The 71397-nt window shown below is 42.7% G+C and overlaps 6 protein-coding genes across 11 annotated transcripts; 1 reads left to right on the forward strand and 5 right to left on the reverse strand.

Moving 5' to 3' along the window:
* Positions 1-687: 687 nt before the first annotated feature.
* Positions 688-8438, reverse strand: ptges3b (prostaglandin E synthase 3b (cytosolic)). Its single transcript, XM_083770345.1, has 8 exons — positions 8235-8438; positions 5717-5830; positions 5525-5594; positions 5153-5251; positions 4897-4986; positions 4520-4576; positions 3815-3842; positions 688-1998 (listed from the first exon to the last, which is right to left on the reverse strand). Coding segments are annotated over exons 1-8 (480 nt in total). The 5' UTR covers positions 8237-8438; the 3' UTR covers positions 688-1978.
* A 4131-nt stretch (positions 8439-12569) lies between these two features.
* Positions 12570-23498, reverse strand: LOC310862246 (nascent polypeptide-associated complex subunit alpha). Of its 6 annotated transcripts, none has more exons than XM_083770050.1 (10): positions 23423-23474; positions 22748-22822; positions 17292-17987; positions 16395-17177; positions 15642-15727; positions 14673-14750; positions 14168-14314; positions 13716-13844; positions 12927-13049; positions 12570-12699 (listed from the first exon to the last, which is right to left on the reverse strand). In XM_083770050.1, the coding sequence occupies exons 2-10, from the start codon at positions 22815-22817 to the stop codon at positions 12685-12687; spliced, it is 2127 nt and encodes a 708-aa protein (XP_083626176.1). In that variant the 5' UTR covers positions 22818-22822; positions 23423-23474; the 3' UTR covers positions 12570-12684. The 6 variants fall into 6 exon arrangements, with proteins under 6 accessions (XP_083626176.1, XP_083626175.1, XP_083626177.1 ...); XM_083770049.1 differs by having other exon boundaries at positions 16395-17040; positions 17113-17987; XM_083770051.1 differs by lacking the exons at positions 16395-17177; positions 17292-17987 and adding an exon at positions 19246-20388 and having other exon boundaries at positions 23423-23479.
* A 732-nt stretch (positions 23499-24230) lies between these two features.
* prim1 (DNA primase subunit 1) lies at positions 24231-33296 on the reverse strand. The gene is made up of 14 exons (XM_083770151.1): positions 32567-33296; positions 31283-31440; positions 30585-30691; positions 30346-30419; positions 30067-30203; positions 29544-29602; positions 28575-28686; positions 26496-26585; positions 26252-26384; positions 25863-25932; positions 25074-25201; positions 24839-24937; positions 24517-24576; positions 24231-24485 (listed from the first exon to the last, which is right to left on the reverse strand). The coding sequence occupies exons 1-13, from the start codon at positions 32676-32678 to the stop codon at positions 24557-24559; spliced, it is 1299 nt and encodes a 432-aa protein (XP_083626277.1). The 5' UTR covers positions 32679-33296; the 3' UTR covers positions 24231-24485; positions 24517-24556.
* Positions 33297-33374: 78 nt separating this feature from the next.
* On the reverse strand, positions 33375-39416 carry LOC310862312 (inositol monophosphatase 1-like). Its single transcript, XM_083770152.1, has 9 exons — positions 39355-39416; positions 38073-38136; positions 37611-37744; positions 37085-37189; positions 36203-36248; positions 35981-36089; positions 35520-35628; positions 35103-35254; positions 33375-34440 (listed from the first exon to the last, which is right to left on the reverse strand). The coding sequence occupies exons 2-9, from the start codon at positions 38130-38132 to the stop codon at positions 34289-34291; spliced, it is 867 nt and encodes a 288-aa protein (XP_083626278.1). The 5' UTR covers positions 38133-38136; positions 39355-39416; the 3' UTR covers positions 33375-34288.
* Positions 39417-45130: 5714 nt separating this feature from the next.
* On the reverse strand, positions 45131-46945 carry LOC310862126 (sodium- and chloride-dependent creatine transporter 1-like; the record flags this gene model as incomplete). The annotated part of the gene is made up of 1 exon (XM_083769861.1): positions 45131-46945. The coding sequence occupies exon 1, from the start codon at positions 46919-46921 to the stop codon at positions 45131-45133; it is 1791 nt and encodes a 596-aa protein (XP_083625987.1). The 5' UTR covers positions 46922-46945.
* Positions 46946-52966: 6021 nt separating this feature from the next.
* On the forward strand, positions 52967-55387 carry LOC310861142 (transitional endoplasmic reticulum ATPase-like; the record flags this gene model as incomplete). Its single annotated transcript, XM_083768478.1, has 1 exon — positions 52967-55387. One exon carries the CDS (start codon positions 52967-52969, stop codon positions 55385-55387), a length of 2421 nt encoding a protein of 806 aa, XP_083624604.1.
* Between the last annotated feature and the right edge of the window lie 16010 nt (positions 55388-71397).

Raw genomic sequence — 71397 nt, forward strand, 5'->3', positions numbered from 1 at the left:
AGGGGCCCTGGACTCTAATTTGAGAACCACTGCATTAGGGTGTTAACAAATGCATCTGTACTTTAGAATTCTTTTTTTTTTTTATATATTTTTTATCCCACGATTTTGTAACCCATTTTTCACCCCTGTGTCAATCATCTAATGTGATCCTGGGCTCTACACATCCTCCGCCAACCTGGGGAGAGCAACGGACTTAACTCATGCTTCCTTCATGCTTGAGTGTCCAAGTTGCTCCTTTACACCTGACAGGGGGGAGTTTCCCTGGTTGGACGTAGCGCGTGGAAGGAACACGTTATTCCAACCAGTTCCTTTCCCCTCCATCAGGCGCCCCGGCTGGCCAGGGGGAGGCAGTTTAGAGACCAGGATTACTGCATGTTTTTGTGAGGGTATCTACCCTAGGGGACACGGGGAGAACATGCAAACTCCACACAGAAAGGCCCTTTCGCCAACCCCGCCTTCGGGTATGGGCACTGATGACGCGGAGGAGGAAACACGCCGCCAGCACCCACAGCGCCCCGAGCGGGAATCGAACCCAGGACCTTCTAGCTGTGAGGCGACAGCACTACCAACTGTGCCACCGTGCCCCTTGTACTTTAGAATTCTGAAAACTGTTCGGGTATATATCAAGCAAAATGACAAAATCATCAAAAAAAACACTTTGCAATAAAACAAATTAGACCTTTAAAATGAGTCTTAGACAGTTTATTATAAAGATGTAGACAATAAAAAAAGAATTTTCACTGTAATTCACCATTGAAGTTTTCAGCCTGTGATAACCAGTCAGGTTGAAATACACAATAACTATGCTTATACTGGTCTCCCCTTAAAATTTGTTTTTGACAGTGCAAATATAATTTGGTCATTTCACGTTGCCATATTCTCCAACATTCCCTACCCAACAACACCAACAAGAGAGGATCTGTAGATGAATTACCACGATTTTAAATAAATTGAAAAACCAAACAAAAAACACACAAAAACTGGATGTTGAGGCCCAGACAGACATCAAGCTTCCTTTTACCACATGATCCCTACATACTTTTTTGTACGATTCGCAAAAATAGCCGATCTACATGCTCAACATGATGTTATGCAGTGAGCTTAGACAATGTTCGAACACCACCAATGACAAAATAGGGACACCTGGGTCAAACTGCTTAATTGCCTGTGAAATGTATTATCATAGTTCTGCCATTTCATGAGTGACAATGTTAGGTCAGCATGGAGCAACTGCTGCACTAAAACCGTATGAGATGGGTTCAAATAATGCATCATGAACAGCAAGAAGCCGATGGTTGAGACTATGCAGCGTGTTTGCCTGCAAGAATTCCAGAATATTCCAATTTTACAAACTTAGACATTTGACGAGTAGATAGATACACAAATGGAAAATGTTTAAGTTGGAAGGCTAAACTACAGAAACACAGACCAGTGTCTTGGATATCTAATATGCGCCACATGGAAGGCTTAAGAGGAAACAACTCAGAAAAGGCATTTTCTGAGGTACATAGCTAGTGTCTTCTTAAATCATAGTCATTAAAACAAACATTAAACCTTTGTTAACTAAGCTATTAACATTGGGAGGTGGTGTAAAACAAATGCACTTTTTCCTTTTAAGTTGCAAACATTTTTTTTTCTCTTCACATGTATTGCTCAGTTGAGGATGACTATACATTTTTTTTCCCAACAAATAATGTGTGCTTAGTTGTAATAATTAACAGTAAAACAGGATACCAAAAAGGTGCAGTACTGCAAATGGAAGTGGAGATAGCTGCTCTGTACAATACTATGCATATCAACCTTCAGTGGACTGATCAGTAAAGAGTTCTGGAGCTTAGGCTATGGATTTAAATATGGCTACCAACTCATATGTACAGGTTTGTTATTTCATCACTGCCTTCAATTTCAAGATATACAGTTTTTTTATGATTCCTCCCGTCTTCCGTTCTTGCATTTCTCCTTCTACCCTTGCAGTCTTCTATTCCAAATCTGGCATTTCTGGAAAAAAGTGACAATAGAAAGATCTCTTTAGAATGACACAGAATTAATTTATCCTAAAATAAAAATAGTATAATATTAGTAATTCAGCACACATGAAAGAAAACAAAGGTTGTCTTTGTTTCTTTTCCATGTGTGCTGAATTAATATTATTTTGGAAAGGTGGGCACACCACCGCTAACATGTGACTTTGTCTGTCTGTCTGTGGTACCAACAGGTGACAAAGTGGCACTGTTGAGCTTCACACTGTGCACTGTAAGAGTACAGTACAGCACAGTACGGGTGCAAGTACACTACTAGGTACAGTGCAGTACAATACGCGTACATACTTGGTACAGTACACTACACATACAGTACATGTACAGTATGTACTCCTACAGTAGCATACAGTACTCATACAGTATGTGTCATACAGTACACAACAGTAAGAGTAGTACAGGAGTTCAGTACAGTAGGCTACAGTAACTATAACAATTACAGTATAGTTCCTCTGCTCAGTTCACACTGGAGTGATTTTTTACTTTATTCATAAAATAAATGCCTTTGCAGACAGTCCTGCAAAATCCTGTACCGTCCCGCAAGAAACTGGATGTAGCACACAGTATGTGCTTCATATGAACTCATATCTTATGGCTAAATGCAGAGGAGAATGTAATTTAAAAACGTTACTAGTCCCGACAGCTATGTGCATAATACACCTAGACCGAGTAAAGCAGTAAGTCATGTGGAGCCTACTGTGTCGCTGTCCGTGGTGCTGTAATGGGGGTGCATACTTAGTTTAGAGTCTAACCTTAACCCATGTCTAACCAATGACTAGTCTAAACTTTAGACTAGTCATTGGTTAGACATGGGTTAAGGTTAGGTTTAGGTGTGCTGCCCCGTGGGAGGTTAGGTTTAAGGTGAGGGTTTGAGATAGGTTGTAGTTGTAGGACTAATGACTGGTCTAACCAATGACTAGTCTAAACAAAAAACTGTCTAAACTAAGTACTGCACCCCTGTAATGGCCATCTGTTTCAGCGATTATGTCCACCAGTGTGGCTTGACAACTCGGGACTGTGCTACTCGACATACGAGGCCATCGGCTGTTCGGCATGGCCATTCGCTAGCAAATCGGCTTGCTAGGGGTGTCTCACAAGACTCAAGGCCACACTGTCAGCGCACCTGCTTTGCTGCCAGTGACGCAAGTCTTGGTATATCTTCATTCAGTTGAGGCGGAAACCAAATGTTCATTTTTAACCAGATGTTCTGCCCCACAAAGGGAATATATCGTCTCTGTCGGGAGGAAACCTCAATATGTCCAAAACGGTTACTTATCAGTCAGGATTCAAATTTAAAAATCACACCTGTGTGAAGTGAGGGGCTCATGTTGATTATGTGATGTAATGGTGATGTAAAACAAACTGTGCTAACACAAACATTAACCGCCATTAACAATAAAGAGACAATATGACGTAATGAGGCATATTATGACATACATTTTCTCATCGTCAATGGAGTTTACAAAACAAATATTGAACTAAAGACAAACATTAAACCTGTGTATAGGAGGGGCTGGCGCCCCTCGAAAAAAGCAAAAGTAGCAGATCGACAAGTTCAAAAGCTTTCGAGCTTGCACATCTTCCACTTGATGCTTTTGTGTGACAGACACTGTAGCATAAACCACTTATATCCATATAAATATGGATATAAGTGGTTTCTGCCCGACCATATAATTTTTTCCATGGACTCCCAAAGTTCCCTCAGACTTCAAAGTTAACTCAGTTGGCCCAAACCGCTTAACTCCTTTACACAGCTAATAAAAAGTAAAAATACTTACTCTCATCATCACTATCTGCAGACTCATCCTAAGAAACGAGATAAGCAAAGCATATATTTGAACACAAGACAATCAGATTTATACTGCCATTTATCAAACATGTTAAATTGAACTACCTACTGAGATTTGATAACATACTGTACACTGCAAATACTGTACTGCTTGCCGGAAATAATGGATTTTGATCCATTCATAAATATGATAAATAAATGAGTAAAACAATATATGAATAGGATAAGAATAGGTAGAATAGGATAAAAACAAGTGTTTTGTACAGCATGACTTTTCCATGCTTTTTAAAGTAACCGGAATATGGCGGAGGCACTGGTTGTTACTATGGGACTCAATGGGAGTTTCGCCTCATTATATAGAATCTCTTTGCTACAGTGTGGCGTCACTCAAGGCTGCGGGGGACGGGCGATGGGATGTTTCCATCCGCGGATGTAAGAGGGAAAAATAACCTTCCAAAAACTGGATTTGGCTCATTTTAAGCAGAACAAAGTAATAAGCACGTGTGTGCACTTTGGTTGCGTATGTAGGCTGTCTAACATGTGAGTTAGACATAAAATACCGGATTAAATTACATTAAACAGACATTAAACAGATTTTTACGTTACGGCACAAGCGGGGGGTGGAGAATAAAACGGAATTTCACGTTCCAGGCATTAATACGGTTACGTTTTAGAGATTAAAAAGGTTTCTTACATCTTCAGCACCATCTAGATCAGGTAGGTCATCTTCACCCCCCATGGTGTTCATCATCTGTAATAGTAATAAATAATTAGTTAAATTCCACCATGACTGTCTTAAACTGTTTTAAAGAAAAAGTGTAACCACTTTATAACCCGTTACAGCCTATGATACATTAGTTTGCAATTGGGAAAATAATCAAGGCTGCATTTGACTTCTAGTTCTTTAAAGATTTGTTTATTGGGCTTTTTATGCCTTTATTGATAGGGAACAGTAGACAGACAGACCGTCGGGCTCTGGAGTCGAACCCACGGCATGCCGTCCGACTGCCTTGGCAGCCTAGGTGCCCAGACGGTTGAGCTAACCATCCAGGCCTGACTTCTAGTACTTACATCTGAGAACTGGTCAAAGTTGCCAAGCTCTTCATCGGAATCATCCTCCCAGTCTTTCCAATTGTTAAAGTCAACACTGAGCCAAGTTAACTGTGGGCAAAAAGAAGTTCATTTGGAGGATTTCTCAATCACATTCCAACATCACATGTGTCAAAACAGGAATATCCCTCTTTTAACACTGAAGTAAACAATGGTCCCATTCCTTCCCCAAAAAACCTCAACATTTTGTGTCAACGTGTGGACACTTGTGACTGACCTTAGCCTTTTCTTTTGTTAGCCTCGGCCATGGTTTCCCAGGTTCTGCTTTTCGTAAACAGCACAACACTGAACGATCTGTACGTTTATGTTTGCATTCCTGCGTTTGAGGGAAGAATCACATTCAATAGTAATATCTAATGAGACATAAAACAATAATGAATAAACAATTGAGTGCTAAGAATCAGCTTAACCCAGAAAAACCTGATGCCGATTCTACAAATTCCTTCAAAGATTAGTTCTCAAACTTTTTCATAATTCAAAATGATTCAAGATTTCACTTTCAAGATTAAAAAAAAGTGAGCATATATATATATATCTGCTATTTTTTAATAAAGCACATCTGTTTCGCGGTTTCAATAGGCGAACTTACCTTTTGATCAATGGCTTCAAAAAGGTCTACTTCATTTGCATGTTTGACTTGATCAGTTCCTCCAAGACAGCTGTTGGAGAAAGCATGTGACACTAAATGAACAGCTAGTATTTATGCAAAGGAAAAGGAAATTACCAATAGGAACCACAATTGTGGAACGAGCAAAGAATTTAGTATTTGCAGCAAACCCACCTGAATTCAAACTTTGCTTTGTCAAAGTTGATCTTGAGATCCTTGCTGTCTGAAATGCAAAACTCAATGAAGACAGAGTCCCTCCTATCGTACCACTTGGCAGTTGCTGGATGCCTACAAGATAAAGAGAACGCAGTGACATTAACACTTTAATAAACCTTGCCACAATTTCACCTTCTACACGAATAACACAGACGAAAAACAGTCCACACTATTGATCCATAATGTATAAATGATAGATAAGGGTTCAAGACAACAAGGCCTTTTCGTGGAGGGGTCAGAATGAAATTTGGACTTAGTATGTGGTACGCATAGTCAAATTATGTTATGAATTGTAAAAAACAAACATAACAAAAAAGTGAATTAATCATGTAAGCTACATTCATACAGAATGCTAGTGCCAATGACAATAGCCCCTTACACCAGGGCTCGCGTTTGGATGTCAAGAAATTAACCTGGGCGAATTGGTGACGCTGTCCAAACGCAACAAGCAGGGTATCGTCACAGTGGAGCATCCTTCATTGAATAAAAAGGGAACATTCCCTGCGTTGACACTTGACAGACACCCACTGGCTGCAGTGGAGTCCCAGCATTACAGTTACAGCGTTACTGTTTCTAATGTTTCTAAATTCTTCAATTAAACTCAACAATTAATTGAAAATTCTGGGGTTTTATAATTGGTTCATTGGTTTTCTGTGAATGTAATGCTGTCTGCGTGCACAGCTCAGAAATGCACTTGTGGGTCGGTTAAAAAGTCCCCTCCACCTTGGTAGCCACAAAATCGTCTGCTTTTGCATGTGATGTGACAGACAAGTGCACTTCATTTAATTTTATTCTTCCTCATAAAAGATGCCATTTTGTATATCAGCTAAATGTATGTGTATTGAGGAAAATTAAGATACTCACATTTTCTTTTTAAATGCCACTTATCAACTAACTGGTTAGTCGATCGATAAGGTTATCAATTATCAACTAATGAATTGACCGATAATTTGCATCCCTAACTAAAAGGGAATACATGATACAGACCACCTGTACAGGACAGGTGCGGGCTGGTCATTAGACAATGCCTTACCATCAAAAACCATATGTATCGGGTTGCTAAACAACAGCATCCAATTACACAGAATGCTCTGATGACAAGATGGCACCAAAAATAAAGAAAGATCTATAAAGGAAAGATCTTCGCATTTTCAACTGCAAACCACTTTAATTTGAACAGTAAACAGACATTCCTCACACCCATGTCATGGTCAAATAGCTAACATTACCTGCAGAGGTTTCACTTTCAATACTGTACAACATGATTCAAGGACACATGTCCATCTCACAGTCTTGTTTGAAAGCTTACATTATTTTACTGAATTAAAGTGGGCGCATTTTCAAATCACGTTCTTGACATTGCATGTCAATTCTAGCATACCTGTGTGAACCTGTGTAGAGTGCAACCAGTTATTTCCTTATAAGATAAAGCTTTAATAATCCCCCTAGGGAAGTGTGGGTCTCATAGCAACAGCAGTAAAATGAAACTCAGCCGAGGTATTCAACAACGAACAATTATAAATACTAGGCAATATTAATATGAGATATATATATACATATATATATATACTATATACAGAAGATATGCACCAGATCTAAATTGCTAGCGGTGTGTGGCCTTACTAGCCAGGCAAATCCTCTTAGAAGATATAGCATGCATGAAGCAATCAGGGCCACACAAACTCAGGCACTACATATATACACCCCCCTCCTCCTAACTTTGCTAATGTTAGCTGCCCGGCTTGCAGATTTAATGTTAAATAGCAGTTAAAATGTAACCTATGGGCGGTTTCCCACACTCCTAACGTTAGTTGTAGACCCAGAAGGGGAACCACTGCTAACCTGAAAAGGGAGGAAGAAATTATCCCAATGAATGAATTAGTGGTGGCTGGCTAGCTAGCTAGTCCAAGCTGATAAGTAACGCTAGCTGCTAGCCACCCTCCATATGAGCCATGCGGTTGCACCTGATCCATCCATGCCATTATAGAAGTCACGTTAGCAGCAATGTTGATCAACTTAACGTTTTACTCATCTGTCTGGCTAAGGTCAAGACGTGAACGACAATAATACATACACGCGTTCAATGGCAATTAATTACCAGAACAGAAAGGCGGTTATTCCGTGTCTTTATTTGATTTATTCCAATAAATCAGGTTACAAACCTAGCTTGGCTAGCGAGCTAACCGTTAGCTTACATTGGAGTAGCTAGCTAGGGGCAACAAGGCCATTACATCCCGCGAGTCCCGCCTTTGGTCAAATATCATTATGGCATCATTATAATCATCATAATAAAACTATTTCAGACCAAGGAGGGAAGAAAGGCGTCTACGCCGTTGAAATTACGTCATTTCTGAGTTAGGATAAAATGTGCCCTTTTTTAAACGTTAGCGTTAATTGCTACTAAACTAAGGAAGGCTGGAGTTTTTTTGCGTCTCTTCTCCCAACATTACGCGAAAACAAACAAAAACATGCTTACATGATGTCTCGGGTTGTGCGTAAATTTTCTTTTCCCCCCCTACAGACACAACAAGGCTTCTTTCTTTCTGACAACTATTCTAAATGATTGTTAAATTTCAGTTCCACGTTATTCGGCGCAAAGGGCTCCAACGGACGGTGCGTGTGTGTGTGACTGTGTGTGCGGTGATCCTGGTGGAGTACACTCTCTCGTCTCCGCGTGCGTGCGTAGACTGCGTACCCTATGTGCGTACCGCCCTTAGAGTATGGTACCGCCCCGACGTGTCTGACGCAGATAGCGCGCCGACCCTCTGGACTCTTCTAGAGCGTTCAATCCGAAAATCTCGGATCAACAAGCCCACGGCGTGTCGCGCACGCTACGCGCTGTGGGCTTGTAGATCTTATTTTCGGCGCGCGGCCCCGTCCTACGGCGCATTGTATGCGCGTTCAGCTGGTAACATGGCCGTCTCTATCAACGCCCCGCCCTGTGGTTTCTATGGTGACGATACTGCACAGACTGGAAGAGATGAGAAGTCTGGGCACATTCATTCTTACAAAATGTGAAAAAGTATTAAGAATAAAAGTATGCTTTGGAAAATGGTCTGAAATGATGTAAAGCAATAGGATACATGATGTGTTACCTTGCCAACAATAACAGAAAACACTACACTAGCCCCGAGGCTCCAGTCAATCAGGGTTTAAATGTTTAATGTCTACAATACACATAGCACAATCAAGCTGGTACGAGTTTAGGTGCATAAGGTTGGTCACAAAGCTGGTAGCACTTTGGTGGGTCCATAAATCAGCCGCAGCCTTGCACATGAGATAGTTAGACGCGAAAGAGTCAGCGCAGAGCACACTGTACATGAGCTAAAGTGAAAACAGAGGTTAACTAGAAAAAGTGCCCTTCTGGGCACAGGTCTCCACCAGGATAGGAATGTAGGACATTGCAGCTTGCCTTCATCTGGTGGTTGGATAAAAGGGCAACAAAAGTAAAAACACTTTTCGGCCAGTTATAGCGCCACCTTGAGGCTGAGTTGAAATTGTTCATGTGGCATTTCTTCCTCGGCCTAGTGGGAATGTGCGTGCACAATTTCACGGAAATCACGCGATGTGTTCATGATTTGCAGCATTTTGTTTGAAACTGAGCACTCCTGTGAACTTTGGAAGCCAATCTTAACCAATCAGGATGGAGTCTGAGAAATCTGAAAGACATGTTTCGTTGAATGGCTCTAGAGAGACTGTGTACCAATTTGCGCTATAACAGGCCGTTCTGGAAATTTTGGGGCAGAGGTTCATCGTTGGCATCCAGGGAGTGTGTGTGCAAAATTTGGCATCGACCGGGTTAACGGTGCCGGAGATTAGCTGCTCACGGACACACACACGGACGGACGGACGGACGGACGGATGGAGTGCAAAACATACTCTCCCCCCATGCCTTCGGCCTGGTGGAGACAAAAATACCAGAGTAGTCTAACTTTGGTACTAGTCCACAAAGGGCTTTCACAGGTAAATCCACATGGGAAAGTGGGTGGTCAGCCTGATGACAGACGGTGGTCAGGCCTTGTTCAACTGATGGTGGAAATATTCAAATATTCCTGATGTGACTGCAGTGAAACATACATATACTGTACCAGGCAAGCAGGTCAGATGTGAAAAAAGCCACTGTACAAGGCAGTGAAAACGGCAGTAAAATTAACACATAGCCCCTATATACAACACAAGCTTTAAAAAATTGCAGCAGTTATATAGCCTCCTATACAGTAGGAAAAACTCTAGTTAAAAGAAATTTTAATAAACATGAGTTTTAGAAAGTTTGAAAATAGGTATCTAGTACTAGCTAGTAGCTACCACATTTAAAACGCTTTCAACTTTTTTTTCCCAAATCCAAATGCATTGTCCTGGGTGCAGTTTCAGGGGGTCTTCAAACAAATGAAGCTTGACAAATAGTCACTATAATTAAATTCACTTGATGTTACAATACACTCATACACATAAAGTCTATCAGTGAATATTCAATTTCAAACATGTATCATCAGAACCTGATGAATATATTTTAGTTTGATAGGCGTTGGTCATGGTCATATTGTTGCCTTGCTCAAAATAAAATAAATCTTTATTTTTATTTCATTTCTGCTGTTATACAATTCTGACAATTACATTTTACAATGTTAAAGTAGGCCTAAAGTGCTTTTCCTGGTACAAAGACACAAAACAGCCATTCATTAGTTTTTTTAATTTTGTCTCTCCAAGCTTTAACTGTGATGTTTTTTCTTTGAAAGATACTTGAAATAAAGCCATAAACCTTATACTGGGACATATTTCTCAGTATCATTCATTCAGGTGATTGCATGATCTCACATATCATGCCATTAGAAATGCTTAGAACTGAATGTTCTGAGCACTGACAGACTACAACTTCAGAATGCAGCAGCCAGTTTGAACAAAAACCAAGATGAGAAACACATCACTCCAGTTTTAGCATCTATACACTGGCTCCCACGAACCTTTAGGACTGATTCTAAAATCCTTTTGTATTTAAGGCACTGATTGTTTAGCACCATCATACATTTCCGATTGCCTGCCCGAATAAGTTCCAACCATAGACTGTAAAAATCTCCTTAAGATCATCTAGTGCTGGCCTCCTCGATGCGGCAAAAAATAAATATTAAAAAAACGTTTATGGGCCAATCTCCGACCATGCAAGCTCAAGACCCACTTTTTATTCCTTTGTTGGTTTCAATTTTATAGTGTTCTTGCCATTTTCTTTTAATTTGTTTTTGATCTTAAAAAAAAAAGAATCTGGTTTAATGTTATTTTTCTTTTGACCTTTTCATGTAAAGCGCTTTGAGCTGCATTAGATGTCATGAAAGGTGCTATACAAATAGTTTATAATTATTACACAAGTGGCCACTGTGGAAATTACACACACACAGGTATATTGCCACAAGTGTGTTGTTCATCACTGTCACCGTCTAAGCAGCACACTAAGCAGGACCAGTCCAACAGCACGAGGGCGCTATGGTGTGAGCACTGGAAGTGTGTATTATTTCAAATATTAAACCATTTCACTCTAATGATTATAACTGAGGATATACTGTATAGACACCATGTACAAATGCAAACAAAAGGAAAGGGTTTAGTGGATTTACTGGATTCTGTACAAATGTCGTTCCTCTAGGTTCCATTAGGTCTGGAGGAAGATTGTGTTAATACACAATATAATATAATACACAATTCTGGGGTAAGTGGTCTTTACTTGAGTGTGCAGATGGACCCTTCTTGGATAATCCATGTGAATGCTGGTAACGAGATTTTATTTTAAGGTGGAAATTTAGCAAAGTAAAAATATAAAGCCTCCTAAAAATGTCTTTAGTACCGAATACTATTTGAAGATCTGGATTTAGTCCAGGTTTTCTTCCTAAGAAAAATAAAATCAATAGGAAATATCCATTTTAATATTTTTTTAAAGCAGTAGTTATAGCAGTAGGGCCATTCATCATGAGTCACGGACCACCATTTGATACGATTTAGCCATTTTGTTGGATAAGATTGTCCACAATTCAGCTAAGGACCACCTGGAATACTTTCAAGGACCACAGCACCGGTTGAGAACCACAGTTTATAAGTACTGGTTTGGGTGATGTCCTGCAACGTCAGAATCAATCGTTTGCGTTCGTTCATAATCATGAGCTCCTGAGCCTCCTAAATCAATGGGAAGGATATTTTGAATGATCAATCTAGTCCCCGTTTTTCTTACCCATCTTTGGCGAATGGCGATACATCATGGCAAGGCAACTACAAAACCCAAATCTCTACCAAAGTGGTCTAGCCCTTTAAAAGTAGGGTAAGTGATAGCTTGGTTTAAGCAAAGTTTTTTGGGAAAAGGTTAAAGCTTTACGTTTATAACTATACAAGCGTTCGCTCAATAACAGTAATAATAATAAGACTCCCAGTCTATCCTCATCTAACGGAACAGAAATGTTCAGGTGGGTTGCCAATTTCAGCCAATCAGAAAAGAGTACACATTTATCACCATTATCATCACTTGTTTATCCTGTATGAGTTCTCTCCTGATTTGATCAGCATAGACCTGAAAATTCAACTTGTTTTTAAACGAGCTGGGGGGGGGGGCGCACCCCGTTACTTCATATCATACACTCAGATCATGCATAAAGAAAATCACTTAATGCACCTTAAAGATTACTTGACATTTTCAAAGATTCCTCAATATTTGAAGAAATGTACACCGATATGCAGATAATATAACATCCTCACCCCTTAAATATACTTACCATTGCAGGACCAACATAGGCCATTTATGTTTTACTATATCAGCACAAAAAACATCCAAATATTGTTTTTTTTCCATTTTATCAAGCCACAACTTTATTTCCATCTTGGGTATAAATTGTACAAACGTGTAGATTAAGTCAGCAACTGTTCTTGACAACTTCGCCTCCAGTGTCCCGTTACATCGTCAACTCCTGAAAAGGAACACAATGCTTAATACATGATCAAATATGCTTCTTCATAGTTAAAATGTGTTCTTCTCTTCTCAGGACATAAAAGTTGGCTTCAGTAAACTCAGATGAACGAAAGTCTATGTTATCAATCATCATTGAAGAGTTTTAGAATTTCTCAAATTCCAATTGTAATAAAGATAGTTTACTCATCTGCTAATAAGCAGAAAAGGATTTTCATTAAATCTTACCATGATAGCATTGACGATGTCGTTGTTGTTGTTTTTCAGGGCGCGTACAGCCTTCGCCCGCGACACGTTGGCTTGCGACATGACGAGTTCAATGTCTTTCACCTCGACTCCCGTCTCGTCAACCTGTAAAAAGATATATCATACACTGTCTTTTTTCTGTTCAGATTTTATAACACAAATCTGGATAGGCCAAAATTCAGTGTGCACTGCATCTATATGTATACATCAGGGTTCCCACACATTTCTTCCAATGAAATTTCAAAACCTTTCCAGGATAATTAACCCAATTTCTAGGACTATATAACAATGAGTCTCTTACTCCTGTGTTGCTCTCACCGTTCCACTCATGCGCTGCAGCTGCACAGGTTGGTGTCACGTGACAAAGGAACAGACCTACAAGCTAACTACGCATCACGCTGAAGCAAACTGAGCTTGTAGATCTGTTCTTTTTGTCACGCCTTATACATTATGCTGCAATCACGCAGCCCGTTCGGAGAATAAACTAATATGTTACGTATTCTTTCCAGGACCCTTGATCCGTTTCAAACCTTTTCCAGTACTGGAAAGTTACTTCTAATTTCAAAACTTTCAAAACCATGACCGTGGGAAGCCTGATACATACACCTACTCTTCTCAGTACAGATAGGTTGGCTTCAGCAGACTCAGAAGAACGAAAGTCACTGTGTCAATCATCATCGAAGAGTCAAAAGTCCTACAGTGCATCATCTGTTCTAGTCAAACATGCCAGACCAAGCAGACTGACGCAATTTGACTATGACTAAATCTTACCTCTTCCTCTTCGCTCTCCTCCTGTACTGTTGGCGTCTGTGTATTTTCCTGGATGTTTGAAACGGCTTCTCCCTGTACCTTGAACTTTTCTGCAGCAGCCAACTGGGCTTGCTGGGAGAGATCCTCGATCTATGGCACAAAGAAGCCAGAAATGTCACTGATGAACACAGCTGTCATCTACAACAGTTTGACTCTTAACACATGATCAAATATGCTTCTTCATAGTTAAAATGTATTCTTCTCTTCTCAGGACATAAAAGTTGGCTTCAGTAAACTCAGAAGAACGAAAGTCTATGTTATCAATCATCATTGAAGAGTTTTAGAATTTCTCAAAAATTCAAATTGTAATAAAGAAATGTCACTGATGAACACAGCTGACATCTACAACAGTTTGACTCTTGTAGCAAAACACCCATCAAGGGGGAAAAGACAAGTATCCCTTTGTTACATACCTTAGCCTCACCAAAGACAATGTATGTATCCGACGCGGGGCTCTTGTAGACGTCTGGTTTGGTGATGACGAACAAGATGTTCTTGGACTTGCGAATGGTCACCCTGGTGACTCCCGTTACCTGCCTCAACCCAAGCTTTGACATTGCCTGCAGAAAATAAGTTTCAAAGCAACAATTAATATCCATAAATGCAAGAAATATAGGTTTTGTAGCTACCCCTTTTAAAACTTCTCTTCTTTTGCTTTGTCTGATTTCCAGTGGAAATTCAAATATGGAGCCAACAAGCTTTGTCCTGGGGGCTGAGGGGGTCTTCAGAAAAAATGTGCATTGCATCTTACGAATACACCTATACTCTTCTCAGTACAGATAGGTTGGCTTCAGCAGACTCAGAAGAACGAAAGTCACTGTATCAATCATCGAAGAGTCAAAAGTCCTACAGTAAATAATCAAACATGCCCAAGACCAAGCAGACTGACAGTTTGACTTTTAAGATTAACATCATTACCTTTCGTGCCTTCTTTTCACTGCGGCTCTGTTTTGCTTTGCTTACTGGTTCCTCGTCTATTTCAGCGGCGGCAGCAAGCTGGGAACAAATAATGTAATATTGACTCGTGGATTCAAATACAGATCTTTAAAATGAAGAAAATCACTAAGTCTTGTAAATAAACTAGTTTGCAAGCATCTAAGGCCTTGTTCACACAGCAGGTAAGGTATTAGCAGGTGTGAGCATTTAGATGTCAGCTATTTTCAGCGAGTGGCAGTCATACAACAAAGTACTTCAACACCAATCTGGATAGGCCAAAATTCTGATTTGGGCTGCCGGAATTAACATAGCCTATGTGCACTGCATCTATATAAACCTATACTCAGCGGGGCACATAAACGGTGCGCCAGTGCAAAGGCATGCGAGGGTGCATTTGCGTACCAACAGCTGAGAGATAGGAATTTAGAGAATGCTGACAGGCAATCAAATGAGACGTTAACGCCATCTAAGTAGACTTATAAATAAAACTAGTGTTGACTAATCATTACAAGTGGCTCTTATTTTGATGAGGTCAGGAACACAGGAAGTCTGTTTCAGTTGTAAACAAGCTACAATGACAGTTTTTGAAAGGGAAAGTTATGGTGAGCTGTCAAAGTGCTAGTCGCTAAACCATGTTAGCGACCATATTTACAACATGAAAACTATCTGTCACTTAAACCCACTCCCCACCCCGCTGCGTGCACCAAACTACATGGCCAGGTGCTCCTTTGAGTAAAAATAATAATGTGCAATTGTGCACCCCTGCCTATACTCTTCTCAGTACAGAAATGTTGGCTTCAGCAGACTCAGAAGAACGAAAGTCACTGTGTCAATCATCATCGAAGAGTTCGAATACCTACAGTACATCCAAATATGCCAGACCAAGCAGACTGACACAATTCAAGCTGTGCCAATCAACCCCGTTCTGGGTGAGCATGATTCAACTCTCACCTGGGCCTGCTGTGTCTGTGTCTGTGCAGAGTCCTGCTCCTCTAGGTCTGGTACTGACTCATCACTGTCTGATTCAGTGCCAGATCCTACAGACAGCAACCAAAGAAATGTAAATTAGTCACAATATATTAAGATGTGGGTCTGACTTGTGCATTAGCAAATTGGTGTCAAATAATCTGTCAAACCTGGGGAAGAAATGAATATGTGGATGATATATGAGGAACAGTGTTTATGTGAAAAGGAAAACATTATCTGAAAATCTGGTGCACTTAAGAGAAATTATGTGTGATTAAACAGTTATCTGCAAAAGAGTTAATCATTAATGAAAACATTTTAAATCAATTTGTATCGAGTATGGTATGAACACAAAGTAATAACCCAAATCCACACAAATATGAGTTACCCCCCCTCCCAAAAACAAGTTGCTATAAATTATATCAGCAGCAAAAACAACAAAGAAAAGACATTACTGACTTGCTGAAGGGAAGAGACAGTAGAAAACAGATTTTCGTTTCCGTCCTCAATAAATTGAGCCACCAATAACCGGAAGACCCTTTTTTTCCTTCTTTTTTTTTTTTTTTTTTACACATTACATAACATCTTTGAAACAGACCAGTTGTAAGTTACGTGTGAAGCAAAGGTAATGGAGCCTTCATGAAGGCTACTTCAATCTAAGTTTGTAACAGATTTCAAGAACTATTGACAAGTGGGAAAAAACACAGACTGGACAAACAGGAGAGAAAATAGAAATACCCTTGTCATTCTTGATCACAGGTTCCACCTTGGTTTTAACAGGAGTGGGGGTAGGTTTTGGGGTTGAATCGATTACCTCAACCGTAGGTTTAACAGCGGAAGGTTTTGCAACAGCCTCTGCAAATGTAAGCTTTTTGGGAGCTGGGGCAGGGACAGCAGGTTCGACAGGGGTGGGCATAGCGGTGTCTGGTGAGGGCTTAGCTGGCGCTTTAGCAGCCTCAACAGGAGTCGGTTTAGCCTCTGCTGGTTCAGTAATCTCAATGGGGATGAATTTGGCCTTTTCAGCTGGCACTGTCTCAGCCTTGGCAACCTCAATTAGCTCAGGTTTAGCCACCACTGCAAGCTTATCAAAATCAATGACTGGTTTAGGAGGAGCTGAAGCAGACTCAACTGGCAAGGGTTTTGTCTCAGGGAGTTCAAAAACTGGCACTTGACACTCCGGTGGAATGAGTGGAGGAAGGTCATCATCCTCGAAGGATGGCGACACAGGGGAAGGTTTTGGTGAAGCCGCCTTAATCTCAACCTCTTTAGGAGGGCTGGTTGCAAGAGCATCCGAGAATGAAACTGGGGCTGGGGCAGCAGGTTTTGAGGTCACTTTAAAAGCATCTGGGGCTGCAGAAAGCTTGGTAGGGGTGGGTGAGACTGCCTTTGGCTCAAGTTTGACAGGGGTGGGTGAGACTGCCTTTGGCTCAAGCTTGGCAGGGGTGGGTGAGACTGCCTTTGGCTTGGCAGGGGTGGGTGAGACTTCTTTTGGCTTGGCAGGGGTGGGTGAGACTTCTTTTGGCTCAAGCTTGGCAGGGGTAGGCGAGACCGCTTTTGGCTCAAGCTTGGCAGGGGTGGGTGAGACTGCCTTTGGCTCAAGTTTGGCTGGGGTGGGTGAGACTGCCTTTGGCTCAAGCTTGGCAGGGGTGGGTGAGACTGCCTTTGGCTTGGCAGGGGTGGGTGAGACTTCTTTTGGCTTGGCAGGTGTGGGTGAGACTTCTTTTGGCTTGGCAGGGGTGGGTGAGACTGCCTTTGGCTCAAGCTTGGCAGGGGTGGGTGAGACTGCCTTTGGCTCAAGCTTGGCAGGGGTGGGTGAGACTGCCTTTGGCTCAAGCTTGGCAGGGGTGGGTGAGACTGCCTTTGGCTCAAGCTTGGCAGGGGTGGGTGAGACTGCCTTTGGCTCAACTGGAGCTGGTTTAGCCACATCAGATGGCCCTGGCACTGTTGGTTTTTCCTCTGCCGAGGTAGGTTCGGCAGGAATAGGGGCAGGCACAAACCCCTCCGATTTCTTAGATACCTTTCCTTGTTTGCCAGCCATGACAACCTTTGGCGTGTTAGAGCCTCCAGGTGAGGCAGCTAGGGGAGATTCTAAGGGAGAGCACGGTGAGGAGACTAGAGGAGATACTACAGGAGAGCGTGGGTTAGAGGAGGTAGTCGATTTTGGGGAGGTGGGAGGAGAGGAGGAAGAAGCAGACATCGAGGAGCGCTTTCTTCTTCCTGGGACAGCCTTTGGGGCAGAAGAACTCTGACCACTCTTGGCACCTTTGTCTTTGGGCTTAGCAGGACCAGAGGCAGCCTGGGGCTGCTGGGGGGGAGCTGGGGCAGGTGTAGCTAGATGAAACATTTATTTATTTATTTTCTTATTTGATAGTAAGATGAATGCCATAACCATGCGGGTTAAATGATCAGAGAACAAGGGCAATTTTCCATTGCAAGGTTAGACCACCCACAAAACAGTCTTAACACGGGCCGACGCAAGACGGCACAAAAAAAATGCAAAAACACACTACACATTCAGAATTGCAGTTTTAACTTTAGATACATTATCTCAATCTTTTGCGAATGCGGTACTCCAAAAACAAACCAGATGCACTCACAGCAAACAGAAAAGGCATTCGCAAAACACTACATTGTTTTTGGGATGTTTCAGACTACACCATTAATTTAATTATGCAAGTGTACAAATATATTTAAGATTATTTGGGCTAAGATATATATATATATATATATATATATATATATATATATATATAATTTTTTTGTAATCATGTGGATGTCTAGATCTTGCACCATAACTTTATATTCGAATTACATTTTGATCCGGTTTAAATTCACATTGGATCTTCCTTTAGTTATCAGGAGACCTGATTAAGAGTGTGAATTGTAACATCTTAATTGAAACATTTTAGTTCAAAGTGAGACTGTATGGATTCCACTTCTTGGTTCTTAAGGTCTATTCGAAGACTACATGACGTCACTGCGCAGTGGTCGCCGTTCACACATCTGTTTTTTTTACTAACCACCGAAACGGTAACCAGTGGTCACCTCTTCACCAAAAACAGGACTATGAATAGGCCTTTATATGGTTTCTCTCCGATGCACCTGCAGATATATTTTCATTTAAACGTCAATACAAATTTTACAATCCGTCTTTGTTGCTGAAATGAAACTTACTTTCTGATATTGCCATATTGTGCATATCAATTGTGGTTTGCGCAAGTAAACACTTTAAATCGGTGGAAAAGGACCACTAATTCAAGTCAAATATACAATGAGGAAAAGAAAACAAACAGTGTTAAAAGTAGAAGGAAGAAAGAAAGAGTAAAACATGAAACATGAATATTTTCCTTCCAAGAAAGTTACTATAGGTTAGGTTTGTCAACAATGGACTGGTCTGCTTCAAGGTGAGATAAATGACATTATCAGTTTTCTCCAAGTAGAACAATTGAATGTGAGTGATAAGGTATTATATATTTTGAATATCTAGAACAAAAAGGAAACGAAATATCTGAAAGGTGGGGTTGGGGGTTGCAGAGATAGAAAGATTGGGGGTGGTCTGTGTTTCACCTTTTTACACAAGATAACCCACCTGACAGGTGCCGTGTTGAGTGGGATGGACCTGCACAATTAGACATCACCTTCGGCGGGATACGCTTAGAGGGGATTACAACGGGTACTTTCTCAAGAATTTCATTTTGAGGGGGCGCGGCAGCAATCACTTCAGGTGTGGTTTCAATTTCTTCAGGTGCTGTGTCCTGGCTACTTTCCTTCAGGCCATATACTGCAGGCTCTGGGGCATCACTTGCCTTCCCATCCACTGCATCTTCACATGGCTCTTCAGAACTAGCCACAGCCACATCCTCTGCACATGGCTCTTCAGAAGCAGGCTCAGCCACAACTTCCACAACTGGCTCTTCAGAAGCAGGCACAGCCACAGCATCTGCACATGGCTCTGAAGAGGCAGGAACAGCCACATCTGCACATGGCTCTGAAGAATCAGGCACAGCCACAACATCTGCACATGGCTCTGAAGAGGCAGGCACCGCCACAACATCTGCACGTGGCTCTTCAGAAGCAAGCACTGGTATATCTGCACATAGCACTTCAGCAGTAGGAACAGACACATCAGAACTTGGCTCTTCACAAGCAGGTACAGCAACAACATCTGCACTTGGATCTTCAGAAGCAGGCATAGGCACATCTGCACTTGGCTCTTCAGAAGCAGGCACAGCTGCACTTGGCTCTTCAGAAGCAGGTGCATCTACCACATCTGCACATGGTTCTTCAGAAGCTGGTGCTGGTTTTTCATCAAGGGCATCTTCAGCGACTACAACTGGTTCTGCTACAGCTTCCACAAGAGTTGCTTCTGTTGCTTGGTTATCAGGTTCTTCAAGAGCAACCACCGATTCTTGAGCCTCAATCATTTCTTCCGTATGAATTTCAAGCGATTCAATGGCAGAAACAAGTGCCACAACAGGTTCAGATTCTTCCGTTACTGATGGTTCGGCGGCAGGCAATTGCAGTGAGATGGGTGTGCTCTCGAGAATAACAGGATCACCGTTTAATGGATCAACAGCTGCCTTTGTAGAAGTTTCTTCAAGCAGTAGCTGAGAGTGAATAACTTGAGGAGCACTAGAGGATTCTGGAGGTGATGGATTCTCCAATGGGGACATCTTGTGCACTTCAGGAATAGCCATCTCTGGTGGTGCAGAAGAATTCAACACCCCCACAGCTGATAAAGGGGAAAGTAGGAGGAGCAAGAGGAGCAGCATGGGGAAGGGCAGTCACAGTAGTAAACTGAGGAGCAGCTATTAAGAGATTAATGAACATGTTTTGGTGAACATACGGAGTGCGCAACCCGTCCATAGAACCAGTGAATGTGAGAATATTCAGGGATGCAGACGTGTTGTGTGCAGTCAAAAGATAATTTGTGCCCATGTCCCAAAATATCATGCAGTGTCTAAACGTGGCAGATAAATGTTAATATTATACCATCTATGGATGTTAAGTGTTAAGTTTAAAGACCATTTACAAAACTAGAAGAGGCACAATAGGCGTCACCTCAGTTAAAATATATATATTTTTAAATATGCAGGACGTGTACAAAACGTCAATGATCCGACTTATTGGTGCCCAATTACAAACATTTATTGCTTTATGAAACATCTCAAAGAAGTGTTGCTTAACCTTCAACCTGCTATGTGTTAAATCATTTTCCCATCCATTTCAAAAGGCAAATAGAGATTAGATGGATCTGAATGCATTTGGTAGCCCTTATTTCAACCTCCTGTTAACACTAATGAATAACGACCCAGTTGTCACTGAGTTGTTAGGTGAAGTTGAGACATTTGTGGCATTTCTTAAAAGAAATTCGCAAATCCAATTTACTGGTGCACTGGACTAATAAAAGCTTGTTAATGTTAATTCCATAAACCGGTACTTTTTTTGTAGTTACTGAATCTACATTTTCTAATAACTTGAACATGCAAGGCTCTCGCCCAATCAAACTGAAGTTTTAGTTAATCATGAGAAATGTAAATGAATTGCTTCCATGACAATGAATGAGAAAATGACTTGTTGAAAATGTTTAAAAAAAAAAAAGTTAATAACTATAGACAAAATGCCAATAGCAAAATGCCACACAAAAAACTTTAGTTCTTCAGTAACCTCAGGAGGGTCCTTGAAAAATCCCTTTCAGAAAGATTAATGAATCCCAATAAAAGATGTTATTTTCATGTGTAGTAAACAATGGTTAATAGACATTCAAACATGTGCACAGTGAGGTTTTACATAGGAGTAAAGGCAGAGGTACTATCTACTCCAAGCAGGTGCTAAAAGTTCCACTACCACATTGCATCTTTCCCAACAAGGTTAGGTGTTAGGTATCAATGGAAGTCGGTGCACTATTCAGTCAACTACAAAAATACCATGCATTGTGTATCAAACCCAGTCAATGCAATCACCACAGGCTGTTGTGAGTTTGTGTAACAAAGGGTCCTGGATTACCCATTCCAACTGCATCAATGGGCACCACAAAATGTGAGAACATAGAAAACTTTATAGATTACTAAAATACAGACTTAAGACTTTTACTTTTTCAGGAAATATTTATGACCATCCAAAAACAACTTGCCATTGTTAAATTGCACAGGCTGCATTAACCACTTGTATCCTATACTGGGGGAAACATTTGCCAAAAATAGCTGATCTACAAGCTCTCAACACGTCACATTTTGAGATTGTAGATCGGCTATTTATGGTCAACATAATTGGTGGAGTAAAAATAGAAATTGCAGGACTCGGGCCAATGAGGTATACAGGATTTAAGTGGTTAAGTTTCTTAACGGCTGACAGTTGAGAACATTATGCCATAGAGTTCCCACTTTTTGGAATTTGTATAAGTTGTAAAATAGTAGTTAAACAGGTCTGCTTCTTCCCTTGGCAACTGAATATCACATGTATGGAGACCTGGAGGGCTTGACATCACAATACCTTTATTATTAATACTAGGGCAAGTCAAATGGAATAAACCCAATTGTCTTTGTGTAAATGGTGACTCCAGCACATGTTCCAAGTGTTCAGGTACTAAAAGTAAAGACAGTTTGACAATGCTTCAATCAAAATAACAGTGGTGAAAGTGCTTTTTGGATGGTTTAAAAGGACTCAATAGTTCAATGGCCAGTCAACCCTTCCTAAATATAAACCTGGAACCATAGTCCCAGCATATAGCTGGCATTTTAGTACCGGTTTTAACAGCTGGCGATCATGAGGAGCTGTCCAATGTCTACAGCCCCCCGCGGATGGCGACAAATGGTGCCATTTCACCAACCCGTCACCTGTTCATTCAATCGCAACTCACTACTGAAAACAAATAGTTGTCCATCCCTTGTTTTACAAAACATGAAAACATGTTTTGGATGTTGTGGATGAAGCTTATATCCATTCCAAAACACATCTTCATGTTATGTTCACTGGCCACGAACACAGCTTTATGCGAACACCATCAACAAGTTATTAAAGAGTTCCAGGACCCTGTCAGTGCTTCCGTTTTAGTATATAAAGCATGCAGGTTAAGCAAAGTGAATACATACCAGTCTCCACTTGAGGCTGCTGCATCTCCTGCTCGGTGACTGGGACAGTTTCTGTGGCTTCGCCAGGCATAGTTGCTGAAAAGGAAAATGATAGCTCAAGAAACAGTACAAATAAATAAATACAAAGCTAACAACATCGCGCCTTACATCACCGTCATACTTACAACGAATTTACAACGAATTAGTCATTGACACTTATCGTTATTGTAGTGGTCGAGAAAGCAGAACCCATGCTTCAGCTGTAGACTACAGCTAGTAGCAGGCAGCACTGTCTATCCAAACGTTAGCTAGCTAAAGCTAACTTAGCCTCTGAGCAGGGAAGCTAATCGCGTAATGTATGCGTCCGATTTTCTCACACATGAACACCAGTTTGAGTAGCTCGACATTCGCCACACCGACTTCAACTCGCAATTATTGTCATATTGACTGGAGGCCTTGACAGGCTAGATAACAAGAGCCTTCTGTCTGGTGAAGAGCCGACAAGTCGTGTTCCCCCATTTTGAGTCAGCAATCGGCTAGATAACAGCCCTTTTATCCACGTATAAATAAACTAAATGGAGAAATACAAGCATGAGCGGAAAGACCGCAAACTCTACTAATGGATTAGACGTGCGTGTCGAACCTTGGTGTCCAATAATCAATAGATGATATTAGATTATTCGAAGAGACACTTACCGACTCAGGATACTATATCCAAGATGGCTGTGAGAGAGAAAATCTAACCTCTGTCGTGCGGTAATATCCGGTTTACTTTAATACAATTTTGCTTCCGGGTCATTTATCTCTGGTTTTAACCTTAGATACTCTTAAGGTTTTAACACACTGCAGTCTAACATGAATATATTATAATTATTATATATTTGTATCTATAATTATAACCCTGGGTTCATCCACATAATTTTTTATCTCTCTGGATTGTGGTAAGGTAAGGTAAGGTATTATGTTTACCCAGGGTAACTGGACTAAGCTCAAGAATTTGTGTGGAGGAGTTTTTATTTAGGCAATATTTTCTCTACAGAATGTGGGTGTAATGGGACATCTGGTGGCGAAATGTTGTCAATGCCAGTGATTCTAAAAATATAATCATGTCAAGGTACCTCCAAATGAATATGTACAGTATTAGCCCATCTGAAAACATCTTGTGCCACAGTGGCAGTGAACCTCATAAGAGAAGATGTGTTGAAAATGTTAGAGATTATTCCAAGACTTTCCCAATTGCAATAGTGTTGAAGTGGATACAATTATTTTTAAGCTAATTTATATAAACTAATTTTGCCTTTGAGAACCACTGATCTATGCCTTTCTTTTTTTTTAAGACACTGTACAGATAGATTATTCCATGGCTATTAATTAAAAAACAGTGTCCATAAATGTCCCCTCTGATGACTTGCTTCATCTTAGATGGCTGTCTAAACATACTGCATCCTTACATTCAAAGCCATAACCTTAAAAAGATAAGACAATACCAGTAAATAAATATGAAGTAGTATAAAAGCGGTTTTATTTGAGCAAATTGGTTAACGTAAGACTGTACAATAGAACATATAGACCCAACATAGAGACAAAAACAATATCAAATAGCCATATTTATACAACAAAGTTTAAAAAGATATGGAAAATAACATTTGATTATTTGAGTTTGTTTCAGATTAGCCAATCACTTTGAGTGTCGCAGCATTATATGAAAAACACATAGGCCACATTGGAAAATGTAATAACAAAAGTCAGCTTCTCCACCACAGAATTAAATGATCTGATATCAGTTTGTTACTGGGAGCTGAATAGCATTCTGATGGTCAGTGGTCCAGTTCAAAAGTCCTTCTGAAGATCTGTAATAAATAAATAAATAGATAAACAAACAAAACAAACAAATAATTAAAAAAGACCAAAAAAAAGCTAAAACTTAGGGCAGATTCATACTCCTATTTTAGAGCTGAATAAAAGTCGGTTCGGCGCTGTAGAGCCTACAATTTGACATCATTTGAGGTTCGGGGGGGGCGGGTACCGTCCTAAAGTCGGCTCTTCGGTGCTACTGAAAATTTCTGATGAGCCGAAATCATTTCGGCAGTATGAATCGGATCTAATACTTACCACTTTTTCTAAGAAGCTCTCCTTTGCGTGCACGGGCCAGTCCTTCCAGAAACTGATCAAAGCATTTCACATACTTGGCCAGGCTTGTTCTTTTGTAATCTGTAAAAACAGTAAACCCTTTGTGAGTAGAGACCCAAACTGTTAATCCATCCCTGTGAAAACCCATGCAGCTTTCTTGGGGATAAAAGTAAAAAAATATTTAAGTTAAACGGAAGACTCTGGAAGACTGTTGCACCTCTGATCTTCCGTTTCTCGGTTGCATCCATTTCGTTTTCTTTCTCCTTGTTGTCCTCCTCCTCCTCCTCCTCCGCCTCCTCTTCCTCACCATCTATCCTCGGTCGGTCTAGCTCCTCACAGATCATACTGGGAAAAAGTTAACAAAAAATGTCCGGTAAATATCACAAAACATACAATTTAGGCATTTAGCAGACGCTCTTAATCCAGAGCGATTTACAGTAAGCAAGAACAAAAACATACATAAAAATTGTCATCACTAAGTTGCATACACCTGTAGGTGGTCCAGGCTAGGGCAAGTACATTATTCACTACCCTCAGTCACTCTTCAATACACCTCCAGTTGGTGCAGAATGCAGCTGCCAGACTAATGAACACTTTTAGAAGGTCTCATATCACCCCTGTGCTTGCTGCTTTACACTGGCTTCTAATTGACTTCAGAATTTTAATAATCACTTTTAAAGCTCTCCATGGGCTGTCTCCCATGTACATAACTGAACTATTATCCCCCAGCAAATGTGAGAACACTGAGGTTTTCAGGTAAAGACCTTCTTAAAGTTCCTAATACAAGACTGATCAGCTGATCTGAGCGTTCAGGAGGGCTTGTGTGATCAGACTTGGAAGATATGGCGGTGCCATACCTTTGGTTGCTTTGAATGCCAGCATCAGAGTTTTGTACTCTATGCGGGCAGCGACCGGGAGCCAATGGAGGGAGCGGAGAAGGGGAGTGACATGATGTGACTTGTGCATTGCACAAAAGAGCAACACAATACACTGAATCGTAGCTTACCTGATAGTGGGCACAGCGAAGGGATCAAACTTGTCTAATTCCTTTAGGTCAATGGGAACTGAAATCCGTCCTGGCCAAAAAGTAAGCAAGACAAGAGACAGCCAGAGTCAACCATTTGTTGGAGCTACAACAGCCTTACAACCATGACCTTCATAGTCGACTGGGATCCCCCAATGCTCTATATACAATGTGACTTTCTCCAAATGTTCACCCTAATAGGGACACTAGGGTCCGATAACTTAGTTGACTGATCCATCATGTTCTGTTCTCTTCTTAATTCATCTCCTTTTATTCTTGTTGTGTATGTATACCGTTCCTTATGTACAAGACGTAAAGATAAAGACCATCTTGGGTTACTGTGGTTAAAAGTACAAGACCACTGTGCTCACCTGTTTTGGGGTGAACACTGAAAGGACTCTTCAGTAAATGGTTCACTCCTTTACTGACGTTCACGTCAAGTCGTGGGTAACAGTACTGCAGCATGATCTCTTTATCAAAGTACTGGCCCTTCTTGACAGTAGCCTGAAAGAGGAAGAATTATAGTGACTGTGTTCACGCTACATGTTTATATGCTATAGTTCTTAAATAAATGAGAGGACAAATTGCCACTGTGACACATGTGTGTTTATCTACCCGTTTGCTTTGGGCTTGAGCTGTGAGCCTTCCCCAACGCTTCTCAGGGTTCTTCTCATTCTGGAAATACTGGAGCAGATCCTTTCTAACATGTAAGGACTTAGTTAAGGTTAAGATCAGATAGGTAGCAAACGTTCCTGTCCACTAACAATGCTACGAGGACGGCCAGAGAGACAGTCTGGGGCAGTGGTAAGGGTTGGCATCCCAAACAGAGTTATCAAACTCTGCCCGAACCCGACCAGGCCCGACCCGACATTTTAGGGCCGGGCCGGGCCTAAAATGTATGCTAATCAGTAGGCCTGCATGGGGCTCCATGAAAAAAATATATATATATTGAATTTGTTTAGAATAATAAAAATAATAGTTCTGTTCTGTCTGTTTGTGTATTTATCTATTATGAAGATGGTGCTGACTGGCGTTTCACTTTTACTATGTGTAGAGTTCTCAAATTCTGCACAAACCCGACCAGGCCCGACCCGACCCGACATTTTAGGGCCGGGTGGGGCCTAAAATCTATGCTAATTAGTCGGGCCGGGCCTAGGGCCTGATCAGTTAGGGCCCAGTTAGGGCCGGGCCTTAATTTTCGGGCCTGATGAGAACTCTAATCCCAAACCACTTCCTCTGTGAGGATGAACCAAAAGCTACAGACTGCAATAAAACTTGCAAGGGTTTAAAAATCTGCCTCGAGTGGCCCTGAGGCTGAGATGTGTGCTGTCCAGCGGTAACGTGAGGTGACCACCAGAGCTGAAATAACGTTGAGCGGTGCGGTGGTGAGTAAAAACAGAGCGAAGGGCTGGGGCAGTGGTTTGCTCTTCACCGCGGCTCGTGACGTCATGTTATAGTTCGGTGGTCACCTCACCATAATCCAGACTATGAATGAGCCTTTAATGTTGGCAACATCTCATCAGCCATCTTCCTCATTGACTGTCTCTCAGCCTCTCAGGAGACAGTGGGGGCTGTAGCATGCCACTTGGACACAAGCCGGGGTCTGATCAGCCTTGGTCGGGTCGCCTGGAGGAGGGTGTATGTTGTAAGACCCAGAAACACCCAAAGATCCCAGGTTTACAACACTGATGATGTGTCAACGTTTATGCATCAGTAGATGTTTGATATTTAATCTTGCATTGCCTGTCAGTCAGTTGTTTGGCCATTCCCTAATGTTCATCAATATTAAGCCCATATATGGGAATGCTCATATATGGAGATCCCTGATGTCATCATTATTGGCCAGCAACTCAGAGCCATAGAGTAAGACAGAGTTACGACATCGAGAGGGCAGAAAACTGCCCGGTCACGTGGTTCATGTAACTCGTTCGTCACTGTAAAGCCTATAGACTCCAATGCATTCCGTAATCTTCTGGTTCAGGCCTTTGTAACTATTCGCCAATAGAAGTCTATGTAGAAGAGCCGCCATTGGACCGGCCCCATGAAGTGAACGGAGTTGTTGTAACTCTGTCTTACTCTATGGCTCTGCAGCAACTGTACATCAGACCTCAAACCCTTAGATCTCAATATATGGAGCTGACCTGTCCTGACATTCCATGTCGATCCTTCCCCATCCATCCTTCCTCTTCGATGTCTCCCTTTTGACAGATACCTGTCCATATAAACTCTAGACAGGCCTGCCCAAAAGTTATTAGTGCACTAGACTAAACTAGAGTTCTCAACAGGCCCGAAAATGAAGGCCCGGCCCTACCTGGGGCCTCATCAAACCCTGTACACTCAAGACACTGCCACCGCTGCCACCCTTAGATCTCCATACATGGAGCTGACCTGTTCTGACATTCCATATGTTGATCTGACCAAATCAAACCCTGTACACTCAAGACACGCTCCATATATGGCCAGTACCAAATTCATCGGATTTGTACAAGTATAATATGCACAAAAGAACTATAGCCTTAATTCTATGAGACATGCTATAACTTATATAGTTCACTTCCGGGACACAAACCTGGGCCTCTGCGGTGGTGGTCGAGTGTTTTATCTCTACACCACCCGGAGTTGTACCTGCACGCATCACAATCCATGGTAAAAAACAAAACAATGTGTGGATCACATTATTATTTTAGAAAGGATATCTTCAGGCACAAGTGCCAGCACTTTCTCTGCCGATTCCTTGCTGCCCAATATGTCTTGTCCATGCAGTGCATATTGAGGAAAGTAGCGTTCCACCACCACCAGTGATTCTCTGTTGGGATTATAAGAAAATAGAATGTTCAGCAACACATGGTACTAACACCTCATTGAGATATTATTAATATTACTCGTGCAAGCAGAGCGCGCAAGTACTGCGATCGGCTGGATATGTTTGTATGTACAGTATGTATGCATGTATGTCGGTGTCCTCCAACAGCCAATAAAGGGACCACCATTCTTGGTGACGTAACTAAGGTATGTTTCAAGGTTGGTATAAGGTCAATAATGGGTCTAAAGGATTTAGAATAGCAGAGAGCTCTAGGACTCAGAGCAGCAGTCGTACCCAGACTAGACAGCAGAGAGCTCTAGGATTCAGAGCAGCAGTCGTACCCAGACAGCAGAGAGCTCTAGGACACAGTCGGACCAGAAGTGGTGAGTGAGCGCACCTCATGGCACGCTCTGTTTGCGCACAAGTAGGCCATACATGGCCTACTTGTGTGCAAGGCGCAAGTTGGCATCTCGACAGAGTGCATTTCTAGTTAATATTATTATGATCAATAAATTCAATTTGATGAAAACAAATCCTGATGACCGTAATTGTGTCATCAAACAAGGGCAACCTTAGAGGTGTACAGCTGAGCTGAGCTCAAATGCAATCCTCATTGTTCCACGTTATTCTACAATCGATAGTTCAGGCATTATGTAAAAGAATACATTAATAAAACACCAAATGTCACCATGTGTCAGATAATGAATTGGAGATAGATAGAGTATATGAAGATTGACAGCCTTGTGCTGTGATTTGATGACAATACAGACATTGCAGACAGTGTCATGCATACATTCATGAATGCATACCTACATACTGTAGTACATAAACACACAAACACAAATCATGAGATTACTTACTTGATGAACGGATGCATTGGATCTGTCAGCACTACTTTCCTCACATTATCTGTACCACCCTACACAACAGCAATCACAACATCAAAACATCAGCATCTCCATGGCAACTAAAGCTTAATTTATGCAATCATGTTGATAAAAATGACAATGTCAACAGAAAAGTGTTGACTGAATAAATTAGCCCTTAGTAATCACATGACCCTAGCGACCCCAGCGTTGGTGTAGAGGGGGAAAATGAGGGAGCCAAAGATGGATCCTCAGACCCTAGGGGTCCCCAGTAAACAAAGCATATAGCGTTTAAGTGGTTATGGTCTAAATAATTATGATAATGTATTGCAAAGCTTCAAAAGCATACTGTGCCCAGGGCTCCAACGCAGCTTTGATACGTTCTTTAAAGCAGTCAGTGGTTCTCAAAGTGGGGTCTGGGGATCCCCAGGGGTCACTGGGTCCACGGCCAAATACAATTTGGCAGTCCTTGACATGAAACAGTTTGAAGATCAGCAGGTATGAAAGGGGGTCTCACCTTCACCAGGCTGAGGTACTCTGCCACAGCAGAGCGTCCTGCCACAGACAGCTTCCTGGCAGCTTCATCACACACCCAGCAATGAACTCCTCTTCTGCCAGAGTACACCCACAGGCAGTGTCGGAAGCCAAAGTCATCTGGAATATTGCAAAACATTATACGTTATTGCACTTCCTTTTCATGCCATTGTGTGGCATGAAACTGGATGAGCAGACATAGGCAGACAGATGCTCAGCTCGATATCAAAACAAGGCAAAATTATTGTTTCCTTTAACTTGCCTCGAAGAGCTCTGTCAAGTATACGGATCGCGATAGTCATCAGGGTCCAGCACTTGGGACAAATGTCTGCAGCACTGAAATGAAAATATTTTATTGCATGGCAATGCTCCTCTCCTTTACTATCAGTGTGTGTGTGTGTATGTGTGTGTGTGTGTGTGTGTGTGTGTGTGTGTGTTTATATATGTCAGTGCAGCATTGTACAAACTCTTGTCTTTGTTCTCAGATAAATGTTCAATTACCTGCAGCAGCTTCTGACATCATCGTAATCTGTCATGTCAATATCAAAGACCAACTCTTTCTCCTGAGCGTGGAAGGTACCAGACTTCACCGTGTTGTGTTGATTGGGCTGTGGGTGAGAACAAAGACTGCGTTAGCATCTATATTCTAAACATTATGCATTCAGTGTGATTTGTGCATGCCTTGAATCCCATCTGTGACCTGATGGGGAGGTCACAGTTTGGGTTAGTGTAGCAGAGCCTCTGCCGGAAGACCAAAAGCCTAGTCGCCAGTCGGTGAACCCATTTTGGTTGTGCATGCACCCAAATTGAGAATATATTTAGTTGTAGTTTAGTCATCACAGCTTAGTTTTTATTTAGTTTTCGTCTGAGGAAAAAGGTAGTCAGTGGACATTTTTCGTCATAGTAGTGCACCGGAGCAGATTAGTCTATGTGTGGGTGCAGCACCAAAAAGTTAGGCGCACCAGTTGCAACCAAATACAAAGTTAGTCTGGAGCCCTGCCCCAGCCATGGGAGATTCCACTTTAGGCTAGTGGTTAAGACGTTTGATTTTAGCATCCCTTCCTGTGTGGGAGACCCAGGTGCAGATCCCACCAGGCATTACCCACGCATTTCATGCTTGGACAGCAAGAAAAACAAAGTGACAAGAGAGGACCATAGACAACGATGGGAAGAATAAAGCAAGCAAGCAAAGCAATCACCCTGTGACTGTACACAGCTCCGAGGTCTATCTTGTACGGGTTCATCTTCTGCATCTCCTTCTCCAGGTCGCTCTGTGTGCTGAAGGACTGGTAACGCACGTAGATGTCGTCTCTCAGCGTGAAGGAGAACTCTCGATTCTGGAAGTAGTTCTTGTACACTGAAGTTTGGAAAAAGGTAAATACATAATTAGCCTGTCACTGAGGTTAACTGGTTGTGATCTTGAGATTGAACTTTGAAGGCTCATAAAGGACTATGAGTGGATTTGATGACATTACCCAAAAGACTAATACCATTTTGAATTGAAGAACCGTTCCATCTATTACCACGTTTCAAAAACGATATTTCGTAAATATTTCTCTTCCAAACATGAGTTAGACATAGGCCTATTAAGCCAGTTTAGTTGTAGCCACTAGCTAGATTCCTTATATCGTTTCCCAGTTTTCTTAAACCCAATTGTATAATCATATATTGTATTTAATACTCTTTTACCATAACTCAGGGGTTCTCAACATGGGGTCTGGGGACCCCCATGGGCCAGTGAGCAGGTTCCAGGGGTTACCAGCAAAATTAGGAACAGTTGAGCAGAGCTAGTAGTCTTTTCTTTCTATCTTTTTTAGGGGCGCTAGCTCCTATGTCCAGCTTGTAGTATGTGTGTTAGTGTAAACACAAACTTTGTCCTAAAACACAAACATTACATGCCATTGATAATGAATGGGCCTCAGGTCCTGGACAGTTTTTCGTCATAGTGTAACATTAAAAGCTGGACATAGGATGCGATTGGCCCGGAATGAGATGATGACGGTAAGAGCGCCCCTCAATTCACACGGCGGTGATTTGTTTCCTATGACATGGTCAAAATATTCTACTAAGGATGAATGTCAGGTTTAAAGTGGTTCATTTTACTATAATTTCCATAGCTAATCTGTCAATGAGAGAATGCACTGTGACTGTAGAATGATGAATGAATGACTTCAGATCGTACGTTTCTCTTTCCATCTATGGCTATAGTCTCTCTCTCTCTCTCTCTCTCTCTCTCTCTCTCTCTCACTCACACACACACACACACACACACACACACACACGCACACACACACACACACACACACACACACAGAGGACTCGAGGAGCCCCATATCTGATGATTCTGATAATTCTCACCGAACCAAATATGGGGCTGGGGGTCCTTGAAATTAAAACGTCCTTTGTTTGACATGAACATGTTTTGAGAACCACTGAGAGAGAGCTTCCCAAACTTCACAACAAGACCGACACTGACGACTCACCTCCTCCATAGTTGAGCCAGCGGTAGTATTGTGAGAATGGGAACAGCCGCCGGTAGTACAGCGGCAATAAATCCGGCAGAGAGGCTTGATCATAATCTGCATTAAGTGGCATGATGTCTGCAGAGTAGCCGCTAAGGAGTTGGTGGCGAGCAAGAAGAAATGACCAGTACCGCTGTCAGATTCGTGTTGTTTATGCCCCGAACGCGCCAAAAAGTCTGAAAGGGGAGTTACCAGTTAGACAAGGTCAGGCCGGTAGCGTCATCACCTAGCGACCTAGTTATAGTTTGCACAAAACAAAAAAAGGAACAGAAAATAGATGATATGGCTAATAATTGTAAAATTCTGTGATCTTACGTTTTGAATAAAGGTCAAGTCTCGACTCGTTATCGATTCCAACTTTTTTTGTGACGTCAATATCCTATCCTCGCTATGTATATATTTTTCTAAGTTTGTTCTTCATGTTGTAGATTCCATCAAGATGTGTGAGATGCTGCCACCACGTGGCCACTCACACACACCTCGCGTCACCAGTAAATTCTTTACACCAATAATAATACTTAAGCTAAATATGAATTTATAATGTAAGAAACAGCTTTAAAAAAATTAAACTTTGTAGCATTTGTTTAAAGCAGCACTTACTTTCCTCTTCTACCCGGGATTTGAACCTGGTTTCCATAAGCTATAAGGGGATAAATTGATCCTGAATTGCAGGGGATAAATTGATCCTGTGTCTAGGTGAGACATTGTCTTTGGCACAATCTAAACGTCTCAATAGAGAGAGCAGGGAGACAACATAGTACTATACAGATTGGACACATTTACATTTTATTCATAAAAATTCTTATTTACAATTGTGGCATTACGAACAGCAAGGCCTTTTGAGAGAGAGGGAGGATAGGGTTAAATCAATCCGGTAAAAAGAAGAAGACACACACTCACGGGTCTCACGCACTCACGACACTAGTAAAATACATAAAATGTAACCATGCATTATTGCAGAAACTTTAAACAGACTAACTGTCTAAAAAGTTCAACAGCATTTGACTTTAAAAGCCTATCTAGACATATTTGCATAATGTGCATGAAAGTATTTGACAATTTGGTTTCACGATGTGTCCAAGTGATCCTACTAGGCTACAAGATGATGTGGAGGTTGAACGAGTTGTTTAGAATAGATCTGTGGTTGTCACTTTTTCATGTCAAGGTCTCCCAACTTAAAAAGTATTTGTCCCATCCAAGATTTGTTTAAAAGATATTCCATAAATTTTTAAATTTTTCCAAGATTGTTTCATTCATTGTCAAATCAATCAATCAATCAACGTTTATTTATAGAGCATTGAGAAATATATAAAAGTACATTAAAAAAGAAAAGAAATGTATTGCTGCTGTTGTACATCCCATGACCTCTTGTTTTTTGTATTTTTTTGTCTTTTGTTTTTACTCAGTTTTTTTTCCTGTCCTATTGTATGTCTTGTTTGTCATTTTTGCATATTCAAAAATCCTAAAATAAAAATACCACGATTTACAAGTGCACATTGTGCCCTTGTAAATCGGCTCTTAGGTGTAAAGTGGTTAAACCGATTTTGATATTATATTAACAATTTAGCTGAGGAGCCCCTGGATCACCCTCAAAGACCCCTGGGGTTCCCCGGACCCCACCTTGAGAACCATGCACTGGTTTACATGTTTTTAATTCCACTAATAAACAGATCAAATGTCCCTTTAATGTCCATTTTGTAAAGGGATATTGTGATTGGATGGATCTTCATCGTCACGAGGACAAGGAAAAGCCTGGACCACTTGGGAGACGCGATTGGCAACGGCTGCAGAGCTGGCAGCAATGACCTTCCTGGACATCATGTCAAACTGAGATCCTGGAGGGAGACAACATATACAGACTGTTTAATGACTGGTTACTGACCAACTGACCGACTGACTGACTAACCAACCGACCGACCGACTGACCGACTGACTGACTAACTAGTCTTGTGTAACAAGATCACAATCTCCAAATGCTATAGAGTCATCCGCTTTGATCCCAGATCGTTTTCATGTCTTCCTTTGCACAGACTTTATAGGTAGTATAACGGAAGCATTTGAAAATAGTGTGAGTCAACAGTCTGACTCGAGAGTAGGACAGTCACCATTACAAAATTGAAGTTGTCAATAACGATTGAATCGTTTTTGTCGTTGAACATTGGAACAAAAATGTCATTTTCTGTTTGGCATTTAGGTTTTGTAAACAAAAGATACACTAGGCATGTATGACAAATAACTTACATAGGCACATCTACAAGCTTGAGCTTGGAAATGTTTATGACTATCATGACGATTATGCAAAAAATGATTGTGATTGTCTCAAATAATTGTTTGATAATGTATTAATTGTGACAGGCCTAATGGAGAGAGACTAATGACTGACTGACTGACTGACTGACTGACTGACTGACTGACTGGTTCAATGGTTGTTGGAGCAGGTTAACTGACTGACGCCAGCACGTGTAGTAGGGTGGTGTTGATGATGTGTTGTGTGTACCGTCAGTATCCATGACGACGCCTCCAGCCTCGGTGACGATGAGCGTTGAGGCAGCGATGTCCCAGCAGTGCATCCCGATGTGATAATACACATCTGCTCCTCCTGTTGCTATGAGGCACATGTCCACTGCTGCGGTCCCCACCGCACGCACCCTAACACAATGCAACACATTTTATTAGATGACCAACGTTTAGGCATACAAAATGCCTTCTTCAAGGGTATGTGAATATACCCTATATCCTTTTAGCATAACCTTTGACTGTACTACATGCACTGATAACAAACCTGCTAATAAAGTATTTCATCAATCAAAAAACACATCTAGTAATGTTTCTTAAAGTGTAGAGATATGTAATTGTGGTAATATTTAGAAATGTTATGTGTTTCCAATGTGTAGTTAGTGTAATACCATCTTACCCATGGACAGGTAGTTTCAACAGTCTGTAGATGTTGGAGGTCATAGTTGACAGAGACAAATCATCTCGCTCTGCTCCGATCTCTGTCACCACCACACACTGGTGGATGTCTGTCACACGTCCCACGCGCACATAGATCCAAACATTGATTAGGAGAAGATTACATTAGGGTCAAAACACATTCATGATTCATGAAGTTACAGTTATGTCCTAAGGTCATAATACAAAGGCTGATATTTCATGAGTTTGGATGTAAAACAAGTGTCCTTATAAAGACCAATTGGGCAGCCTGTATAAAAATGTTATCTGTTTTTGTTTAGATTTTCATTTATGAGCACAATATCTTGGGTATTTGGAATATTTATTGACATCTGTGCCGTTGTTATCAAACCGGTCCGATTTTATAGTACTGTATTTAAACAGACACAGACAGACAGACAGACAGACAGACAGACACACTACCTTTCTGTGCAGATACTTGTAGAGGGACTCCGTTGAGAAATGCTCCTTTTCCTCTCTGAGCGGAGTACATTTTATCTTCAACACAGCTGTACACAATGCCAAACTCCACCTGAACAACACAACACAATATCGTCAACTGCCGTTCTATACCATTATGTCGTGTTTGGTAGTAGTATTACGTGCAGTAGTACTGGGTAATACTGTGTGTAGTATTGTGTATACCTGTTTGTTGACAGCGAAGGCAATAGATATTGCTACAAAAGGAAACCTGAGATCAGAATAAGATGTAAAACACGAGCATGTTAACTTTGATTGTATTGTAGTATCTATTCATTTACTGATCTTTGATCTGAATGATGGATTGACCGGACCAATGATTTGCCATTGAGCAAAGCACTAAACTGCTCGGTGGCCATCAGTAGAATACGGTGGTGTACTGGTCAGCTGAGACAAAATACAAATGGGAAGCACGCACATCTCAGAAAACGTTGACGGATGCTGAACAAAAATACACATACTGAAAGAAGGTAGGATGTCCGCACACACAAACGTTTTTTCTTTTTCTTTTTAAATGAGGCAGACTCTTCACATACTAGAGCATGTCTGAAATAAGTGTAATTTTTTTCTTAAAATGAGGCAGACTCTTCACATACTAGAGCATGTCTGAAATAAGTGTCAGAGCTGAAATCGACATGTAAATATGAAATAAATGCTTAAACATGTAGCTAGGTGTAATGTTAGAGACCACAGAAGTGAACCTTTCAAGCCTGTTTTCTCAACTCGCTGTTTTCTGCAAGACAATGCTCTATAAGCCATATCTCTAAAACTGGTGGGTCAAACTGAACAACCAATATGTCAATTTGAAGCTATGATTCCCTGCTTTCTCAAAAAATGAAAATTCAAAAAAATCCAATGGCATGCAGTCTCTCAGTCAAATTCGGTCACATATAGACTGTGGTCGTACTGGTCAGCTCCCGATGGCCATGGACTGTGGTCGTACTGGTCAGCTCCCAGTGACCATCAGTAGTACTGTTTATTATACGAGTGTATAAATAAACTAAACTAAACTAAACTAAAATAATATATAATGTGAAGTGTGCTGACCTGTGAACAAAGTTGACGGTTCCGTCGATGGGGTCAATGATCCAGGTGGGGCTGTCAGTCAGAACCACCGGCTCCCCGGCCGCTACAGACTCCTCCCCTATGAACCTGATGGGGTCAAAGGTCAGACACCAATCCAAGAGACGACCACGACACATCCTTGTTCACTCTGCTGACCTCGTCTTCACTCGTCAGATAGTCTCGCGTTGCCTCCCGCAATTTTCGAATTTTCGTCATACATCTATATAGCATTCGGAGATCCCTCACCAACCTTAATCCAGTCACCAACCTTAACGCATCCCTCACCAACCTTAATACAGTCGGACCAATGCTATGTCGAACATAAGTCTGCCCCTCTACTCGTCAGGTGACGTTCTGTTATTTTTGCCATGACTCACATTGAGCTAATATACGGTGCAGACAGACATGTCGCATATCGCATATCGCACTATATCGCATAGACAGACAGGCAGGCAGACAGACAGACAGACAGACAGACAGACAGACAGACAGACAGACAGACAGGTACCTGTGTTCAGGGTAGGTGTCTCTAATAGAGGATATGAGGAGTTTCTCTACAGCCTGGTCTGTCTCAGTCACCAGGTCAGCAGGAGAACTCTTCAACTTCACGTCCTTCTCCTGCTGGAACGCCTCCAACACCACCTATAATAACAATAATAACAATAACATATAACATAACATACATAACAATACATACTATTATAATACTAAAACGAATACGTACACCACCTTAAGATATTGTCTTCAGGTGTAAACATATATATATTTTAAAACAGAATAGGGGCGGGGCTAAGTAACTCCAATTAAGGACAAGGACTCAAAAAGTCTTTACGACAAACCAAAATAATTGTTATTAATATTAAAAACAATAACATTAAATGAAACAGTTACACATGCAGCACACGCACGCATGCATGCACACACGCACGCACGCACGCACCAGACAGACAGGCAGGCAGATCATTCATACCTGACTGGCTTCTCTGGCGAGACGAATCCCAAACTGTAAACATTCTGTCCACTGAGCCATGATGCTGCAAAACCACAGACATAACCATGAAAACCATGTTCAACTAGAAAGCAGGTCTCCACAAGGAGGATATAGGAGTGTGTGTGATGTTTGGCAAAATGTTTAGGAGTAATATAAACATGTTTTTGTGTGGGTTTGTTTTGCAACAATTGTCTTCATTTTGTTGAGGAAATGCAGAGCCAGATCACTCATAACATCTCTGAGGATAGAATTATGGATGAGCAGGACATGTGCAGCATTTTGTACAAAATGGGCCACTCCTGAAAACATTGGAAGGCAATCTTAGCCAATCAGTGTAGAATCTGAGAAATCCAACAGACTCGTCTTGATCACATGACTACAGAGATCATGTGTACCGATTTGCGTGAGATTTGGATGAAATCTGTGACTAACATAAACAATGTGTTTTGCAGAAATCGGCCTCATGGTGGCGCTATAACCGGCAGATGTGGAGGGACGCAAGGAACAAATCGCAAGAGGCACAAATCGCACAATAGCCTACATTATCCAAACACTGATCAGAAGAAGGTTACATTACGGACAAACCAGATACAACTGCTGCACATGCTTAACACACTGAGGAAAGAAAGATGGCACATTGATTGATTGATTGATTGATTGATTGATTGATTGATTGATTGATTGATTGATTGAATAGTTTATTAGACAGAATGTATAAACAGCAACAGAGTACTGTCAAACAAAAACAAGTCCTTGCAGTGGGTCAGGTGGGGAATGGCCCCGGGCCAAGAAGTAGTCGAATTAGTTTGTTTTGGGAGTTATGAAGCTTAGACTAACACTGGGATACTGCTGGAGAACCAGGAGGTGGAAGCATAGTCAAAGGAGGGCTGAATTAGAGAACCTGCAAGTCCTGAGAGCACTTTTGTAGGCAAAAGAGGAAATTCTGCCCAGGGATTTTCTTTTAGGTCACAATGAGGATAAATTAAACATCACCTTCTCCAGATAGACAGACTGCCCATGATAGCTGAGACAGAACATTATTTATTTATCCAAAGTTTTTGCATTTGTCTTTTGCCTGGCCCACAAGGACAATAAGTTGATATTTAATAAGGCTGATATTTCATAAGTTTGACAGACAGACAGACAGACAGACAGACAGACAGACAGACAGACAGACAGACAGAGATACAAATGTTCAACATAACAGTGATGAATGATGATAATAATAAAATAATAAAATAATAATCAGAAGAGGTTTTACCTGTATGCGATGTCAGCTCCTCTGGACTGTTTACTTCACAGAACTTTATACTTGCTGCTCTGCAGTCAGACTACACCTCTCTCCCAGCACTGCACCAATAGCAGTGTTGCGCGTCCACCATGGCTCCTCCTACCTCAGTTTGACCTCAAATTAACCACTTGGACCATCTAGTCTAGTCTAAAAGTAAAAGGACCTGAGTTGCACTGTTGGTCCAATATAGAAGACACTTACTGTATAGGAGACGTTTTGTTTTTGGTGGGTTGTGTGCGTGTGAGTTTAGTTTCTACTCCCTCCCTGACTGACATTGTGACTGTTCTTGTTGTCCTAGTGTAGTCTTCTTTGTCTATATTTTCTCTTTTCTCCTTATGTTCTCTTTCTTCGGTCTGCGCCCCTGGCCAGTGTTGACCAACAAGGACACAAATGAATCGCTTTGTGACTTTGTAGGCTATTTTTTACTTCTAGAGAGGAAGATTGCTGATGTGTTTTTTGTAACATTATGGTAGAATTTTTGTAACAAAACTTTGTAGGCCTATAGTTTGTCTCAGCAGGACAGAAGTGAAAATGTTGTTTTTCTGAACCCAGAAAAAAACATAAGTCAGACAGACAGACAGGACAAGACAAGACAAGACAAGACAAGACAGACAGACAGACCAGTCTTATGATATCAGACAGTTAAAGTACTGTAGCGCGCGCACACACACACACACACACACACACACACACACACACACACACACACACACACACACACACACACACACACACACACACACACACACACACACACGCCTGCCCGCTGCATGGTCCATGTCCTATACATGCCTGTTTCATGTACGGTGATTGGTTGTCGGTGTGATCGGTGCTTAGCCTGATTGGCTGGTTGGATTGCAGGAAAGGGAGGGAGGAGGAGGGATAAACTGACACCAATGTTTTTCTAAAACAAGTCAGACAACTCAAGTCAAGTCAAGTCAGACTCCTTGTTCCAAACAGATTAAAGAATATGTATATATTGTTAAAGAAATATATAAATATTGTTAAATAATATGTATATATTGTTAAGGAATATAATATATACATTTCATTTAAACTAAGAGATACATTTCCACATAAGCAAAAGTAGCATTTGCAAATTGTAGAAAGATATTTTAAAGCTGTTTTGAGAAAATATTTGTTGTACTTTTTTTGCAATATATTTCTGTGTGAGGCTATTCTATTTGTGTCAATGTATGTTTTTCTGGTTTTCCTGTCATGAGGTCAGTCACGACAGGAGTGAATGAAGTGAGCGTGCAACGCACGTGGAGCACATGGATGCACTTAACATCCAGAGTGCAGAACAAACCAAGACCTCACATCTCATTCTGCTTAGTACAACTAACTGTGTGTGTGTGTGTGTGTGTGTGTGTGTGTGTGTGTGTGTGTGTGTGTGTGTATGTGCGCTTGCGCGCATTCTATATTACTGCACATTATTAGGCAGGTCACACAGGATTCAAAACAAATGAACTATTTCTTGAACGCACGCACACAACATGGCAATCTATCTACTTCTGTCCAAGTCATTCACTTTTAATAGAAAATAGTTCAATAGTTCAATAGCTGCCAAACTATTGTATTAAAATAGAAATGCACTCTGTCGTGATGTGAATATAGTGTCTATTACAACTGCTGTTCTAAATCCTTTAGACCGGTTATTGACCTTATAGGCCCTACCTACCTTGAAACGATACATACACACACACACACACACACACACACACACACACACACACACACACACACACACACACACACACACACACACACACACACACACACACACACACACACACACACACAAACTGATTCTCAAGCGAGCCTTCCATCGTCACTTCCAGTCATCCCGGTTCTCCATACATCCAGCCAGCTCGTTGGCTAGTATAGACCCCTACGAGTCTGTAAGTCTGAGAGTGTACAAATGGAAACAAAAGGACCTGTTCGTGTTCGTAAGGGTCCATTCTCCAAGATCACAGAGAATTTTACTGAATGGGGTCGCAGAATATATGTTTTGAATAATGTATGGGGGAAATTAAAAAGTTTGAGAATCACTGGGATACAGAATGTAGAGTCATGCTTGAGGAACAGGCTCTCTTCCTTTATGGTTATTTGGAGGGGAAGCAAAGGCCAACATTAGATTTTGTTCACTGGTGGAGCAACAGATACCATCTTAACCATCTTGAAAGAGCTGTATGGTTCTATAATCGAAAGCAGTCTTAAAGAGATTTCCCATTCCCTGTGGGCATCAATTGAGGATATAAAGTGTGAATAAAGTAGGTCGATAGACCTACGTGTAATAATAATAATAAATGTAGCTGCAAGCAGCTATAAGTCGGTGTCAAGCCCCAAATGAAAAAAGCTATACACAATATACAAAATCACACCCGTGTGAAGTGAGGGGTGCTCTAATCATTGTACATCATCGTACATCATCATCAAGTACCCTTAGTGGCCAAGGGTTCTCAACCAACATAGCCTACATATGACGATTTGCTCAGACACATATGACGTAAATTCTCCATTCATTGTCAATGGCATTTAATGTTTTTGTTGCAGAATCTGTTATAGGAGGGGCTAGCGCCCCTCAACAATGAGCTATATAAACATTGATGAATTTCACTGCTGGACTTTATGGCGTTGGTAAACTGGAGATGATTGGCTGAAGGGGCTGTCTGTCAACGCTGTAGTCCTGTGACCAGAGTCCAGACTCCATAGAGACACACAGGGACTACAAATTTCACGCCCCCAAATGAGACAGCGTCCCCACTTCTGGTCCGTTGGCACGGTGTACTGCAGGCCAGCCCATAGAAGTCCATTGAAATTCAACTGTAGTTAGCCTACTTTTAAAATAATATGAAATGAACTGAAGACTGATTTGAATAAAAATATGTTTTCAAAAGTGTCTTTGTCAACATATATTGTTGTTTTCTCAATAGAGGATGTATTTCACATTTAATTGACCACTTGAATGAGTTATGAGTTACCCATAATGTTAACGGAGCAGAGTGGAGACGGCAGACAGAGAACCTGTCTCTTTTAAGAGGCTACGAGCGCCGACTTTGAAGAGTGGAATTCTCAATATATATCCCGATCCCGACTGATTTTGTTATTCATGTCTATATTTTGAACATGTCACGGGCTTACTATATATGTTCTACCTACCGCGGAGCTCCGACGGTGTGTTTTACCGCTGTCAACTTGTTGTATAATTAACTTTGCTGAATAGTTGCATGGGAAAATAACCCAGCTAAATGGAGGAGTGACATCCTGACCAGATGAGTATTATTAATAGTCTTGCAAGATGCTGTTTAGATAATTTTCAACAAATACAAGCATATAAAACGAAATACAACAAATATCTGGGTATTTTTTTGACGTAATTTTCATTTTTGTCATTTTTGTGGAAAACGACAGCTCAGAACTGCCAAAACTGCTTCGGGCTTGACCCCTAATAATATCTAGAATGTATATAGCCTAGCACTTTTCTAAGTAGGCCTATACTCAAAGACACTTTAGGCCTACATATGGGGGCAAGTGGATAATAATAATCATAATAAAATAATAATAATCCTACAAAAAACAAATCTTTTGCCATATTACCATTTAGTTAAATCAGCATGCCCATATATGGCCAAATGGGCATACTGATGACATCAGGGATCTCCATATATGGGAATAAAAGGGACAAGGACTGACAGACACACACAGATCTCCATATGTTCATATCAGTCAGACTTTGGAAGGAATTGTAGCAGTAGTAAACAATGAAAGAAACAAGGAATAGCTGCATAATAAACAATAACAAAGAAACTAGACAGGTACCCCCCTTGTCTATGACACCCGTCATGCGGTCTCGTCCTAGACCAGTGGTTCACAATTAAAGTGGGGTCCATGAGGGTTGCAATTAAGGTTATAATAGTTAACTAAAACTAACTAAAAAACGAAAACTAGAATTAAAAAAACATTTTAGTTAACTGAAACTAAATAAAAACAAAAAATAAATTAAAAACGATAACTAAACTGAAACTGTATTGTGTGTTCACAAAACGAACTAAAACTAACTGAAATTATAGAAAAAATACCCTTAGTTATAGTTTTTATCAATATTTATATGCATTTCGGAAATTCATAATATAAACCTTTTAAATTCATTCGATTAATTTCCTCATTTCTCCAACAAGTTTTACGGCTGTTTTCAGCACCGTACGGCAGCATGTAGCCACACTTTTTACGTTGCTTGTTTACATTCTGCACTGCCTGAAACTGACTGCATGTTACTTGGAAAATCAAACCCGTTTTAAGTGAGTGGTACTGTACTGTACTGTACTGTACTGTACTGTACTGTACTGTACTGTACTGTACTGTACTGTACTGTACTGTACTGTACTGTACTGTACTGTAAGCCCTCCTCCCTGGCCTGTGTGTGTCTGTGTGTTAGGCTGTGCAACAGTGACAGTTGGTGGTGAACAAACGCTATTTTCGTGCTCGGACACTGCCAGGAAAAGTTGGAAGAAAGAGACAGTCCAATATGGGAGAGAGACGCAAGGAAGTGCCTTGTGGAAAAGGATGATAGTAAAATATGCGGAGCACTTCGGAAGGGTATAGGCCTATTATATAAGGATCAGGTATTTGTGGAATGAGCAACACAGCTAAATGTGTGGGTAGCACACATTTGCCAAAACATTTGCCAAAATGGCAAGTGGTTGGTATTTATTCACCCTTGCCACAACAGCTTGGTTTGGTATGGAACAGTATCTCTCTCACAGGCAAGACTGAACTTGTCATCATTAAAGGCAATCTCAATGCAGTGAGATTCTGAAGCCAGTGGCGATCCCATATCTTCAGAATCTTGGACCTAACGCCATCCTCCAGGATGCCAACGCTCGCCCCGTAGAGCCAGGATCACAGAGTACCTCCAAAATGTAGGAGTGGAAGTCTAGACCTCAACCCAATTGAACATTTGTGGGATCAGCTTGGGCGTGCTGTACGAGTGTATGTGCTGTACATGCAACCAACAGAACCAAGTGTTGTTTTTTCCTTATTACTGTGGGAGAGTGCAATCATCCAATCCACTAAGCAACTCAAAGCAAGGGTTGGTATACCAACCATTTGCAATTTTGGCACATTCTTTGGGGGCGCTACCCACACGTTTAGCTGTGTTGCTCATTCCACGAATGCCCGATTCTTACAATCTATACAGACTATACCTCGTTGTACAGGTGACAACGATCAACGATTAAAATGATATAAAACACAATACCAAATGGTATCATCAAAGTGGAGAAATAAAGGACCAAAGTTACGTTTCTGAACTTTTAGAGTTTATATTTTTAAATGGTATATCTTTTAGGTTTTATTACACAATACTTATTGATCTTTTTTAATCCTATACCTGACAAATAAACCAAAGTACGAAAAAAAAAACTAAAACTAAACTATAACTAAACTAAAACTAAACTAAAACTAGGCATTTCAACAAAATAAAAACTAAATAAAAACTAGCAAACCCGCTCTAAAAACTAACTGAATTAGAAAAAAACAAGTCAAAACTAACTAAAACTAAACTATAATGAAAAAACCAAAACTATTATAACCTTAACTTGCAAATGGACCCTTACAGGTCTGTAAGGGTCCACAGTGTACAAACGGAACCAAATGGATCCTCTCTCTTCCTTGATGGGGGTTCCAAATGGACCATGGTTCTGTCAGAGTCAGGGTTGTCCTTGACATCTTCGAGGAAACAGTCCTAGACACTCTCATGTCGTGACCTGATGGGCAGCGTTCTCACGTCATTTGCAGCGGAGCCCGCACTCCTGTCGTCCGAGTTGGATGAGCGTCTCTTATCGTCGCCCGTCCCTGACGACTGCATGTCCGTGTCTGGGGACATGTACTCCAAATGATGAGGGCCCCATACCGGAGTGGTCAGCTTCACCCATCGCTCCTTGAACGTGCCTTTGGCTCTTAAGAGCTTGTAGACGGTGAAGAAGGGTATACATAACATGGAGGACAGAGCCAGAAACCAGCCAATCACCTGTCCCCACCACGGATACACGTATGTAATGTTGTAGGTTAGCGGCTGATAATTAACCAGGTTGAACAGGAAAATGGCCATGCAGATACTGGGGGTAATGAAGCACCAACACCATTTCATCCACGCACACGGTTTGTAGCCGATCATGCGAGCAACATCGTCCATGAAGCGATCGGCCCCATAAACCCAGGCCACCACAATGCATTGCCAGAACGCCTGCCAAAGAAGAGTCATCCCGCTGGCAGAATAGAAGTCAAAGATCTGGAATACGTACATGCCCCCCTGGGTTATCATGGAGAGGTCGATGAGGAGCCACAGCACGCAGAACACCCCCACTGAGATCTCCCGTCGATAGCGTGGGCAGCATTTATCGGGAAACAAATCGAGGATACCCGTTATGAAGCCTTCGACGCCCACAAACTGGCTGTCCAACCCCAGCAAGAGCAGCATGAAGAAAAACAGGATGGCCCACAAAGGCGCGAAGGGCATCAAACTCACGGCTTTGGGGTACGCTATGAACGCCAGGCCGGGCCCCGACTCCGCCACCTGGGAGATGTGCACGTTCTGTTCATGGGCCATGAATCCCAGTATGCTGAAGACGACGAACCCGGCCAAGAAACTGGTACCGCTGTTTATCAGAGCCAGGATGAAGGTGTCTTTGTAGCAGTCATAGTTAAACCTGTTGTAGCTGCCCAGAGCATTCAGTGCACCCAGCCCAATGGCGTAGGAGAAGAAGATCTGAGTCCCGGCATCAATCCACACCTGGGCTTCACCCAGTTTGGACCAGTCGGGTTTGAGGTAGTACATGATGCCATCAGATGCTCCGGGAAGTGTGACTCCTTTGACCAATAAGATGAAGAGAACCACGTAGGGGAAGGTCGCCGTGAAGTACACAACCTTGCCGGTAGACTTGAGTCCTTTCCACACGCATAAATATACAATGACCCAAACGGTCAGCAGACACAGCAGCAGCTCCCAGTTGATGGTGCCGGGCTCATGCAAACCGCTGGAGATATTCAACACCTTGTTCTCCCAGAACTCGATGATGGACAGCCGCGAGTCCTGACAGGTCACGTTGGGGCCTATGCTCCCCTGAGGGTTGTTCCGACAAAAGCTCTCCACAACGGTGTTGTTCACGCACCTGTCCGTGTTCCAATCGTTGTCGCAGGTGGTCCATGGGAGGGGGGATGTCATGGACTTGATGAAGTAGTAAAGGGCCCAGACCAGGACCATGATGTAGTACGTGTTGCACCAAAACACGATGACCATGGACGCGAAGCCCAGGCCTTTGAACAGAGGGGCGATGTTCCACACGTCGATGCTTCCCGCCTTCATGAATTGGCCCATGGCTATCTCCAGGAAGAAGACGGGTATGGCCCCGGCGAACACCATCAACAGATAGGGAATCAGAAACACCCCTCCACCGTTCTTGTAGCACAGGTAGGGGAAGCGCCACACGTTGCCCAGGCCCACGGCGAAGCCCACGCAGGCCAGGATGAAGTCCATCTGCCTGGTCCATGTCCCTCTCTCTGGCGGCAGCGGGCCGTTGCCATTCTCCATTCAGTCACTAAATCACCTTCACTTTAAACCCGGAGGGGTTTAACTAATCTGATTGTCAATACTCAAGTCTTTTTAGGGGTCTCCTGCGGTGTCCCCCAGGTTCTGGGTCAGGAAAAGCTTTTAATGTCTCTCGCTTTAAAAACTCAAAATGTGATGCTTTGTACTTCTTTCTCCAAAGTTAGTATACTTGATTCAACATCACTTTCAATTTAAATCGAATGCGGCTGTTATAACCTATAGTCTATGTCTACGTGTCAGTCAATTAATCATGTTACCTTGCAGAATGGACAGTTTTATATAGCAGCGTCAGTACATGACGTAAGTGGAAACTGTGATGTAACTTTCACTGGTTCGCCCGCCTACCTATAGCTATCTTCACTGCCTCCCTATGGTTTGCTTGCCAGCATCGCTTTCTGTAGTGGCGGTGCCAGCTGAGTTTTATTGCAGGTGCTGAGAGGGAGCTGGGGATCTTACTGTGAAATGTTCTTGTGAAAGGTTACACAGATTTGGACTCATTCAATGAAAGCCTGCAATGTCAGTCCATTTGACCTGGACATCCAAGGCTGGAACAAGTAGCCTATACTCAGACATAAAAATGAAATAAAAAAGGCAATGCTGAGATGTATACATGCTTATATGTACTGTAAGCTCCAGACCCTGCCTACACTCGGGGAGCTCGACCCAGTGCCAAGCAGCCCTACCAGTCCGGGTGGACGGAACCGACACACATGCCCTGGTGGATTCCGGCAGTGTGGTGACTCTGGTGAGAGGAGACCTGGTAACCAGCGGTAGACCCGAGACGATGCCGGTCAGCTGTGTGCACGGCGACCTACGCCGCTACCCGTGGCCCAAATACACATCCAGACCCCCCGAGGCAGCGTGACCGTCCCCGCCGGAGTGGTTCCGGACCTCCCCGTCCCCCTCCTGATCGGCACAGACTGCCCACTCTTCGACAAATACTGAGACAGGGGGACACCGCGAGGAATGCCAACTCACGGCCCCGCGGGGGGTCGTGCACAGCCCTCTCATTCCCATGCCTATTATCGGTGTCCCGTTCTCGCGCATAGCCATGGATATAGTGGGACCCCTACCCAAGTCGGCGCGCGGGCACCGATACATCCTCGTTATCCTCGATTATGCCACACAATATCCCGAGGCTATACCCCTACGGGTGGCCAATGCAAAAACAGTCTCTCACGAGCTCATGATGCTCTTTAGTAGAGTAGGCTTAGTGGACGAAATTCTGACTGACCAGGGCACGTGTTTCGTCTCGCGCGTTATCAAAGCGCTGTATAGCTGGCTGAAAGTGAAACAAATACGCACCTCGGCCTACCACCCCCAGACAGACGGGCTGGTAGAACGATTTAATCACACGCTGAAGAAAATGTTAAAAAGGGTGGCCGAAGAGGACGGACGAGACTGGGACCGCCTCATCCCATATGTCCTGTTCGCCATACGAGAAGTACCCCAAGCGTCCACAGGCTTCTCCCCATTCGAGCTCCTTTATGGGAGACAGCCGCGCGGATTATTAGATATCACCAAGGAAACGTGGGAGAGCCAACCCTCGCCTCTGCGAAGCGTCATCGAACATGTAGAAATACTACAGGCGCGCGCCAAGCGCATCTGGCCGCTCGTCCGACAGCATATGGCAGAGGCACAGGCCGCCCAAAGTAGAGTGTATAATAAAGGCGCACAAGTGCGAGAATTCCAGCCCGGGGACCAGGTCCTCGTTCTTGTGCCCACAACAGAATGCAAATTCCTAGCCCGCTGGAAGGGGCCCTACGAGATTGTGAAGAAACTCAGCCCTGTCACCTACCGAGTGGCCCAACCAGGGAGGAGGCGGGGCCATCAGGTATACCATATAAACATTCTGAAAAAGTGGTTTCCGCCGGAAACCATCCCGTTACCTGCCCTGTTAACCCACCTCCCTCCCCAGACCCCGCCAGTTGCTGTAGGAGAGGGCTTGGCCCCTCAGCAACAACAGGATATCCGAGAGCTCCTAGACCGGAACCGAGATGTCTTCTCCGAGCTGCCCGGACGCACCTCGGTAGTACAACATGACATCGATACGACCCCCGGTAAGGTAGTCAGGTTACGGCCGTATAGGATCCCGGAAACCCATAGGCGGGCCATACAGGAGGAAGTAAAGAAAATGCTCGAGCTCGACGTCATAGAAGAGTCACACAGCCCCTGGTCGAGCCCCATAGTTATCGTTCCCAAACCAGATGGAAGCGTACGCTTCTGTAACGATTTTAGGAAACTAAACGAGATATCTCAGTTTGACGCATACCCCATGGTGGCTCGCGTAGACGAACTAATTGAACGATTGGGCCCCGCTAGACACATTAGCACCTTAGATTTGACTAAAGGATATTGGCAAGTTGGCCTCACAGAGCGAGCCAAACCAAAAACAGCATTTACCACCCCAGACGGTCTGTTCCAATATAAAGTCATGCCCTTCGGTGTACACGGAGCCCCTGCCACATTTCAACGGTTAATGGACAAAGTCCTTAGACCCCATAGTGCCTATGCGGCGGCATATTTGGACGACGTTATCATCCATAGCGCCACCTGGCGGCAACACCTGGAAAGGCTAGATGCGGTACTTAACGCCCTGCGCCAGGCGGGCCTCGCTGTTAACGCCAAGAAGAGCCGAATCGCCTGGAGCGAAACAGACTATAGGCTACACAATTGGACGTGGCTGCATCAAGCCACAAGAGAGAAAAATAGAGAGAATACAGAACTGGCCCCGACCCGCCACGAAAAAGCAAGTGAAGTATTTTCTCTGCCTGGTATCATATTACCAAAAAATCGTAAAAGATTTCGCCACCATAGCAAGCCCGTTGCACGATCTCACAAAAAAAAGTCTACCCCACCACGTAAGATGGACCGAGGGAACAGAGTGCGCATTTCAAGCGTTGAAAGACGCCCTCTGTGGAAGCCCAGTGCTGATCACGCCTGACTTTAACACCCCTTTCGTTCTCCACACAGACGCGTCTAACACAGGAGTGGGCGCTGTCCTGGCCCAGACGCTAGAGGGAGACGAACACCCCGTCACGTTCATAAGTAGAAAGTTGCTCAAGCACGAGAGAAACTACTCTACAGTGGAGAAAGAGTGCCTCGCAGTGAAGTGGGCAATCCACCACCTACGTTACTATCTGTGGGGGCGGAGGTTCACCTTAGTGACAGACAACGCACCACTCAAGTGGATGTCCACAAACAAAGATCGGAACGAGCGGGTTACCCGGTGGTTCCTAGAACTACAGAACTACACATTCACGGTAGAACACCGACCCGGTAAGGACATGTGCCACGCGGATGCGATGTCCCGAATGCATGAAGAAGAGAAGGAAAATAAAGCCCCTCGCCTCAGCAAGGATCTTAGGGGGGGAGTGTGTGGGGTCTCGCGAGCGACACCCCGCGATGGTAAGTGCGTTGCCAGGGCAACCAGACACGCTGTCAGACAGAAGACGCCTCGGACCGTTAGGAACGCCCTAGGGCGCCTAATAGGGAATGTATACGTCCCGAATCTCCTCCTCCGCCAGATTGAGCTGATGGACCGACCGCACCCAAATCAGCAAGCGGCCACACCCGTCATATAAAAGGAAGACTCAGTCTACGTCTGACAGCGGCTGGTTCACACACACACGCTCACGGAGGCACGCACAGCAAACCGTCGGGGGGTAAGAAGACACACACACTTCCACCGAACACACACTCATGTGTATAGCTCTGCATGTCTTAACTGTCACTCTCCTCTCGTCACAGGCTTTTAGGAACGGTCCAGGAAATGTCCGAGGGACAGAGACTATCGGACTGTATGAATGAAATATAGGAACAGGAGTTCCAGTTCCCACGTATCGCGCTGCGGGAGGGGGGCAGCCCTGCCACAACGACGAAGACGCGGAAACTACAAATAATAAGGTCGGAAAGAAACCTATAATTCTGAGACATTGCATTGAGCCCTGTCTAGCAAACAGGCGCTCATTATATATGCCGGATCGACTGAACGGCTTGTGCTCTCTCGGAGCTGAACCCCCGCTATGGGAGAAGACCCGCTACAGTTAAAGATAAAGACTGATGACGTCACAAAGCAAGGCATCGCCGTCACCTCTTATCGTTTATTAGAAACCAAAGCCCTCCAGTGAGGAGCGAGCTATCAGAGACTGTACAAACCTGAGTTGAAATATAATCTTCTGTTCTCATCCTTCTCCAGGCTGTGGAAGACGCCTGTGAAACAAATACTGTATGGAATATAATTTATCCGAAGCCTACGTGGGGTTTCTCCTGCCTGCGGTATGATTTATTGTTCAACCAATAAAAAGCCGTTTGAAACTGCTTCAATCCCCTGTTCCGCCTGCTCATTGAACACAGACACTCCACAGTACAAAGAACTTATGACTAATAACTAACTACATTGGATCCATTGGAACACCGTTTCCTGAAAAGTAACAGTTTTGGACGTAGAAAGGTTTCCATGCACCCGACAGAGACACTATGAAATCCAAATCAGTCACATATAGGGAGATGTTGTGGATGTGTTGTGCACAGGTTATTGAACGCTCTCATTCAATCACACGGTATTTCAGTCATACGTGGGAGTGGGAGCGCATACGGGGGAACGTCGGCCATCTTGTCCAATTTGGTTCCCGGCACGACCCCTTACTGCCCATTTTGGATTTGGCCACTATGGCGACCGCGAAGGTCTACGGCGCGTGTGACATAGCTAAATCATTAGAGCATGTCCTGGGCCAAATGTGGTGCATTTAGACTGATTAGGGTGAAATATCCCTAAGGGCCTGGACTAAAGAGGCCAATTTTCAAAATAAATTATATAAAAGTGGTTCCTTCACAGTTGATCTTAAATCTGAATATGTCATTGTATTCCCCATCTATCTATAAATGCACCAAGTCTCTGTCTGTCTGTGTGTAATCCACGTAACTCGAGAACTATTCGCCTGACAAATTGTCAGGCATGCCCAAATATGGAGTATTTATGCAGATGTCAGAAGAACTCCATATATGGGCATAAATGGGACACAGACTGGGTGGGGCATTAATTTCCAACTTGCATCGTTCCAAGTAGGCCAGTGCCCAACCGGCCCCGCTGTAGAGGCCCCATGGGCACCGCTCTAGTATATGAAAATATCATCTTTACATTTTTGAGCTTGGCATACAGCAAATTTGGATTCAGCACACCATATTTGGGATACTTGATCCGACTGCCCACTTTCATCCATAAGCTAAGAACGTAATCTATATAATGAAACTATGCATATATATACTATACAGTGCTATGTTTACATAAAATGCTATAAGTCTACATAAACTGCTCTCTAAGTCTACATAAAAATGCTATCTAAGATACATAAATTGAGCCTTTTCATACGCCTGTAGGAGGTCGAGGCTAGTTCAAGTACTACGGCAAGTGCTATGGGCTAAGATGGAGACTGAAGAGGTTTTCAGACTGCGCCATACATCACATTCCGTGCTCAGCCAATCAAATCATCGCAATGGGGTACACAAATTGCTCAGCAAAGCGCCCCTCAAAAAGTCAAATAAATCGGAATGAAAACGATTAACCAGTGTTGTTCAAGTTACTTAAAAAAAGTAATTAGTTATAGTTATAGTTACTGAAAAAGTAACTATAATTACTTTACTAGTTACTAAATTATGAAAGTAACTCCATGCCGTGCAGTATTGAAATGCATAACAATGTTCAAATACCCTCGTGCTAGGGTCACAAACAATTGTTGCTAGGTCGCCTGTGGCACATACAGTAGCAACAGTTTGTATTGTGTGTGACGTCATCATGTGTGTGACGTCATCATTCTGGTCAGAAGGCCACTATATAAGATGGTGTAGAAAGATTTAAATTCTGCTTGCGGAATTTGTCAGAGTCAGAGAGCAACACCTAGAAAGTGACATTTTTTGAATACTCTAATATACCAATAGAAATTAATTAAATTAATTAAACGTTGACTAGACGCCATGGCTTCAATAGGGGAATCAAAGGAAGATCAGCTTTCCACTGCCATTCTGAGGAAGAAGAGCAGGCCAAACAGACTGGTCGTTGATGACTCGGTCACTGATGACCACAGCGTGGTCTCTCTCTCGCAGGCCAAGATGGATGAGCTGCAGCTGTTCCGCGGAGACACTGTGCTGCTGAAGGGAAAGAAGAAGAGGCAGACTGTGTGCATCGTTCTCTCTGACGACACCTGTTCTGATGAAAAGGTCCGCATGAGCAGGGTTGTCCGCAACAATCTGAGGATCCGTCTGGGAGATGTCATCAGCATTAATCCAGTTCCCAATGTGAAATATGGAGCAAGAATCCATGTTCTCCCAATAGATGACACCGTAGTTGGGATTACCGGAGACCTGTTCGAGGTCTACCTAAAGCCATACTTCAAAGAGAATTTCAGGCCCATTCATAAAGGTGACATCCTCCTGGTCAGGGGTGGCATGCGTGCTGTGGAGTTCAAAGTAATAGAGACTGATCCCTCCCCCTACTGCATTGTTGCACAGGAAACGGTCATCCACTGTGAAGGGGAACCCATCAAGAGAGAGGATGAGGAGGAGTCCCTGAATGAGGTTGGCTATGATGACATTGGAGGAGTGAGGAAGCAGCTTGCGCTGATCAAAGAGATGGTGGAGCTGCCTCTTAGACACCCTGCGTTGTTCAAGGCAATTGGAGTCAAGCCACCACGTGGTATCCTACTGTATGGACCCCCTGGAACAGGAAAGACCCTGCTGGCTAGAGCTGTAGCAAATGAAACTGGAGCCTTCTTCTTCCTTATCAATGGTCCTGAAATCATGAGTAAGATGGCTGGAGAAAGTGAGAGTAACTTGAGAAAGGCCTTCGAGGAAGCAGAGAAGAACGCCCCAGCCATCATCTTCATTGATGAGCTTGATTCCATCGCCCCCAAGAGAGACAAGACTCAGGGAGAAGTGGAGAAGCGTATCGTGTCTCAGCTTCTCACCCTGATGGATGGTCTGAAGCAGAGAACTCATGTCATCATCATGGCTGCCACCAACAGGCCCAACAGCATTGACACAGCTCTTAGGAGATATGGGCGTTTTGATAGGGAGGTGGACATTGGAATCCCTGATGCAACAGGCAGACTGGAGATCCTCCAGATTCACACCAAGAACATGAAGCTGGCAGATGATGTTGACATTGAACGCGTGGCCAATGAGACCCATGGGCACGTGGGTGCAGATCTGGCTGCTCTCTGCTCTGAAGCAGCTCTACAGGCCATCAGAAAGAAGATGGACCTGATTGACCTGGAGGATGACACCATTGATGCTGAACTCCTGAACTCCCTTTGTGTCACCATGGATGACTTCAAATGGGCACTGACCCAGAGCAACCCATCAGCACTGAGGGAGACAGTGGTCGAAGTTCCCAACGTCAGCTGGGAAGACATTGGAGGTCTGGCTGATGTCAAGAGGGAGCTGCAGGAGCTGGTACAGTATCCAGTGGAACACCCAGACAAGTTCCTGAAGTTTGGCATGACTCCATCAAAGGGTGTGTTGTTCTACGGACCACCCGGTTGTGGTAAAACCCTGCTGGCCAAGGCCATTGCTAACGAATGCCAGGCTAACTTTATCTCCATCAAAGGACCTGAGCTGCTCACTATGTGGTTTGGTGAGTCTGAGGCCAACGTGAGAGAGATCTTTGACAAGGCTCGCCAGGCAGCCCCTTGTGTCCTGTTCTTCGACGAGCTGGACTCAGTAGCCAAGGCACGTGGTGGCGGTGCTGGAGATGCTGGTGGTGCAGCAGATCGTGTCATCAACCAGATGCTCACAGAGATGGACGGCATGAACAGCAAGAAGAACGTCTTCATCATTGGAGCCACCAACAGACCTGACATCATTGACCCCGCCATCCTGAGACCTGGCCGTCTGGACCAGCTCATCTACATCCCCCTGCCCGACGAGAAGAGCAGGATCAACATCTTCAAGGCCACCCTTCGTAAGAGCCCCATCAGCAAGGATGTGGACATCGACTACCTGGCCAAGATGACCAACGGCTTCTCTGGAGCTGACCTCACAGAGATCTGCCAGAGGGCGTGTAAGCTGGCCATCAGAGAGAACATTGAGAATGAGATTCGCAGAGAGAGGGAGAGGGAGACCCACCCATCAGCTATGGAAGTAGAGGAGAGCGACCCCGTGCCTGAGCTCAGGAAGGAGCACTTTGAAGAGGCCATGCGCTTTGCTCGTCGTTCCGTAAGTGACAACGACGTCCGCAAATATGGAATGTTCGCACAGACACTGCAGCAGAGTCGTGGTTTCGGCTCTTTCAAGTTTCCCTCCAGGGCTACAGAAGGCAGCGTTCCAAACCAAGTGTCAGGAGGCACTGGTACTGGCCCAGTCTTCAATGAAGATAACGACGATGACCTTTATGGATGAGTTTGTATACTGCCTCTCATGGCCAATACAAAAAAAATTAAAATCTCCCCTGCATGTAGCCATGCTACAGTAGCCAATAAACATTCTACATAACTAAAAAACATCGCATGGATGCACCTGGGACGTATCCTCAGTGATGTATCCTGAGGTCAACAGGGTTTCAGGTCTCTCAACATCATACCCCTCACTCAGGCGACCCAGCCGGGAGTGATCAAGTCCCGACCTACGTCCCAGTAGCTACCCTCAATCAGTCACACTAGGGAAAAACCAGGGGCACACAATCAGTTGGAGGTCCACTCCTGCTCTCACCAGGAGTAGAGCGAGGACCTGTGCGTTGCACCAGAGTCCCAGCACCACATAACACAATATAAGATTTGTCACCTTGTTATCTGACACACATAACAGATGCACAGGTATTTTCCTGGAGAGGCAGTGAGGGTTTGATGTCTGACACAGGCTGTTCGTATTCATTCCCAAACTCTGCCATGTTGGTGTGTTAAATACATAAAGGACTAGTTACAATTATGAAAATAAAAGTGACGTATAGTGAATGTTCTGACTATTTCCGTGGGAGACAATAGTGAGAATAACCTAACTGGGCTCTCTGCTTAGACTTGAGTTTCTTTTTTTTCCCGGCATCTCTTTGTCGTAGTGGAAAACACCCATCCATTTCAAGGTTTGATTCCCAGTAGCGACGCCTCAGGCTTGGGGTTCTAATTTTATGTAATAATTGATATTGATGACAAAATGTAATGTAGCCTACAAAGTTAAGTCAAGTCACATATTTATATAGCACATTTAAAAAAACAGACATTGACCTAAAGTACATCATAAAAACCTCATAAAATATAGGCCTACAGTAAAAATACAACATAAAAAAGGAACAGTTGACCAGACAAGGCCATACGTTTGATTTGACCGAGCTGAAGGCAATGGAGAAAAGGTGAAAAGCTTTCAATGGTGGTGCTGGACTTAATGTGCAGTGGAAGTGCAGTGGAAGATTGTTCCAGAGTTTGGGAGGTGTACTATAATCCGACGGAGCATTAGTTCGACATGCGTCCGCATCTCGGACTAGCGCCTGCTCCCGTGCTTGCGGTTATGGTTAGGTTAAGGTTTGAGGTGGGTTGTCGTTTTTCGGACCAATGACTAGTCTAACTAAAGTACTGCACCCCTAGAGTTTGGGGGCGAAAACTGAAAAGGCCCGGTCACCTTGGGTAGGCTCGTTGAGGGGACATCAAGGAGCATTTGGGAGGATGACCTGAGTACCCTGGAAGCAGGAGGTGCAGAGACCAAATCAGCAATGTATTGTGGCGTGAGGCCATTTCAGGCTTTATAAACAAAAAAGAACATTTTGAAATCAATGCAGTGTTTCACTGTCTGGTAACCAATGCAGTTGGGCCAGAATCGGGGTAATGTGCTCTCGCTTCCTGGTTCCAGTCAAAAGTCTCACAGCTGAGTTTTGGACCATCTGTAGACGGAAGAAAGTGGACTGAGTCAGCCCAGAAGTGATAAAAGCATGGATCACAGTTTCCGGGTCATTGTATGGCTTCAATTAACTGATAAAAACTGCTACTCATTACACTAGACACTTGTTTGTTAGAGTTCAAGTAGGAGTCGAAAACACGCTTATGAGGTCAATGACGGATTATTGAGGGCCAAATATAATGACTTCAGTTTTGTTTTGACTGAAGAAAGTTTGTGTTTGTGTTAGAGCTGGGACTCGATTAAAAAAATTAATCTAATTAATCAGAGGCTTTGTGATTAATTAATCTAGATTAATCGCATTTTAATCGCATATCATTATTTGACCCGAGAACAGTGAGAAAGCAATTTTTTCAAATGGATTTTGGTATACTAGTGAATCAATGAATAGTGAATACATAAGTTTAAGCAATAAAACATTGTTTTTGTAGTAATAGGGGTAATAATTCTTTATTGAATAATTGCACACAACTGTGCTGTAATTCACGCTACCATCGGATAGCCTTTTAAATCCTATTTCCAATCCACGGGGACAAGCAAAGTGATCTCAGCGGCTTCCCCCAGTCTGGTGAACTGTCTGCGGTTTCTGGTGGTGTTATTGTCTGAAGAGTACACGGACACTTGGTGCAGGTCCGTCTGAAAACTGTCCAGTGACAACGTTCCGCGGTGAAAAAAATAGTGCGATTAAAATGCGTAAATTTTTTTAATGCATACATTTTTCTGTAGTTAATTAATCGGAATTAATCGCAATTAGTCCCGGCCCTAGTTTGTGTATGCTATAGGCTGGGTAGAAGTCCACATACACACAAGTTTATGGCGTCTGTCATCCAGGAATCCATATTTGGGCAAGGTTTCTACTTGATCCGACTGCCTTTCACTTCCATTCATTATACATTTTAAGTAAAATAAATAAATAAAGTATTTATTGTACATAAAATTAAAATCACACTTGTGTGAAGTGAGGGGCGCTATCATTCGGCACAGATGACCTTCATATGACCATAATCGATAATCAACCTCGGGCCACGCACAATTTCAAATTTTTCAAGGTGGCCCGCAAGTTTCAAAAATGGCTGCAACTGGACATACGTTTTGGACTATACTTACTATACTACTTCGCTGTGGCTGTACATATTTTTTATTTCCACTCATTTTGATGTAAGATAATATGTTCTGGAGGTATTTCTACCAAGTACAATATAAAAAGTAAGTTACATTATGTTCCAATATGGCGGCATGTTTTCCAATATGGCTGCCAATAAACTGTATAAATGTACATCTGCTCATGGTTAATGCACAGTTGGTGATGCAAACATGACATTTGGCACAGATCACCTTTATGACACCCCAATTCATAATCAACCCATGCAGAATTCCTAAATTTTCAAGATGGCTGCCAGTTTTCAAAATTGCTACAACTGCAACCAGGGCACACTAGTTGACACTATAGCTGTGATACTCAGCATGGGGTTCTATGCTAATACATTTTCTATAAGGTTTCATAAATGCTGTTTAGCTTGCCCCAAATTAAAGTTAAACAGCCGCACCTGAATTGACAGGATGTGCCAGCACGGGAGAGCCGAGCCAAGGAAGACAGGGCTTTAGTCTTTCGGAAGGTGTACAGGTGATCTTACTTGTTAGAAATACCTCCAGAACATGTTCTCTTATATCAAAATGAGGGGGGAATAAAAAAATACAGCCCCAGCAAAAGGATATAGTCCAAAACATAGGCGCAGTTGAAGCCATTACAACTGGTAAAAACTGGCGGCCATCTTGAAAAATGTAGGAATTATGCGTGGCCTAAGGTTGATTACGAATTAGGGTGGTATAAAGGTGATCTGTGCCAAATGCCATGCTTGTATCACAAACTGTGGATTAACCATGAGCAGATGCACAATTATGTAATTTATCAGCAGCCATATTGGAAAACATGCCACCATATTGGAACTTAATGTTTTTGTTTTTCTTACTTGGTAGAAATACATCCAGGACATATTCTCTTAAATCAAAATTAGGGGGAAATCAAAGATTCAGCCTCAGCAAAGTGCTATAGTATAAAACGTACATGTAGGTCCAGTTGCAGCCATTTTAAAAACTGACAGCGATCTTGACAAATCTAGGAATTATACGTGGCCCAAGGTTGATTATGAATTAAGGTGTCATAAAGGTGATCTGTGCCAAATTTCATGTTTGTATCACCAACTGTGCATTGACCATGAGCTGATGTACATTTATGCAGTTTATTGGCAGCCATATTGGAAAACATGGCACCATATTGAAACTTAAAGTTATTTTGATCTTTCTTGGTAGAAATACCTCCAGAACATATTCTCTTATATCAAAATAATGGTGAAATCAAAGATGTACAGCCCTAGCAAAGTGATATAGTCCAAAACGTATAGTTCCAATTGCAAACTGGCGGCCACCTTGAAAAAATCATGGAATTCTGCGTGGCCCGAGGTTGATTACCAATTAAGATGGTATAAAGGTGATCTGTGCCAAATGTCATGCTTTTATCACCAACTGAACTATCATGTCAATTTCCCGCCTAGCTATAATACCCACAGCAGGCAACACAGACATTTTGGATCCAGTTATTGGTGCTGAATAGACGGCTGAATATTTCAGAGCGCCTACTGAGTGTTGGCATTAGGCCTGAAAAAATGCAGTTTTTCTTCAGAGTTTCAATGAAATTGGCTAAAGTCTCATAATCCTTGTGTACTTGTGCAGATTGGGCGAGCCCTGATTTTGTCATTAAGTCTTACATGGGTAATGACAGTATGGACCGATTTATGATACTGGAGAATAGCTGGGATGTGTGTATGTAGGTCCTTGATTTTTGCACCAGAGAATGAATATGTAATTGTAACCCAGGCTTGAAATCAGCAGCCTGTATTTAAAATAATTAATGGGATGAATAAATAAGTTCATTTTCAGTTAATTTAAAAGTGTTTAGAAACAATCTAAAATGCTTTGAAATAACACACATAAAGTTATACAATTACATCTAAAATGTTGCTCTGCAAGTCTGTTTAAAATGTAAAACAAGCTATATACATGAAAGGAAAAAACGTTGCAAATATACAAACCAGGGTGTCTAGCATATTTCAGCTAAAGGTTAAAATTACCTGGCTCTGTGACTGCCATCTTAGTTGGCCAATCAGTGAACAAAAGAGTTTATGTCCAGCCTACCAGTGATGCTACTTCCTGTCAATACTTAATCAGGAAATGTCCTTTTCCTGTTCAGTGAAAACACATGGTGGTTCTTCCTATGCTGTGGTACACAAACACAGAGAGAGAATCCTTTGCAATCTGCTTGGTACGATTATAGAATAATCTTCCAAGCCAACATTCCACATTCTAAATGTTGTTGGACAGCTCCTGATCTGTATATTGTGTCATTTTAACTTTGTAGAGCAGTATTTGACCGAATGTTGCCAATCACAGACCAGCCAGATGATTGCAGTCTGAGCCAGATCATTCATTGATCAGCGATGAGTGAGAATGTATAACAGTGGATGGTTAGTTTAGCCACAAGGTGCCAATGAGTCATTGTGTGCACATTTTGAAACACTGATTTTATTTTGTTGTTTACTGAAGGTTTCTGTACGTGAGTGTTTTGTGTTATAGTAATTGAAGGTACATTTTTAGTGCATCACTCGCCTGTTGCTAGCCAGGTTTGAGCCATACATGCCTCCTTTAGTTACAGCACAAAACACCCTGTAGGTTATTGAGAGTGCATGAGGTAAATTGCACAACCTCATTTCATTTGTGATGATTAAAGGAGCATTTCATATATTTTTATTTTTGTGAAGAAAGAAAACAGTTCATTGAGTAATTGAAACTGTAAAAGAAAATAAGCGCTTTGAACATTTTGAATGTTTTCAATGTATTTGACATACATGAAAACGAAAGAAATGAGAACATGATTAAGTTAATTAATGCAAGTAAAAAAAAAGTGATTAATGTATGCTAATTCATGGGAATATAAAAAGATGGTTTACACAGTGTGTGTGAATAACACATGCCATTGGATCTTGTCTGATCTACTATAGGTCAGGTTTTTATAGATTGGGTGATTCATATTCCCCTGGAGTGTCACGTGGAGAAGAGGACAACGCATCCCTTCCCATTCACTGATGGACCCAGGTGCATGTGAGACTCCATAAGCCAAATTCCAATACCGCAACTTTCACACTCGCTCACTCCCCTCGCGTCCTCCACTCGCTCCTCGGCTCCGCCCCCAGCGAGGAGGAGAGGAGGAGGAGAGGATTCGATGCGAGGACAGAGTGGTGGTCGAATTTTCCTCTAGAATCGGAATGTACTACGCTGTCATTTCAAAGCGACGGCACATTCCGCGATAATGACGTGTATCAATTCAATTCAAAGGGCTTTATTGGCATGGGAAAACATACGTTTACATTGCCAAAGCAAAAGTGGTGCAACAATACAGTGTCACACACACTGGAACTCCGAACAGAGCCGTACAGTCTACAGAATAGACAATTCATCATTTTGTGCATGTAACCGAGGCCAATGTGTATGTATTGGTAATCGCCAACAACTTCAGGCAATGTGGATTGCAAATGTCCAACTATCCGCCATTATCATTGAACCAACAACAACAATTCGAGAATCGCCAACAACTTCAGGCAATGTGGATTGCCAATGTCCAACTATCCGCCATTATCATTGAACCAACATTGGGTCCAACCTGAAGCAGCCTGGCGCGTAGCCCCCCCACGGGAGCTCCAGAAATCAAGCCTGTAAGAAAATGTCATCAAAAATCGATTAAATCACAAACTCAACATAGATTGGATTAGATTAGTGGTTCTCAAAGTACCTATAAAAACAATTTATAAGACAAGGTCTATAACTCGCACACTCTCCAAGATAAATTACGAATGGCTGATTGGGGTTTTAAATATAAATTACATCAAACTGGTGGTCTTTGAAGTGGTAAAATCAGCCACGTTCTTACCTTTAGATTCGACATATTGGACGTCATAATCGACTCCTATGAATTTGAAAATCGCCAACAACTTCAGGCAATGTGGATTGCCAATGTCCAACTATCCGTCATTATTGAACCAACATTGGGTCCAACCTGAAGCAGCTTGGCGCGTAGCCCCCCCACGGGAGCTCCAGAAATCAAGCCTGTAAAAAAATGTCATCATCAAAAATCGATTAATTCACAAACTCAACAAAAGTTGTTCGCTCTGTGAATATCAAGCCTCGCAGCGGTCGCAAAGGTGTCGGGGCATCTGTGACAAATCAGGCGTGGAAAGTTATCAACTCTATCTGCATGACTGTTGATCAAATGCCTGGCCATTGCAATTACACCCTCGCAAGTCCTGCCGTGTGGACATAATGGGCATAGAATGTGCGATTCTTCCATTGGAACATGCCCTCTTCCGAATTGGTATCGGGTCATCATTGGCCAAGCATGATTATGATGATAATGGTTTCCTAATTGCCATTCTGTAGCAAAACTGTCGTAGCAACTTGGGCAGGACATCCTGGGATGCGGGTTTCCGCAGGTCCTCCTGTGGACCGTGAGAAACTCAGGGTTCCGACACTGCACAGCGCAAGTGGGGCACTGAGACATTTGGGATGTGGATGCTGTTGCTTTGAGAAAGAAAACCGCCGCACATCTGACGAGAAGCCCCTGACTCTCCACTAACTCTTTGACTTTACCATCTTTACCTTTCCATCTGATGTGGAAGTTGTTATTGACAAGTTGACTTGATGTTTTCAAAACGTTTTTGATCTGAAAAATACAGCCTACATGGGAATGTACAGAAAACCTTGGATGTTTTAATCCCAAAATAGCGGATCTTGTCGCAGTTTTGACGCAAGGTATCCAAGGACCTTTAGATTCGACATATTGGACGTCATAATCGACTCCTATGAATTCGAAAATCGCCAACAACTTCAGGCAATGTGGATTGCCAATGTCCAACTATCCGTCATTGTCATTGAACCAACATTGGGTCCAACCTGAAGCAGCTTGGCGCGTAGCCCCCCCACGGGAGCTCCAGAAATCAAGCCTGTAAAAAAATGTCATCATCAAAAATCGATTAATTCACAAACTCAACAAAAGTTGTTCGCTCTGTGAATATCAAGCCTCGCAGCGGTCGCAAAGGTGTCGGGGCATCTGTGACAAATCAGGCGTGGAAAGTTATCAACTCTATCTGCATGACTGTTGATCAAATGCCTGGCCATTGCAATTACACCCTCGCAAGTCCTGCCGTGTGGACATAATGGGCATAGAATGTGCGATTCTTCCATTGGAACATGCCCTCTTCCGAATTGGTATCGGGTCATCATTGGCCAAGCATGATTATGATGATAATGGTTTCCTAATTGCCATTCTGTAGCAAAACTGTCGTAGCAACTTGGGCAGGACATCCTGGGATGCGGGTTTCCGCAGGTCCTCCTGTGGACCGTGAGAAACTCAGGGTTCCGACACTGCACAGCGCAAGTGGGGCACTGAGACATTTGGGATGTGGATGCTGTTGCTTTGAGAAAGAAAACCGCCGCACATCTGACGAGAAGCCCCTGACTCTCCACTAACTCTTTGACTTTACCATCTTTACCTTTCCATCTGATGTGGAAGTTGTTATTGACAAGTTGACTTGATGTTTTCAAAACGTTTTTGATCTGAAAAATACAGCCTACATGGGAATGTACAGAAAACCTTGGATGTTTTAATCCCAAAATAGCGGATCTTGTCGCAGTTTTGACGCAAGGTATCCAAGGACCTTTAGATTCGACATATTGGACGTCATAATCGACTCCTATGAATTCGAAAATCGCCAACAACTTCAGGCAATGTGGATTGCCAATGTCCAACTATCCGTCATTGTCATTGAACCAACATTGGGTCCAACCTGAAGCAGCTTGGCGCGTAGCCCCCCCACGGGAGCTCCAGAAATCAAGCCTGTAAAAAAATGTCATCATCAAAAATCGATTAATTCACAAACTCAACAAAAGTTGTTCGCTCTGTGAATATCAAGCCTCGCAGCGGTCGCAAAGGTGTCGGGGCATCTGTGACAAATCAGGCGTGGAAAGTTATCAACTCTATCTGCATGACTGTTGATCAAATGCCTGGCCATTGCAATTACACCCTCGCAAGTCCTGCCGTGTGGACATAATGGGCATAGAATGTGCGATTCTTCCATTGGAACATGCCCTCTTCCGAATTGGTATCGGGTCATCATTGGCCAAGCATGATTATGATGATAATGGTTTCCTAATTGCCATTCTGTAGCAAAACTGTCGTAGCAACTTGGGCAGGACATCCTGGGATGCGGGTTTCCGCAGGTCCTCCTGTGGACCGTGAGAAACTCAGGGTTCCGACACTGCACAGCGCAAGTGGGGCACTGAGACATTTGGGATGTGGATGCTGTTGCTTTGAGAAAGAAAACCGCCGCACATCTGACGAGAAGCCCCTGACTCTCCACTAACTCTTTGACTTTACCATCTTTACCTTTCCATCTGATGTGGAAGTTGTTATTGACAAGTTGACTTGATGTTTTCAAAACGTTTTTGATCTGAAAAATACAGCCTACATGGGAATGTACAGAAAACCTTGGATGTTTTAATCCCAAAATAGCGGATCTTGTCGCAGTTTTGACGCAAGGTATCCAAGGACCTTTAGATTCGACATATTGGACGTCATAATCGACTCCTATGAATTCGAAAATCGCCAACAACTTCAGGCAATGTGGATTGCCAATGTCCAACTATCCGTCATTGTCATTGAACCAACATTGGGTCCAACCTGAAGCAGCTTGGCGCGTAGCCCCCCCCACGGGAGCTCCAGAAATCAAGCCTGTAAATAAATGTCATCGTCAAAAATCTATTAAATCACAAAGTCATTGGATTAGATTAGTGGTTCTCAAAGTACCTATAAAAACAATTTATAAGACAAGGTCTATAACTCGCACACAATATGGGTCCAAGTATGGATACATGGGGGACTCCTTTTTTATATCTAAGAAGTTGGATTTAACGTCTCCTACCTTGATAGCCTGGGTTCTTGATAGTCCTGGAACCAAGAACAGGCCATGTGTGTAGCGAGTGTGTGTGGGGGGCGGGCAAATTAAATACCACGGCCACGGGAACGCCCATTGCGCAACGCTAAATCCCCAAATAGTGGATAGTGTAACTTGGGTGCAAAATAGGCCCCCCTATATGACCACTGCAACTGTCAACACTTACGTGCCCGCGTGTTTTCCGTTGTTGTTGTAATGTGCTTCACAGGTCGTCTGGTTGAGAATTTGGACCCAACCCACTCTTATGCCCGATCGAACCAGGGCAGTTTGGTCCAACGTCAGTTTGGCAGTCAAAAGGAAGTCAAATTTATAAGAAAGAAGTTCTTTATAGCGATAACATGAAACTCTTTTGACCACCGCTCCGGCCAATCTGATAGTCTTCACCCTTAACATCGGGCTCTGCAAAGAAAATAAAAAGGGTACATTATTGTCAAGTATTCCTCTTACTCCAGTTATATTCAAATATGACTCTTTTCTTAGCAAGGAAATTAATCATTTTCAAGGTTATGGCTAGTAAGGTGGTCCCCAAAAGAGCGTCGCAGTCCCGCCCCCTTTCAGAACGGCGAATGGCCCAGGAAATGATTCTCCATTCATTTTCTCCATAGGCTTTTCATAAAGTATTTATTTAAAAACTGTTACCAAGCCAACTCGGATCGTGACAAATCATGACAATGAACACAATGTTTTGGGCCGATCAAATAATTTATAAGAAGAAAAACAAAACAAATAGTGTTGTCTCCTGCCTTTATTTTCTTCTTTCTAATGATTTGGACTTGTGATACATTGTGAGAATCTATTCAATTATCATACTACTCACAACGAAAATAACCTCCTGTGTGAATATGTGAACCATCTGGTCGGCGAATACACCCGGGATGTTCATCAGATGGTTCACATGGAGGAAAGAAAAGTCCACGAATGTCCAACTATCCGCCATTATCATTGAACCAACATTGGGTCCAACCTGAAGCAGCTTGGCGCGTAGCCCCCCCACGGGAGCTCCAGAAATCAAGCCTGTAAATAAATGTCATCGTCAAAAATCTATTAAATCACAAAGTCAACATAGATTGGATTAGATTAGTGGTTCTCAAAGTACCTATAAAAACAATTTATAAAACAAGGTCTATAACTCGCACACAATATGGGTCCAAGTATGGATCCTTGGGGGACTCCTTTTTTATATCTAAGAAGTTGTATTTAACGTCTCCTACCTTGATAGCCTGGGTTCTTGATAGTCCTGGAACCAAGAACAGGCCATGTGTGTAGTGAGTGTGTGTGGGGGGGCGGGCAAATTAAATACCACGGGAACGCCCATTGCGCAACGCTAAATCCCCAAATAGTGGATAGTGTAACTTGGGTGCAAAATAGGCCCCCCTATATGACCACTGCAACTGTCAACACTTACGTGCCCGTGTGGTTTCCCTTGTTGTTGTTGCTGTAATGTGCTTCACAGGTCGTCTGCTTGAGATTTTGGACCCAACCCACTCTTATGTCTTGGTCTCCAGACTGGATAGTTGGGGCCAGCGTTACTGCAGCTTTTAAGGATACTCCGTCGAATTTATAATAGAGACCAGTTGTATATCTATAACAATGTACCTTTGGGGCCACCGATCCGGTCAATTTGATAGTCTTCACCCTTAACATCGGGCTCTGCAAAGAAAATAAAAAGGGTACATTATTGTCAAGTATTCCTCTTACTCCAGTTATATTCAAATATGACTCTTTTCTTAGCAAGGAAATTCTCAATTAGATTGGATTAGATTAGTGGTTCTCAAAGTACCTATAAAAACAATTTATAAGACAAGGTCTATAACTCGCACACTATGGGTCCAAGTATGGATCCTTGGGGGACTCCTTTTTTATATCTAAGAAGTTGGATTTAACGTCTCCTACCTTGATAGCCTGGGTTCTTGATAGTCCTGGAACCAAGAACAGGCCATGTGTGTAGTGAGTGTGTGTGGGGGGGCGGGCAAATTAAATACCACGGCCACGGGAACGCCCATTGCGCAACGCTAAATCCCCAAATAGTGGATAGTGTAACTTGGGTGCAAAATAGGCCCCCCTATATGACCACTGAAACTGTCAACACTTACGTGCCCGTGTGGTTTCCCTTGTTGTTGTTGTTGCTGTAATGTGCTTCACAGGTCGTCTGCTTGAGATTTTGGACCCAACCCACTCTTATGTCTTGGTCTCCAGACTGGATAGTTGGGGCCAGCGTTACTGCAGCTTTTAAGGATACTCCGTAGAATTTATAATAGAGACCAGTTGTATATCTATAACAATGTACCTTTGGGGCCACCGATCCGGTCAATTTGATAGTCTTCACCCTTAACATCGGGCTCTGCAAAGAAAATAAAAAGGGTACATTATTGTCAAGTATTCCTCTTACTCCAGTTATATTCAAATATGACTCTTTTCTTAGCAAGGAAATTCTCAATTAGATTGGATTAGATTAGTGGTTCTCAAAGTACCTATAAAAACAATTTATAAGACAAGGTCTATAACTCGCACACTATGGGTCCAAGTATGGATCCTTGGGGGACTCCTTTTTTATATCTAAGAAGTTGGATTTAACGTCTCCTACCTTGATAGCCTGGGTTCTTGATAGTCCTGGAACCAAGAACAGGCCATGTGTGTAGTGAGTGTGTGTGGGGGGGGGGCGGGCAAATTAAATACCACGGCCACGGGAACGCCCATTGCGCAACGCTAAATCCCCAAATAGTGGATAGTGTAACTTGGGTGCAAAATAGGCCCCCCTATATGACCACTGAAACTGTCAACACTTACGTGCCCGTGTGGTTTCCCTTGTTGTTGTTGTTGTTGCTGTAATGTGCTTCACAGGTCGTCTGCTTGAGATTTTGGACCCAACCCACTCTTATGTCTTGGTCTCCAGACTGGATAGTTGGGGCCAGCGTTACTGCAGCTTTTAAGGATACTCCGTCGAATTTATAATAGAGACCAGTTGTATATCTATAACAATGTACCTTTGGGGCCACCGATCCGGTCAATTTTATAGTCTTCACCCTTAACATCGGGCTCTGCAAAGAAAATAAAAAGGGTACATTATTGTCAAGTATTCCTCTTACTCCAGTTATATTCAAATATGACTCTTTTCTTAGCAAGGAAATTCTCAATTAGATTGGATTAGATTAGTGGTTCTCAAAGTACCTATAAAAACAATTTATAAGACAAGGTCTATAACTCGCACACTATGGGTCCAAGTATGGATCCTTGGGGGACTCCTTTTTTATATCTAAGAAGTTGGATTTAACGTCTCCTACCTTGATAGCCTGGGTTCTTGATAGTCCTGGAACCAAGAACAGGCCATGTGTGTAGTGAGTGTGTGTGGGGGGGGCGGGCAAATTAAATACCACGGCCACGGGAACGCCCATTGCGCAACGCTAAATCCCCAAATAGTGGATAGTGTAACTTGGGTGCAAAATAGGCCCCCCTATATGACCACTGAAACTGTCAACACTTACGTGCCCGTGTGGTTTCCCTTGTTGTTGTTGTTGTTGCTGTAATGTGCTTCACAGGTCGTCTGCTTGAGATTTTGGACCCAACCCACTCTTATGTCTTGGTCTCCAGACTGGATAGTTGGGGCCAGCGTTACTGCAGCTTTTAAGGATACTCCGTCGAATTTATAATAGAGACCAGTTGTATATCTATAACAATGTACCTTTGGGGCCACCGATCCGGTCAATTTTATAGTCTTCACCCTTAACATCGGGCTCTGCAAAGAAAATAAAAAGGGTACATTATTGTCAAGTATTCCTCTTACTCCAGTTATATTCAAATATGACTCTTTTCTTAGCAAGGAAATTCTCAATTAGATTGGATTAGATTAGTGGTTCTCAAAGTACCTATAAAAACAATTTATAAGACAAGGTCTATAACTCGCACACTATGGGTCCAAGTATGGATCTTTGGGGGACTCCTTTTTTATATCTAAGAAGTTGGATTTAACGTCTCCTACCTTGATAGCCTGGGTTCTTGATAGTCCTGGAACCAAGAACAGGCCATGTGTGTAGTGAGTGTGTGTGGGGGGGCGGGCAAATTAAATACCACGGCCACGGGAACGCCCATTGCGCAACGCTAAATCCCCAAATAGTGGATAGTGTAACTTGGGTGCAAAATAGGCCCCCTATATGACCACTGCAACTGTCAACACTTACGTTCCCGCCTGTTCTCCGTTCTTGTTTGTATATGATGCTTCACAGTCCGTCTTGTTCAGCATTTGGACCCAACCCACTCTTATGTCCGTTCCAAGCGGGATAGGTTCGGCCAACGTTAGTTCAGCATTTAATTGTAAGCAGTCAAATTCATAATAAAGAATCTTTCGATTCGTAACTTCTTTGGTCACCGATCCGGTCAATCTGATCATCTTCACCCTTAAGATGATCTGGCAAAGAAAATAAAAAGTGTACATTATTGTCAAGTATTCCTCTTACTCCAGTTATATTCAAATATGACTCTTTTCTTAGCAAGAAAATTCTCAATTAGATTGGATTAGATTAGTGGTTCTCAAAGTACCTATAAAAACAATTTATAAGACAAGGTCTATAACTCGCACACTCTCCAAGATAAATTACGAATGGCTGATTGCGGTTTTAAATATAAATTACATCAAACTCGTGGTCTTTGAAGTGGTAAAATCAGCCACGTTCTTACCTTTAGATTCGACATATTGGACGTCATAATCGACTCCTATGAATTTGAGAATCGCCAACAACTTCAGGCAATGTGGATTGCCACCAGCCAGGATCAGTTTCGGTTTGCCGTGTTGTATGGATCCTTGGGGGAGTCCTTTTTTATATTTAAGAAGTTGGATTTAACGTCTCCTACCTTGATAGCCTGGGTTCTGTTGGAGAGATAGTCCTGGAACCAAGAACAATAAGATGGTGTGATCCACCGTATCAAAAGCTTTTGCCAGATCAATGAAAATGGAAGAGAATCGAGAATTGCCAACAACTTCAGGCAATGTGGATTGCCACCAGCCAGGATCAGTTTCGGTTTGCCGAATCGAGAATCGCCAACAACTTCAGGCAATGTGGATTGCCAATGCGTGATAGTTTCTGTAATAAGATGGTGTGATCCATCGTATCAAAAGCTTTTGCCAGATCAATGAAAATGGAAGAGAATCGAGAATCGCCAACAACTTCAGGCAATGTGGATTGCCACCAGCCAGGATCAGTTTCGGTTTGCCGAATCGAGAATCGCCAACAACTTCAGGCAATGTGGATTGCCACCAGCCAGGATCAGTTTCGGTTTGCCATGTTGTATGGATCCTTGGGGAGTCCTTTTTTATATTTAAGAAGTTGGATTTAACGTCTCCTACCTTGATAGCCTGGGTTCTGTTGGAGAGATAGTCCTGGAACCAAGAACAATAAGATGGTGTGATCCACCGTATCAAAAGCTTTTGCCAGATCAATGAAAATGGAAGAGAATCGAGAATTGCCAACAACTTCAGGCAATGTGGATTGCCACCAGCCAGGATCAGTTTCGGTTTGCCGAATCGAGAATCGCCAACAACTTCAGGCAATGTGGATTGCCAATGCGTGATAGTTTCTGTAATAAGATGGTGTGATCCATCGTATCAAAAGCTTTTGCCAGATCAATGAAAATGGAAGAGAATCGAGAATCGCCAACAACTTCAGGCAATGTGGATTGCCACCAGCCAGGATCAGTTTCGGTTTGCCGAATCGAGAATCGCCAACAACTTCAGGCAATGTGGATTGCCACCAGCCAGGATCAGTTTCGGTTTGCCGTGTTGTATGGATCCTTGGGGGAGTCCTTTTTTATATTTAAGAAGTTGGATTTAACGTCTCCTACCTTGATAGCCTGGGTTCTGTTGGAGAGATAGTCCTGGAACCAAGAACAATAAGATGGTGTGATCCACCGTATCAAAAGCTTTTGCCAGATCAATGAAAATGGAAGAGAATCGAGAATTGCCAACAACTTCAGGCAATGTGGATTGCCACCAGCCAGGATCAGTTTCGGTTTGCCGAATCGAGAATCGCCAACAACTTCAGGCAATGTGGATTGCCAATGCGTGATAGTTTCTGTAATAAGATGGTGTGATCCATCGTATCAAAAGCTTTTGCCAGATCAATGAAAATGGAAGAGAATCGAGAATCGCCAACAACTTCAGGCAATGTGGATTGCCACCAGCCAGGATCAGTTTCGGTTTGCCGAATCGAGAATCGCCAACAACTTCAGGCAATGTGGATTGCCACCAGCCAGGAACAGTTTCGGTTTGCCGTGTTGTATGGATCCTTGGGGGACTCCTTTTTTATATCTAAGAAGTTGGATTTAACGTCTCCTACCTTGATAGCCTGGGTTCTGTTGGAGAGATAGTCCTGGAACCAAGAACAATAATATGGTGTGATCCACCGTATCAAAAGCTTTTGCCAGATCAATGAAAATGGAAGAGAATCGAGAATCGCCAACAACTTCAGGCAATGTGGA

The sequence above is a fragment of the Protomyctophum parallelum genome, assembly GCF_964188405.1.
Source record: "Protomyctophum parallelum genome assembly, chromosome: 7".
Lineage (NCBI taxonomy): Eukaryota > Metazoa > Chordata > Actinopteri > Myctophiformes > Myctophidae > Protomyctophum > Protomyctophum parallelum.

Bases quoted from the DNA above. Each gene is read 5' to 3' on its own strand.
- ptges3b (XM_083770345.1), bottom strand. The intron at 4,577-4,896 runs GTAAGTACTAGA...TTACTATTACAG, and splicing joins ACTTTGACCAGTTCTCAGAT to ATGATGAACACCATGGGGGG. The intron at 1,999-3,814 runs GTAAGTATTTTT...ACTTTTTTCCAG, and splicing joins TGCAGATAGTGATGATGAGA to AAATGCCAGATTTGGAATAG.
- LOC310862246 (XM_083770048.1), bottom strand. From the start codon at position 22,817: ATGCCTGGCGAAGCCACAGAAACTGTCCCAGTCACCGAGCAGGAGATG. The intron at 15,728-16,394 runs GTATTTCTATTT...TGCTGTCTGTAG, and splicing joins TGTGATCAAGAATGACAAGG to GATCTGGCACTGAATCAGAC. The intron at 14,751-15,641 runs GTGAGAGTTGAA...ATTTGTTCCCAG, and splicing joins CACAGACACAGCAGGCCCAG to CTTGCTGCCGCCGCTGAAAT.
- prim1 (XM_083770151.1), bottom strand. From the start codon at position 32,678: ATGCCACTTAATGCAGATTATGATCAAGCCTCTCTGCCGGATTTATTG. The intron at 26,586-28,574 runs ATCCTTTCTAAA...AAGTCCTTACAT, and splicing joins TGGCACTTGTGCCTGAAGAT to GTTAGAAAGGATCTGCTCCA. The intron at 26,385-26,495 runs GTAGATAAACAC...TTCCTCTTTCAG, and splicing joins CTCAAGCCCAAAGCAAACGG to GCTACTGTCAAGAAGGGCCA.
- LOC310862312 (XM_083770152.1), bottom strand. From the start codon at position 38,132: ATGGCTCAGTGGACAGAATGTTTACAGTTTGGGATTCGTCTCGCCAGA. The intron at 36,090-36,202 runs GTATACACAATA...TGTGTTGTTCAG, and splicing joins CCTTCGCTGTCAACAAACAG to GTGGAGTTTGGCATTGTGTA. The intron at 35,629-35,980 runs GTAGTGTGTCTG...GACGTGTGACAG, and splicing joins ACAAGTATCTGCACAGAAAG to ACATCCACCAGTGTGTGGTG.